Genomic DNA, 71,167 nt, shown 5'->3' on the forward strand with positions numbered 1-71,167 from the left:
GAATAGACCACATAAAAACAGTTTACTGTAAAATAAGTCTTTATTTATTATGCTGGTTAATATTTCTCATTGAATTATTCGTCACACATTCGCCTCACACACTCTTTTATAAATAAAAGACTGCTGTGGAAGTATTATACAGGATTCCCTTTGTACATAAAAATATATATATATATATAGAATAAGAAGGAAAACCGTATAAATTTGGATTAAAGACAAGGGCATGAAATGCATGAATTAAGAAATGCAGATTCACTTTAACAGGATTGGAAAGGACTGGTTTTGATGTTCGCACTATGAATGGTTCTGCTTCATTTCTGACAAGTCGGGTTCCCTCTTCATTATATAATCCACTACACATCTTCCAAAGTGCAGAAGCAAATTTCTGTGGGTCTTCTTAGTCATTGCAATTTCGCAAAACACTTTGCTCAAACAATGCCACGTCTTCAAAGAAAACTCTGCATTTCTTAAGTCTTTGTCTCTGTTGAGGATCTGGAATATATGTAAACTTAAGTCAACTTACAGAGTAAACTTCATAAAAGGGAATGTTTACACAGGAATTTCAGCCAAAGGGCTTTTCTAAGGAAAATCATGAAAATACTAGCAAAGTATGAGCACATTCAAACATTTCTTAGCTAACTTCTCATTGAAATAATGGAAATTTTCCCCAAAAAAACTACTATTATAAACAACTATAAGTTCATACTTAAAGTAGGTGGCACAAACTCAAGAGTGCTTTTCCTCTTTGAATCAACAGAACAGTACAGAATACTGCACACATTTACATCACTCTAGCACTTTCACAAAGATTTTCCCAGCCAAATTCACACCATCTATGTATTACTGAAGACTCACTGATAAATAAATCAATCATGTTTAGTCAAAACCCATAATCATTCCATTAACAATTTCAAGATGTACACAGAATTTGATTAGGTACTAAAATATAAATATATTTTTACTAATAATAATGTCACAACATCTGTATTTGCTTATTAGACTGAATAACTCCAAAACCATTCAGTTTTACAATAAATTCAAAAGTAGCATTTTGCTTGGAGTGGTCAAAGGACAGTAGTGGTTTGTATTAAAATAAAACTCATTTCCAGTTCAAACTAGTTTATTCATTCAAATAAACTGTATTTGAAATCCTTCATAAATGTGCCAAATGTCATACTATATAGTGCACAGTCACTTGTGTGTGCAAGTGCTGGAAGATCCTCTGATGATAAGTTTGAGCACTGCCTCCACTTATGTCTCTGCTGTAACTCCCAGCATTCTCTCAAATACTACCATACTAGAATAAATAAAAAATAAAAAAATGAATCTGAATAAAACACATTATATAAATATATCACTTTTAAAGCATTACTATAAAAGTGTAATTTCTGAAAGCCTACCAACACCAGTACATTTTAAGGGACAGTTAAACCAAAAAAGAAAACCTTTATTTGTTTCACAGAGGAAATAATGTCAGGTTTGGAATGACATGAGGGTGAGTAAATGATGACAGTTTTCTTTTTTGAGTGCACTATCCCTTTAAGTACAGCAAATACACACAAATAATTGAGAAACCGAGATGAAAAGCACAAACCACGAGCAACTGAATCAATAGTACCACTCTGGACAAATGTCTACATCAATTGCAAAATCAACACATTTAACCTTGCACAGAATGCTGAGTTGCCACCCTGGCGATGTGAACTGAAGCAAAACCTGACATTCAGTTCTAGATAAACAAAAACCTTTACAGTCACACTCCAGTCAATTAAATAAAACATTATGTGGTCTGAAAAATCCAATAATTCACAAGCCACTTTGCTTCACAGTATGTTACGCTATGCCACTCATCTACAAACCGCAAATCCCATTAGAATGAAAATAATAATAATAATAATAATAATAAAAATTCTTATCTACCTGGCTACCTTTACTTCTTTCCAAGGCACTCTATTGGGCCAGCCAACAGGATCTTATTAATCCGTATTCCTGCAGCTTTCTTAATGGGGTAGTTCAGGCAAAAAAAATTATTTTGTCATCCTCTACTCATGTTGTTTCAGTCCTGTATGAATTTCTTTCTTCTGTTGAACACAAAAGAAGATATTTTGAAGAATGTGTGCAACCAAACAATTAATAGCCATTGACTTCCATAGTATTTATTTTCCATACTATGCAAGTCAATGGCTACCACCAACTGTTTGGTTACCCGCATTCTCCAAAATGTCTTTTTTTGGTGTTCAACAGAAGAAAGAAAATCATACATGTTTGGAACAACTTGAGGATGAGTAAATAATGACAATTTTAATATCAGTTTAACTCTCAGAGAAGGGTAATATGCTGTTTTGGTGACATTTGAAGGACTACTGTACATCCTGGTTCATTTTTCTATGGATGTAATCTTAGTCAAAGTAAATTGTACACGTTCAACTTTGACAAAGGGACATATGGAAGTGGAGGATTTTTCTGGATCAGAGCAGAGGCACTAATTCAACGGAAAAAGCGAATTAATGGAAAATCAAGGCCCCTTTTACTTATGGCACTGCTGTTAAATCATACATGGTGGTGTGTTTATGATTTCGCAGTGCAGAACAAACACACAATTGCTATATATATATATAAACAGAACTGAATGTTAAGTATAATGTATGCAGATGCAGCCTTGCTTGTGGCCCAAAAATATTATCCAATGTTATTATACTGTTAAGGGAGGCTCCCACACTCATACCCCATGAACCACATACTCTGGCTCTACAAGTCTAAACCTTCATTTCATCCAATTCTGCACTGTCATAAATATTTAAACATTCACATACAAATGCATTACAAAGAAGAACAGACTCCCAAACGGTAGCAGTTCATTAAATCCACAAACATGTCATGCACACATTTCTGTGGCACAAATAAGACATTATCCAAAAAATGTAAAGGCATCCCAAAAACAGTTCTTTTGGATGAAGATTTTAAATTCCTATGCAAAAAGCTGCTATAACTTTTCATTAAGTTCGGGGGGATTTCTTTTCTCCTTCCTGTTCTTCTACCCCCAGCTTTTCCTCTATGTCTCCGATTTCCACTTTGCCTGGGGCTGGGGCATTGAAGTCTTGTATGACATTGGGTTCAGAGGGCTGATAGCGATATTTGTAGCCAAAGGCACGCAAGTGGTAAGTGTAGTATTCCAGCAGGTACATGAGTGATGGATTCACATAGTGGAAAGAGACGGCCAGGTCTGAGCAACACTGTGGGCCCTGAGAGAAAGAGTCACAAAATTATATGAATAAGAATGAAGAAAGATCCTGTAATTGCGTACTCGCCATGTTGTTCCAAACCCACATGTCTTACTTTTCGTTCTAATAATTTACTGATCACTCTTTTTTCAGGCAGTTCCTATGAAATTGGACTGCATTTTTCAAGATTAATTAAAAGCACCATAAAGTTATAATATATTGTATAGACTGATTATAATACATCGAATCACACTGATTTGGTTTTGGCGCAAGGATACAGTTGCAACAGTTAACAGCTAACTGGAAGATTTTTAGTGAAAAATGACTTAATATTTAAGGCAGTTCCTGACTTCAACTCAGAAGTCTTGGAGTATAAATCACCATCCAAATCAACTAATTTTATGGTGCTTTTAGATCCTTTTCGAAGCAAGAAAATATTGGTCCCCATTCAGTGTAACATAATGGAAAACAGCCCATATTATGCAAACATTTTTGTGTTCAATGGAAAATGACAATTAGAAACATCTAATGATTTTGGTGACATTCAGTATGAGTAAACAATGAAAAAAAAAAAATCTTTTTGTGTTCCAGATAAAAAAATAAAATAAATTACATCAAAATTGAATCAAAACAAGGTTTAGTATTACAAATAATGACAGAAGAATCTCTATTTAAAAAAAAAAACAAAAAAAAAAAAAAAAAAACTCTTAGCTATAAGCTAGTCTTGTTTTTAATATCCCCAGGCAACAGTGCTTAAAGTAACTGGTGCCTACACTGATGCATTGAGTAGACTTTGATCTGTGTCAAAACAAACTCATGCTCACTTGAGCCAGTGACACAGGGATTAGTGGCATTTGACTTGAAGAGCGCATAGTGAATGTTCTTGTGCGTCATTTATTTGAAAAGGATGTAAAGGGCAAGATTCCACGCAGAGAGAGTGAAGACTGATTTTCACCTTTGCAAATATTCAAATATCTTGACTGACACATGTAGCATCGATTTTCCAAATGGCTTTGACTTGGTTGAATAAACATGAGCGCTGCATTTCAAAATCAAAACGTGGCAAGGGTGTTTTTATATAAATGTATCTTTTTTGAAGGTAACCGATTGTCTTCAGTAAAATTTTGATTTCATTTTCCTTTAATCATTCCTATAATGCCTGATAAGGTGGCGTTTATGAGCACAGCCATGCTTTGAATACAGCCGTTACTGGGGAAACCTCTATTTCTGCCGCTCCAAAAGCGCCTCCTGCTGGCAGAGAATGAATTTGCTGAATTTGCCCTTAGCTGTTTTATATTTACATTATATACATATGTATTTCCCCCAGGGGAAGTGCTGCCACACACAGAGTGTAAGTCGATGGGAAACACTGTAGCATTCTTAACAGATTATTGAAAAAAGAAAAAAAATGTAGAGCGGGGACTTGGTTCAATACATCAGTTGTTAAATGGACGAAGACAGATCTGAATACAAAATTGCAGCTGATTGTAAAAAGGGGTGGGGTTTAAGCTGGCAAAATGCTTGGAGAAGTCCAGCATACGTCACCAGAGAGAAGTCTGTCATTTCACTGGAAGATCAAGTTCTGATAATTTAATTAAAGATATAAATGAGGCAAAAACCGTATGCATGGATAAACTGAGATATACTACACTCCAAGCAAAAACAAAAACAAAGATATTGATAATGGAGGTTTTGTAGCCTTTGATGCTATCTGTATTTAGACTCACCTGCACAATGGGGTAATAACAGTAGTTCCAATACCAGAAGGTCTTAGAAAATGTGCCAGTGAGATGGGACTCTGGTTCGAAAGGATGGAATGTCTCTCTTTGTAAGGTGTCTCTGGAGTCTCCTGCCACAACACCAACCTTCTCCATACACTGACCCAGAGCTAGGTCCTCCACTGAGCTAGTGTGAGTGCACACTTTGGTGCGAAAGCCTTCTACAAACCTCCTAAGAGCCTCTTTGCTCAGCACGTAACCTGCGCCGCCACTCATGTAGCCCTGTTTTGCGTACGGCTTAAACCGCCGGCCAAAATACACCGGGTCCTCTGGAGAGTGGCTGGCCAGAATCCAGCGCAGGTTGTCGACGATCACGTAAGTGTCGTCATCTGCTTTGAGAAACCAGTCTGCCTCATCCCCGTACTTGTCCATGACATAGTGGAAAGCACGAATGGTTTTCCAGTAGAGCTGATCCCGACCTTCCTTGGTGTTTAGGCCAACCGTGGGAAAATCAGGGTCATCCACAGAGCTTATAAAGACCACAATGTTGCAGTGGCGGCTCCATGTGGCTTTCACATGCCGAGCTTTCTTCTCAAGGTTATTAGGGCCAGTCATGACCCAACACAATATGCGTACATGCTTATAGAGAGTGTCAGCCAGTGTGCCATCCTCACCTACAAGAAACAAACCGTGATTATTCAGAAAAATAAATGATACAGACCAAAAATCACATGCTACCATTTAGACAAAAATATTTTGAATGTGCATAATCGTAGTGAACTTTTTTTTAATGAGAATAAACATTTATTTATCAAATTGCAGAACCTTTTAAAGTGATAGTTCACTCAAAAATGGAAATTCTCTCATCATTTTGTCAACCTAATATCACTCCAAAGCCATAAGACTTTAATTCTTCTTTAGGAAACACAAATTATTATAATTTTTTTTAATCTTATCTTTTTTTTTTCTTTTTTTTTTGCACATACTTTCAGTGAAGGGACAGAAATCCCTTAGGTTTCAATAAAAATATCTTAATTTGTGTTTCGAAGATGAGGAATGACATTAGGGTGTGTAAATGATTTTAAATTTAAATTTTTGGCAGAACTGATGCTTTAAAATTAACTAATCAAATCCAAAATGCTTTTAAAAATGTTGATAAATGTAAGAAATAATAATATTCTATGAAGCAAGGATTACTACTATCTGTTTAAATTTATGTCAAATACTTATTCAGAGAATTTAGTGCCAGCATATGGTAGTCCAGAGTTTATTACTTTTGGGGTAGTTTACTGATAACCAGCTTGCGATAAAATCTTTCCGTAAACTTTAACAAGCTCAACATAACAGATGCAAGCCCAAAATCAAAAGCAAAGTCCATCTCTCCAGGGAGTATACACAGACAGACACAAACATGACCATAAAGAGTTTCTCACAGAGTACAAAAAACGACTGAGTTCACATTCAAATGGAACAAGTTAACTGTTTCTTCAATTGTAAAAACAGTGTGTGATGTTATATCCACAATTAATACCAATAAAAGGGTGTAATAAGCTGAAGTACTGTATACATCATCTGGCACTACCTGTCTAACACGTCTCTTTTAGAAATGCCTTTATTTTTGGTATCACAGTAACTGACAGATTCACTTGTTCTTTGTGGGTCAAAAGGAATGACAAACAACTTCTTCATATAAAAAAATTGAGCATGACTGTCTGTAACAAGCATTCATTACAACATTATGATTTGCAACAAAACATTGCAAAACAAGTTTAACTTGTACAGGTGAAACAACAGAGCAGCACAAGTAATGTTTTTTATTTAAATGCCATTTAAGTTATCCCCAGCCAGATAGGCACAAATATGCTTAAAGACAAAAAAAAAAAAAAATAATTGTTACATTCTGCCATCATATACTCAATTCATGTTGTTCCAAACTTATTATACACCTTTACTGAATCTGTTTTGCCATTTTACTTCTCTTCTTTCAGGTTCCACATAAGACATATGAGACACATAAATCATGAAGGTTCATTAGTTTCTTAATTAATTGTATTTACCTGTATGGTGAGGATGATTGAGGTTGAAGAGAGCCAATCTCTCCTTCTTCCAGTTCTTGTTTTCTTCTTTAACCATCTCCAGCAGGCTTTTCTCGTGGGCCTCGGACTCACGAGACCCCAAGTCCCGTGTGAATCCAACCTGACGCAGGAGCACGTACAGGGTGCACGTGCCTACCACAAAGCCCACATAAAACGCGGAGCGCGCACCGAGAGCTTTCATCACGAGCTCTATGTGTAGAGACTCTCACCTCAGAGGGACTATTTAGAACACAGACAGAAACACAAAAAGACTAACTACATCAAGCAGAGGCTGGCGCAGTGTTAATCAGGCCTATCATTAGGCGCGTACAGTCTGCGTGACATCAGCTCTGTGATCTTTATGACTGATTATATGACAACGTTACGATAGAGCAGCATGCGTCATCATACCAGGATACAACTAACGTCTACCCTGAAAATTTATGCTGAATTAAAATATTTGCTTAGGAAAATTGATTCAAGTGTACACAACACTATCAGGTGTCATGTAACTAGCGTTTTTTAAATAATTAATTAGTCTTCAATATTCCTCACAAACTTAATACGGTAAAATATTAAAGATAGTAACGTAATTGAAAAAATGACAGTCGTCGTCAACTAAGCAAACATCTAATGAGGCCGCAAGATAACACATTAAGTAAAGAAAACACAACAGTTTAAAATAACACACTAAGTAAATTATATTAAACTAAAATATTAAGACGTCTTCACCATCGATACTGACTTCATCAACTGTTGCCTTTGTTAATATCGAAGAACAACTTTTGTATCACAGAACTGATGGAAGGTTATTATTTTTAATCAATAAATACTTTTTTTTCTATTTCTGAAAACAAGAAAGTTTCAAAACAAGCAACTTTGTCATGGTTACAGCAGAAGTACCAGAGGAAGTCTTTTAGCCTATGTTATGTTACAAGGTTTCACAATCTTACCAGACAGTTTATTTCCTCCATGACTGAATTTGGCCAGATATTGGGCAATTATGTGCATTCCAGAAAAACTGCAGAATTCTGCTCCGAGGCCATATCAGCCCAACTCAAAGAGCTAGCATAACAGCTGTGATTTCCAACTTAAATCCGAAATCTGACAGCCTAATCAGGTAATTCGGCTTCAAAATCGTGTCCTGGCTATTTTCTGCCTCACGCAAATTTGAGTTGGTGGATCATTTTAGGCTTCACTCAGAACTAAGTAGCAGCGTGCTTCCTATCTATTCCTATGTTAACTGAATGCTGTTCACCAAGTAAAACCTCTCGTATGGGGGCTGTTCAGTTCCGTACTATAATTAGCCGACCCTATTCAGAGCTCCTCCCTGTCAGTCTTAGTTTCTTGGACAGTGACACACACCCATTCCACTAAGCCGAGTCGCCTTTATTTCAGAAAAGAGAAGGAAATCTTTTCTACCACACCATTCTCGAAATTCCTGAGCAACTGTCAACTGTTCGCGTCACACGCGACGGAGGCGCATTTGATTGGATAGATCGACTGTCAATCTTAGGCTAAACGATTATGTCATTTGAACGTCGGGTTATGATTGGACCACATGTTTACAAGCGTGGAACACATTACAGCAAGCGAAGGCACTGCAAGGCAGCCAAAAGAATCAGGTCGAGAGATGTTGTAAGATTCTTGTATTCGCCGCGCCGCGTGTAATAGAGAGAATAGTTCAAGTCGTGTCGTGCCTGCTTCCTCAAATGCGTATGAGCACAACCCTATGAGAAAATGAGCAAAATTTACTTTAAGTAGTAACTTTTTAGTAACCTAATTTAAATATTTTTTATTAAATCAAGCATTGTATAAAAACATATTTTATTTCGACAGCTGTCCAAACGGGGGTATATTTTGTTATTTTAGTTATGTTAATAAGGTTAATATCACGGTATGCGGTATACATTATACCCCATTTATTCACATTGTATATTAACTTATATTTACATATGTGTACTATCAATTGTTAGATTTTACTTACAATAAAATAGTGACCAGAAGGAAAAGGCTTTTTGTCACAATGCTCAGAAGACACGAGGTGAACTTGTCATTTGAATGTGTGAGACCTTCAAGGATAAAGTTTAAATCTATGAATTAACTAATATATTTATTGTAGACCACAGCATATCGAACATTTTATTGTCCAGTCACACAAGAACTTGCAATGCATTTTCAACAGGTTTCTGAGCTTAAACTTTTCTTTAGCAGTACAATAATGTACAGTTGTGCATCTCGTGGCCCAGCTTACAATTGTTGGTTCCCAGAACGTTAGTATTTGGTTCCAAAAAAATAACCAAAAGGGAACCAAAAAAAAGGAATGTTAGGGGAACGTTCTGTGTTTGCTGGGGTGAGCTTTAAAACCCCAAAGATACTGTAAGCGATTAATCTGAAAACTTGACAATTCCCCAACTTTATTTTACCGTTTGCCAACCAAACAGGCTCTCACAAAGACAATGTGATGTCTAAAGACGCATTTCAGTGGTGTTTTTTTTTGTTGTTGTTTGTTTACTTAATTGCTTACAGAAGTTTTATCCACTCTATCCCTCTCAAAAAGGGCAAGTGTGCGGACACTAGAAATTATGAACTGAAAGTATGTCTTAAGTTATCAACAAACAAATCAATTGCAGTATCAACATTATTTACAATCAACTGAAGTATGACGATCATTCAAAACATTTACAACAAAGTGAGCCCTTGTCTGCTGGCAACATGGAAGCAGTGGCTAAATGCAGTAGTTTCCCTATGTTTGGCAACAGTTTTTGTCCCAAGTTCTAAACTAAGTTGCACATTGAATGAAAAACATGAATTAAGACAAAACTGAAGCAGTACACTGAATTATTTGCTTAGGGCAGGGCCAGGCTCAGGATTTGTTGAAGAAAGTAGCTGTAGATGTTTGCCACAGGTGTGAACCTGTGGCCAACAATATTAAAAACAAAACATATGAATTAAGTGCCAGAAGAAAACACTGGTAGGACACTGCTTCAATGTGCAATACAGTGACTCATTCATTCAATCAATCTGCATCAAGCTCCACCACCATACTGTACTGAATCCAGATTTTCTGACTTTTAAAAGCAACCAAGACAAACAAAAATCACTGTTTGTCCAAGGATGAGAACATGTTGGTTTAGACTGTCTTGCAAAAAAACTGTGACATGCATACTTGACTGATGTTTTGTCTGCAGGTGCCAGAGGGGAATGGTCTGTCACACACAGACTTAAAGCACAACACAAATGAAATGTGCATATTTGTATACTTGTAAAAAAAACAAAAAACAAACCCACGATTGAAATCAGGCAAGAATATAAACCATTCACAGATACTCATTCAGGAAAATAAGAATTCATGTCAGTGTACTGAACCCCTCACAGGGTTCACATGACTTAAACGGTCTAAGAGAGCAGTTTGGTTTTGATGCATGTGACGACCAGGCAGTTTATAGTTCAGAGAACGCTGGATGCCCTTCTTCAGGTTAACAGTGCTTGAGAGAAGAGAAAAAGGCTCAAAAGTCTGTTTCATCAGAATCACTGTTTCCTGTGGACTGGCCCTCTTCCTGTTTTTCTCCCCACACAAATTTGTAGTTATTCTCCAACTCTTGCTGTCTCTTCTGCTCTTTATATACTTCTTCTGTACCTCCCGTCTGCAAACAAAAAGAGTAAACACCAATTTATTTACCTGCTGAATGTAAGAAACAAAGCATGAAAAAGGCCTTTTCCTTAACCGACACTGAAATGTTTAAGGGGCATTTATATTAAAGGGGTCACATCATGCATATTTCTTTTTTTTTTTAATTAACTAAAACTCACAGTTATAACAATACTGCACCTATAATTCCCTCTCTTTCTCTTTCTATACAACTTTTGCTGCTTTGCCTTTAATATTTGCTTTTAAAGGCCTTCTGCTAATATTTACATGTGGACAAAGGGTTTTCTGTTTGGTCCCGTATAAAATTCTGAAAAAAGTATGCATTACATTGTTCACAAAACAATCCACAGTTTTGCGTGAAGGTGAAAACAATTCCCTGAATTTGCCACATCAACCAATAAAAAAAACTGCTGTTTGAAAGTGACTTCTGTGTGAGCTGAGCTTCATGCATTGCCACACTATTTACAATGAACCTGTTACCCTTGAAATTTTACCAAAATGTCACAAATGTGACCAAATGATAAATAGTATCTATGAAGCTTTCTCTTTGGTACCTCACTGTTACTAGGTGGGTTTCGGTTTACCGGAATACGAATAGGTCTCATTGATGGGATGTCATTGATCATTGATGAGCATGTCACACTTTTTATTGAGCAATGAACTCTTTTATCTCAATAGATGAAGACATTTTGATTCTATATTACCTCTTTAAAAACTTGCAGGTATGTGTTGCTTTTTATACATTGCAGGTGATCACTTGTATAGCTGTGTGTATAAAGTCATACCAGAAGGTTGATGAGAAGCTCTCTAAATGATTTTGTATCTTCCTCAGTGAGCCACTGGTCTCCTGCTTCCTCTGCTGTTTTACGGGTTAAAATCTTCACCTCAATCTTTCCTGAAAAACAGGCCCAAAAGTCCTTAGTCATCATCCACATGTTAACGTAAACAATTATAATGTTATAGTTTAACAATAGACAAAATTATTATTTTTCATTCCCATACACACAGCTGATAGAAGAAATAAGTAGAGACAGAAAAGATGCATGCAGAGATGGTAATGAAGGCTATGGAATGTAGGAAAGACACAGGAAGTGCTGTCATACGCCTACATTTTCACATTCTGTCAGCCTAAACATCATCTCTACTCCAAAACCAGAAAAACAGGAGCAACAGCCACCACCCTCTACTGACAAATGTGAGCGTACACGAAACCTATAATGTTTTCTTCTTTCAAAGCCATTCTTAAGACAGAAAAGGACATCCTCCTCCTTTCTCTGCAGCCATGCATAAGCCAGCATCAAGGGAAAAACAAAATTACTGGAATCTAAGAGGATTATGAAGTTTAGATGTGCCTTAGTGGAACAGAGTCAAAGAGAAGAAAAGTTGTGCTTATTTGAGGAAATAAGTTACTCCGAGCAAAGCCCAGCCCCAGTCAGGAGAATAATTTAAGATTTCAGGATGAAAGATAAAGTCTTTGCTCCACTCACAAAGACACACACACAGGGAAATAAGAATACTTTGGGTGTGTGTGTTAGTGTGTTCCGGCCTACCTTCGGCCTTGATGCCGGCTCTCTCTAGCTGCTCTTTGACCACTTCCTGAATCTGCTGCCACTGGGGGTCGCCCTCGCCCAGTTCCTTCACCTTCACACCCCCCTCACCATCATCATCATCGTTGCCCCCGGTAACAGCTCCTGTAGCCAAACCTCCGCCCACCTTATACCTAGTCACCCTGACTTTTACCTGCTCGCCACTGCTGCCCGCTTGGGCTTGGGTGATGAGAGACAGAGGAAGGGGGAGGTTACCACGGATAATTCCCCCTCCCTATTTTATGTAATATAGTCTCTCTCTAAAAACATCAATTGCGCAACAGAATGATACTGTGTAGTATTAGTGGTGACAATGATTTAGTACACAGATAAAGTATACAGTGGCCTACAAAGTATTTGGACCATAGTTTGCTGATTATAAGTTAATGCAAGCATTCAAAAGGTTGGGGTCAGTAATTTTTTTAACAAAAGGATGCATTAAATTTAAAAGTGACAGTAAAATATATATATATATTTTACAAATATTTCTATTTCAAATATATGCTGTTTTGAACTTTCTATTAATCAATAATCCTGAATTTTGTTTACAAAAATGTTAAGCAGCACAACTTTTTTTAACATTGAGAATAATAAGGAATGTTTCTTGAGAACCAAATCAGCATATTAGAATAATTTCTGAAGGATCAAGTGACTCTGAAGACTGGAGTAATGGCTTTTTCATCACAGGAATAAATTATATTTTAAAATATATAATAATAATAATAAAAAAAACAGAAAACATTTAAAATTATAATATCAAAATATTATTTAAAAAACATTTTTAAAATCTTACAAACCCTATATTTTTGAACAGTAATGTTATCACTAAAATTAAGATAAAAGCATTTGCATCCAGTAATTTGTCTTTGCGAGCAGTCAAAGGTTAAACACTTAAAATTAAGTAAAGTGAAAAGGACTAGCATCAATTTTTTTGCAGATTATTGCTTTGAGGCCACTGTATAATGCATATACATCCATATCCATTATAAACAAATTTACAGACATTATACTAATAAATATATATGTGTATGTGTGTGTGTGTGTGTGTGTGTGTATAGTTTAATATGCTCAAAAGCATTCTATGAATGCCTGGGGTGCCATCCATTCTACCATCAGTTCATTCATTCACCTGTTCACTCAGTATCCATTCTGTATATTTACCTGGTGTTTTGGGAACCAGGTTTGGGTTGCCAGCAGAAGGCCCTCCCTCTGTCTTATGCTGTGTGTGTGTGCTTTTATGCATTTCTGTATTTTTTTCTGTTTCTGGTTGACTCTCATGTCCAGTCTTGTCTTCAAGACGGTCCAGAAGTTTCCCCAGTGTGTTCTCTAAAGTTTGCGCAGCCTCAGAGTGATCAAACTCACCCTTAAGACCTTCATTCTCTAACTCCTGCTGAGCCTGGGAGATAAAAACATGATAGAGTGTATTCACTGCCAAAGCTTTTGGCTGATTGGTACAAAAACAGGCTATAACAGTAGAAACTCATACTTCCTCTATGATGTTGTCAAACTCTTTCTGCATCTCTTCTTTTATCTCTTCTATCTTGGAGGAGGGAACGGACAGATCTGCCATTTCATCCTCAAACTCCTGCAGCAATCTTTCATCATCATCCCCTTCCTCTACCTCCACCTCGCTCCCTGCTGCCATCTCCTCTCTTTTCTTCCCCTCCTCCTCCTGCTCCTCACTCTTCTGAGATGAGTGCTGGATCTCTTTTTCCAGCTCAGCTTTCCTGTTCTGAACATAGAGCACAGAAGTTAATGGTTGATCAATACATGTTTTAATGGGTGAGTTTAAAAATGGAAATGGAATGGAGTTTTAATGGAAAGTTAAAAAAATTTACACTTGACAAAGTGTCTTAGAAACACTTTATGGCAGTACATTTTGAAAAACTGCAAGACAATGGTCATGCAACGGTCATAGGTGATTTTGCAATTTTTGCCTAGTTATTTTCACAGTCACTGGCCAATATTCTCCAGAAGGCTAGATGTTGACTGATAAATCAGCCTCTGTATCCAGATTTAAAAATACTTACTTTTTGGTTGCTCTCTCTGAGATGTTGTACAAATTTCATGAGGTCTGCAGGGTCTGTGATGATTTTAAAATTAAATTTTTCCTCTGCAAATACTAAAGAGAAAAAGAAAGATGAAGGTGCACTGCTTTTATTTAAGGACAACTTGATTGATGCAATGCTTTTGTCACAAATGATTTAAACAAAGTTTAGTTATTCAAAACTTTGAATAATTGTCTTACTGTCATTTTCATGTAATTGGCCATCCTGAGGCTCCTGAGGGTTCTGTAAGAGAGTTGTAGATCACAGTAATGATCAGTGACTCCTCAACAGGTTCACTAAACAAGCGTTAAGGTAATAGAAAGAGTATATGGTTTATATTATAGACTGAAGATTTGCTTTAAACGATGCTGTACCTCTGAGTCAGGTGTGCTTGACTCTGTGCTTGCTGGTTTGGTAACTCCCTCCCAGAAGTCCTTGTCCTCTGGCTCTTCTCTCATTAAGCCCCCATCAGCTACTTCATCCTCTGTTAACACATAAAAATGCACACACAAACACTGTACTGTTTGAATGCTGTACAGAAGCTGCTAACAAAAAAAACAAACAAACAAAAAAAAATTGGTAATAGTCTAATTCAGTACAAAAAATTATGAAAGTGCATGGCATCAGTTTTCACCACATTTACACAGCACCACTCAATGTATTCATTTATAACTGCATGATTTAGGTGAGGGATTCAGAGAGATTAGTTGAAAGGGTGTTGTGAATAGTCCAAGTCAAATTAGCCTGACCAAACAAGTATAAACAAATCAAATCATTGCATGCTAACCTTTTGTTTCTGACTCTGAAAGCGGAGGCTCATCTGAATGGACAACAGGGTCCTCATCAGTTTTGACGTCCTGCAATCCCTTGTTCTTGTCATCCTTGGACAAAATTTCATCTAGGTTCTTGAGCTCCTCTGAGATCTGCTCCACTTTACGTTTAGTGTCAGCTGAATACAAAGAAAGAGAGAATGATTGCTACAAAGAGAGTTGTCAATGAGCTTAAAATAATGCATCAATTAGAGTTAGATTAAATGTAGGTTGATTGCATCTCTGGAGAGCTCATCTAACAGGACTTGACTTGCACAGTGGGGACATTTTCCATGAATAGAAGAAGGAGTCAAAAGAAAAAAAAATCATGCCTCAGAATCAGTCTCCTCCTGAAGTCTGATTAAGCTTCTGAAGGTCTGCTTGAACTTGAATGCGTATCATGTAAGCAAGCCTTAGCCAATTGGCACGATATTCCTCTACAGCACTATAAAATGGTGAAACCAGCAACTGTTATAATAAGGTTACAGTATTCTGAGCTTTACCTGCTCGTGTAATTAACAAATTATAGGATACAGGTCATCTCTTCTAGGTGACTAAGGTGTAAAGAAGCAAGAAGCACAATACAGTCAAAATGTTGTAAAAATTATCAATAAATATTTTTAATGAAATAATCTATATCTAATATATATATATATATCTAATATATATATATATATATATATATATATATATATATATATATATATATATATATATATATATATATATATATATATATATATATATATATATATATATATATATATATACACACACACACACTAGGGCTGCACGATATTGGGAAAAAATGACATTGCGATATTTTATTTTTCTGCGATATATATTGCAATATGAAATCTAATCTAATTTTTTCTTACAAACAAAAATGGGGTGAGCACACTTACATTCTCATTTTAAATGGTTTAAACATCAGAGTATTATTTATTTTAGTTTGAGTTATTTGTTTGTTTGTTTATTTTGGATGTGGTTTGAATTGTTAACATTAACTAACAACTTACCACGAGCAATACTTTTGTTACTATATTTATTAATCTTTGTTTATCTTAGTTTATAAAAACACAGCTGTTCATTGGTTGGTAATGTTACTTCACAGTGCATTAACTATGTTAACAAATACTGTACAACTTTTGATTTCAACAATGAAGGCTGTAGCCTAAATAATGAAATTAACAATGTTGTAGAAGTGCAGTTTAGTAATAGTAAATGTTAAATAATGTAGTTAAATAGTTTAATAAATAGAACATTATTGTAAAGTGTTACAGATTTTTTTAATACACAAATTCAGACGTCTCGTGAGTTCAGTGTTGGACAGGTCAGTTGTTTAAACCATTCATTAAACTGAATCGGTTCAAAGGAATCATTAGTTCGCGAATCAGACGTGCACGGCACGCGTTGTGTAATTATCTTGGCAGTTTAGGATATCGCACAAGATTTGACAACACAGAAAACATTTCATCACTGGATAGTTTTTTTATTTTATTTTTTTGTTCGACACCATCGTGTCAATTGATTTTGATTAATATGCGAGAGCAAGACAGCGTGCAGCCGGGGCTCTCTGTCTCTCTCTCTCTCTGCTCGTTCTTATATGCACCCTGTTAAACTGACAGGACTTAAAAACACATGCAAATGATATACTTTCACTCTATGATGGTTAAGCTGTGCAATTAATCCGAGAATCACATTCGTCAAGGGCCGGGGAGCAGCTGCCCCGTACGGTTAATGAATAACGGATCAACTACGACAGCCTACATCGCACATCCTGCGATGTGACTATCGTGGATTCGTACATTGCGATATCGATGCTTAAACGACACATCGTGCAGCCCTAATACACACACACACAAATATAAATATATATATATATGGAAAAAGTCAATTCAAATGAACTAGAGAGTTTCAATTGAATCACACAAATGAATCTTAACTAAGGATGTAACGATTCACTCAACTCATGATTCAATTCATTTCATGATATTGATTTCACGGTTCGATTTGATTCACAATTTTTTATTTATTTATTTTTTCACAAAATGATACTGAAAACAAATTATAAATTAAATGTGTCTTTTTATTATTGCTTGGACAAAATGCTGCACATTTATTTGTGAAATTGAAATATAACACTATAATAATATACTAATATAGCAATTGCATATTATTGCTCTTGTTGGTTTTGATTGCTTCCATTGTCCTCATTTGTAAGTCGCTTTGGATAAAAGTGTCTACTAAATGACAAAATTTAAATATAAAAGTAAATAACAAAACCAAATTGTAATTTTAAAACAATCCCCGAATCAAATAAATGTCTTCATATAAACAAAATAAGGCTTTGTCTGGCACTGCATTTTCATCATGATCCAAACAAAGATGCTGCATACATGCAACATGAGCAGTTTTTAATCTAAATTAGATTGTATAATTTCTAAATTTGAAGCAAAAACAGAATGGTTTGAATTCAGTTTTGTGAAACTATACATAAAAAAATATCTGCATGAAACAAACAGCAAATGAGCTGAATGAGACGCAGATTCACTCTCTGCCAGCAGGTGGCGTTTACAGCGTTTCCTTGGTTTCCGCTGTAAACAAATCAGCGCTGCACTTATGAACTTTAATATGCATTATACAGAGGCGAGATGAAAAGAAAAATACCATCTAAACTTTTCTAAAGACCATAAGTTCCCCTCAGACATACATTCATATAAACTCCTACCCTTAATTGAATCGCGATTCCGATTTTAATCGTTACATATTTGGCTCACGGTTAATCGTTACATCCTTTATCTTAACACAATTTTTCCAGTTATTTTTTTTAAGTCTTAATGTAGCATTATTGCATAACACAACAACGAAGGATTGTGAAACCAGTCAAAAGGCATGCTCTTGATAGCTACATAAAAGCAAATTAAACTTATTGTGACATTTACAATGTTGCTTAAGTTTGTATCACCAATAAAGTCACTGGAAACTTATTAGATGTATTTGCTATATCGCTCAATATGTCTATCGTTAAATTAAATGACAAGGCCCTGATGGAGGGAAAAAACAGAACCTCTTGTACTTACAGACTTGAGCCTTGACATAGTCCATATACTGCTGGGCACTGAGAGCAGGTTGGCACACAATGCCTTGTGGTTTGGCAGTGGAAAGTGGGCGCAGGAGGGGATGCTGGCATGTGCGAGAGGTGTGTACTGTTAAGACGTAGCGGCAGGACTGAGGTTCATCTACCCTTGCGATATAGTCACTAGAGCCCTCTTCGCACACAAACTGTTGAAAAAAACAAAAAAACAAAAAGAAAAACACATTAATTTAGATTCTCATTACCACTAACTCAAGAGCAATAACTCATTCCCAAAAATATATATTTTCAGAGTCATAAATTACATTTTCACAGTTATCAGTGATGGCTTTGACCTACACTATATGAGCACTCAATCTAGCACATTTATATGGGTTTTTAACATTCAATTTCAATGTGTATATTTTAATAAAAAAAAAAAAAAAATTATGTAAACTGATATCACTTTACTTTTTATATTATTACAATTGCATCAAATTACAAAAAAACTAGTTATCGCTGCTATGAGGTTGTTTCTAATACAGCATCTATGGGGGTGAAGGTAAATTTGACATTGTTTTCTCTTCTGAATGCTGTTCTCTCTATTTTTTTCCTCTTTTTGAAAGTTGTGAAAACACTATCATGAAGTTGTTCTTTTGTTATTTGATAGGGAATGGGAACACAAATAGATATATTTGATGTAGTCTCCCATTCACCACTATAAAAGTTTACCCAACTATGACGACTTCCTGCTGAGAAACCTGTAAATGTGAAAAAGGTCCATAAATGTTGGAAAATGATTGCAGTGGTTTGCTCTTATTCATGCACACAATGTAAAATACGTTATTGTAAACTGCTGTTCAAAAGTTTGGGGTTGGTAAGATTTTTAAAATGTTTTTGTAATTATTTTTTTTTTATTTTAGAGTTTTATTTATTTGTTTTAGTTATTAAGAATATTATTGTGAAATATTATTAGTTTTTAATACAACTCTTTTAATATCTTAAGATATTTTAAAATGTTATTTATTCCTGAGATGGCAAAGCTGAATATGATTAAGCACTCAAGAAACATTTCTAGGTATTATGTTGAAAACAGTTGTGTTGTTTAATATTTTCGTGGAAACTGTGATCCATTCTGATTCTTTGATTTTTTTTTTTCATAACAATGTAAAAGTACTTACTATTACTTTTGATAATTTAATGTATTTTTTATGAATAAACCTATTAATTTCTTTTTTTTTTTTAATCATACCGACCTTTTCAACAGCAGTGAATACTGTGGCATTACATTTTGTCTTAATTAGTCCCCACATATATTTGGTTATCTACTGTGCTTTCAGATCGACTTTAATTTTACATTTACTTTTTAACACTGGTGAACATTTGTGAGTGTGTGCAATCTTACTCTGACTTCTGTCTCTCTGGGATTCCCGTTCAAGTCACATTTAGATCCATTGACATATGACTGACTATGATACCTCTTCAGCTTATGCTGCTTAGATGCCTAAAAAATATAAAATGCATCTTTTATAGACACACACACACACATATACACATACATATACATATATATATATATATACTGCCATTCAAAAGTTTGGAATCAGTAAGACTTGTAATGTTTTTTAAAGAATTCTCTTACGCTCATCATGGCCGCATTTATTTGATCAAAAATAGAGAAAAAAAAAAACAGAAATCTTGGTAAATGTTATTACAATATAAAATAATGGTTTCTATTTTAATATCCTTTAAACTATTATTTATTTCTGTGATGCAAAGCTGAATTTCCATCAGCCATTTCACCAGTATAAAGTGTCACATGATCCTTAAGAAATTATTCTAATATGCTGATTTATTATTAGAATTATCAATGCTGGCAACAGTTATGCTGCCAAATATTTATTTGGAAACTGCAATACTTTTTCAGGATACTTTGATGAATAAAAAGTTTAAAAGAACAGCATTTATTCTAAAAATATAAATATTTTCTCACAATATAAATCTTTGCTATCACTTCTTAACAATTTAACATGTCCTTGCTGAATAAAAGTTTTAATTTCTTTCAAAAAAAGAAATAATAAAAATGTACTGACCCCAAACTTTTAAACGGTAGTGTATATTGTTAGAAAAGATTTCTATTTTAAATAAATGCTCTTCTTTTTAACTTTTTATTCATCAAAGAATACTGGAAAAAAAAAAAAGTATCACAGTTTCCAAAAGAAAATATTAAGCAGCACAACAGTTTCAAGAACTGATAATAAATCAGCATATAAGAATGATTTCTGAAGGATCATGTGACACTGAAGACTGGAGTAATGATGCTAAAAATTCAGCTTTGCATCACAGGAATAAATTAGATTTTAATGTATATTAAAATAGAAAGATGTTTTTCATGTATTTTTGCTTAAATAAATGCAGCCTTGATAAGCATAAGAAACTGACCAGTAGTGTATATGTAAATGTGTATATATATATATAATATATATATATATATATATATATATATAATATATATATATATATATATATATATATATATATATATATATATATATAAATGGAAAATAGCTGATAATATCAGAATGATTAAGTATAATATCAAATGATTAAGTAAATAAATACATACAATTTAAATACATACATACAAAAATACACACATAAAAATTAAGCACATTAACTATTGTTCTTACCTTGGCAGTTTCATTGGTCCAGTCAAACTCTGAATCATAATATCCCAAAAAGAGCACATCTCCCTTGATCTCAGAATCTTTAATTACAGACATAGAATATATTCAAGAAAAAAAAAAGAAGAACAAAAAAAAGAGAAAAAGTCTTGAATAGTGCAAATACACATTATAGACTATACATTATCTAGACTATACATTATCCTGCAAAACTTAAAATCTAAAATGCCATTTTTCTCTATTAAAATATCAAGGCTATACCAGGCTTTACACCAATATACTAGAACTCCATTAGACATAGCAAAACATAATTTAGACATCATTTTTAATAATGACACATGACATTAATGATTTAACACACCTTCTAAGTGGTATTGCCTGATGTGCTGGCCATAGCAGAACTCATAAGTCCACCAGTCTTTGGTCTAAAAACAGAACAAAATAAACACGTTGTATGTCAAATTGCAATAATTTTATAATCCGCACAATCATGGCAACTCTAAATGTAATTTTGCCAGTGCAAGTGGTTGTGTTTATTCAGTATTTGTGTATATTCCAGTGTGTGTAAGTCACTGTGACATAGAACTAGAAGTGATGTCAACCTTAACCAGGCATGGTGCAGTTTGCATGGGCTTGAGGAGATCAGGGACTCCCGGCCCACTGTAGCCTTGAACATCTGGTTCTGACACCGGGTCCTGATGGAAACGCACTGCCTGAGCTGGCAAACGACACTCATACAGCTGCTTGTATTTGTTAGAGACCAACATCACATCTTCCATCTAAAACAGGAGCAGAAAGAAGGTGACAGAAACAGAGAAAATGAATTGAAAATGAACCAGGGAAAGGTGGCGATACAGTTTACACCACTATGCTGATTTTTACCGAACTTCATATCTTTATAAACATGCAAAATCTATAGCGTACAGTAACGTTACCTGTGAATAATTTTTTTTGACACATAAGTTATCTACTTCCTCACTCGTTACTTCACGAGCTATTTCTGCATTCGACAAGTAGACACTTAGTATGAAACGATGTCACCAAGGCAAGCTGTTTTAATGTCTGATAGTTCGAGCTGTGCATAAAGCTAACAGCTGACTGTAGCAAATAAACATGCCTAGCTAACTGCAACCCTGGCCAAAACAACCTTACCTGTCCCATAATAACAGGATCGGGCAGAATCTGTATCCCATATTTCATTTCATTTAATTCTTCTAAATTCAAAAAAGCAAGGACGGACAGGAGACATGTTAAGAAAAAAACATATAATCCTCTTAACCACTTAATCAATGAGGAAGCCATAGTTCTCTCATATCGCAAACTAGCATTGTCAAATGATTTGCTATTTAGTGCAGTTAATGTGCGCCAAAGAACGAGGATTGGACAACGTTGTTCAAAGCCGACACGTGATTGGATATTGTCAACGTCAGTCAAGTTTAGAACGTGTATTGATTGGTTCACGTGCGGTAATAGCCGCCCATCATCCGCCGCCGAGTATTTGCATAGTAATGTAAAGCCTCGGACTCAGGGGGTCGCTGTTGATAATTTGAAAACGCCTACGCTGTGTTCGCAACATTTTCAGGTTAAATGAATCAAAAGAATCTATAAGAGAAATAAACTGCCAGTATATTAAAGATAAGCAGGGTCACATTTTATTTTAAGGTCCAATTCTATTGTTTGCTTTTAACAAACCATTAACTACGACTATTGCCTCTAAACTCCCAATTTGCTACATTGTCATTGTGATAAATGTTACATTGGAGAAAATAATGAATGTAAGCCTCAGCAAAAGTAAACAAATCAGATAGTAAGATGACATTCATGCAATGTTGAGATTTCACCAAAACCATCATTTTACTTGAGATTTAAATTCTTCAGTGTTTTCAAAAAATTCTGTTCGCAAAGTGCACTCTTAGAAAAAAAGGTAAAAGTCTATGTTGGATCAACATGAAGGCTCCACAGCTCTAGCCACAGATGCCAAATCATGCCCTTCGCTTGCGACTGGCCAACAGGCTGTCGATAGCAGCTGAATCAACTCGGGGAACCACATCTGATTCCTCCAGGGTGGGGCCACCAAGAGGACCGAGCATCTGACTTCCCTGACCCAACCTGAGGAAGGGCATCTCGGTATTTTGAACAATAAATTGGGCAGTGAAAGCTGTCTTCTGAGACGAATAGGTCCACCTCTGTCCTGCCGAAGTCAGACCAGATCATTTGAACTGTAATGTCTTTCTCCTGGAGCTACACTGTCCCTGGACAGCATGTCTGCCCCTTGGTTCAGTCTGTCTGGCACATGAACTGCTCTCAGTGAGAGGAGTTTGCCTTGTGCCCATAAAAGGAGGCACTGAGCCGACCTGCGAAGGGAGCGTGACCTGAGACCGCCTTGGATAAAGGCCGTCATGTTGTCCAAACAAACCAGGTCACGGTGCCCCCTTAAGGCTGGCAGGAAGGTTTCAGAGCTTGAGGCAGTGATGTGTAAGTGTTGCTCCAGGTTTGACCAGTGAAGAGGTTTTCCAAGGGGCCACAGCCCTGATGCAGCGGTGGGTTACCCTGAGCTGAAAACATTCCAGGCACCAAGTGTGGAACGGGACATGCACTTTGAGCTATACATGGGCATGAACTATTCAAATAAATGTGAATAGAATTGAACTGAATCGAATCTAGTTAATGCTTCCTCATTAGATGGAAGACAACTGCATCCTCTGCAGATATCTTGTTTGCTGAATCATTTGACATACACAAATTCTCTGGCACGATTTTAAACATGGTGCATCTATTTTTATTTTCTCTGTTCCTTTGTTTTACTGGCTTTTTTAAAATTATTATTATTTTATTAGTATTTTATTAAGGACAGGTTTGGAAAGCACTGCTCATCTCATTGAAGAGGCGTGACATGACAAGATTTATTTTATTATTATTTAATTTCCCTTGCCTCTTTGTAAGATGACGTCTGTCCATAAAAGGGTGCATTGTCTATTATTAATGTTCATAATCATATAAATGATGTTGCATTTTACTACGAGGCTGCTGAATGTTTGAATCTGATATCCAATGAATAAAATACATGTGCAAGAAATCTAATTAATTTTCCCACTCAGATCATTAAGCACTTATAAACACTGTGAGCGGCAGACGTGAGTGCGTGTTGTGAAGCTGCATCACTCTCTCCTCCTCTCTCCTCTCGTATGAGCGCCATTCAGCGCGCCGCAGCCCTACATCGCTATTCACAGATAGAGGGGGTAGCCCGACTCCTCTCCGCTCTCCTCCATTCTGTCTCAGAGGTGGATGCCATGCCATCGGATTTTCTCCATTAATCAGCTGTTTGCGTTCACATGACTAGCGCGCAGGGGGTAATTTAAGGGTAGGAGATCCCTCTTGGTGGCGACATTACAGGTAAGATTTATTTGAACGTGTTCGGTCGCCCATCCGCCCTGTTGTTATTGGCACTGATATCATTTTTTCCCCAGTCATTTACGGCATATTTGTTTGTTTCCGCTGCACGATTGAGTGAATATAATTAAATATGCAACGCTAAATTAATTGATCGCCACTCACTCTCTTGTAGGCTATTTGAATAGAATAGAAGGGATTTGGTTTCTTAGCCTACATTTCTAATGGTGTTATGGCTCTGCATTGCCCGATGGAATTTTATGTGCATGATGAGACATATGGCGACAACAGGCCAAGGGGGTTTCGGTACCTCTCTGTGTACAGGCGGCAGAATGGGCGTTAAACAATAGTGGCAATGATCGCCAGTTATCAAGTCCCTTAATGGCTATTGACTATTTTCCATGGCTTTGAACGGCTTCTGTCTCGAAGGCCAACGGTGCATGCTATCAGCTGTGCGGCCCGTGTGAGGTAGGGCTATATAGTTTACAGGGTGCTGGGAATCACCGCACATTGGCCTTCTGTATATTAGCTATACCACATCAGTATCAGGAGGGAAGTCGCATCCATTGGGCTTATACACTCTAGGGGGCTGCGCATGGTTTTTTATCTTCATAACCTTGGATAAAGTGCTATTAATTAATAATTATTAGTAGGTGCAATTAAGCGAATGGTTATTTACTGCGTTTATTTGCTGTCGTGGCATTTTAGCTTTTCCCAATAAAGGTATGAGACAAAAGTCTTTTGGATATTTATTTTTGAAAGTGATGTCACATACAGCCAAGTATGGTGACCCATACTCAGAATTTCTGATTTCCGCTCTGCATTTAACCCATCCAAAGTGCACACACACAGCAGTGAACACACACCCGGAGCAGTGGGCAGCCATTTATGCTGCAGCGCCTGGGGAGCAGTTGGGGGTTCGGTGCCTTGCTCAAGGGCACCTCAGTTGTGGTATTGCCGGCCCGAGACTTGAACCCACAGCCTTACGGTTAGGAATCAAACTCTCTAACCACTAGGCCACAACTTCCCCGAAGTTTTCTTGCAAGAAGAGTTTAACAGTCATACAAAGCTGACTGCAGATTGAGACCAAGAGGAAACACCCAAACTCAACATTTATACCTTGATCAAATGTGGATGCTTTGATCTCATCCAATCATAATGCATATTCAACATATCTCTCTATTTAAGATGTCCAACTATGTCCTCCAGATGCATTGCAAAGAAGCTAGGGTGTCTAAGAAGCTAAAATAACATTTCCTGTCTCACACTTATCTTGCACATACAGTAGTGGCCAAACATTTTGGCAGGAACATAAATTTTGTGTTTTGCAAAGTTTGCTGCTTCAGTACTTTATCCACGTTTCTATGGTATACCGAAAATAAGCATATCATAAGTTTTAAAGGCTTTTATTGGCAAAAAATAAAATATAATGAGTAAATATTTAGACTTGACCCTTGTTCTTCATAACCTCCGCAATTCGCTCTGACATGCTGGATATTAGCTTCTGGGCCAAATCCTGACTGATGGCAATCCATTCTTGCCATTCTTCTCGGAGTTGATCACAATTTGTGGGCTTCTGCTTGACTACTCGCCTTTCGAGGACTGACCACAGGTTCTTTATGGGATTGAGATCTGGGAGTTGCCTGGCCACAGATCCAAAATTTCAGTGTAATGATCTTCGAGCCACTTCTTTATCACTCCTGCTTTGTGACATGGTGCTCCATCATGCTGGAAAATGCATGGATCACCAAATTTGCTCATGGATCGTTGTAGGGCTGCACAATTAATCAAATTTCTAATCCCGATTATAATTATGGATGCCACAATTACATAATTGTTCAAAGCGGCAATTAATCGTTGAAAGTCCACTTATGTTATTTTGCGTGCTTAAGATGCATTTATTTTTATTTTTTGTGAAAAGTTTATTTTCTGGCCAGTGAAGCTTTTAATAATTATTTAAAATGCATCTGATCACTCTGCACACAATAATTTAGAACAGGGGTTGGCGAACTCCAGTCCTGGAGAGCCGCAGCCCTGCAAAGTTCAGCTCCAACCCTAATTAAAACTCACCTGCCTGTAGCTTCCTAGTAACCTTTCAGACCTTGATTAGCTTGTTCAGGTGTGTTTGATTAGGGCTGAAGCAAAACTCTACAGGGCTGCGGCTCTCCTGGATGGACGTCCACCACCCCTGATCTAGAAACAATGTGAATGAACACCACAATAGCTTAAGCAGCAAACTTTGCAAAATGCAAAATTTATGTCACTGCCAAAACTTTTGGCCATGACTGTGCATACACATACATTAAATAGATTTCCTGTTATCTCTCAGCTCATCGAAAATTCAAGCATACTGAAGCAAACTGAGACAGTCTGAAGAACACTCTTTAGTACAGTGAAGCAAATAATACAGAAAATAAAATTAATATTTCAGATAGAAATAAAATTTCCTCCAGTTGCGCAATGCAATTGTCAGACTCTGTTCCATGTTTTGTGTGTGTTTTGCTCCATGTGACCTAGTTTCTCCCTCAGGTTGATTGTTAATTTGATTCCAGGTGTGTCTCCTTAGTCCCGCGTTATCCTGTGTTTAAAAGCCCCAGTCCTTTCAGTTGGTGTTTGTCAGTTCTACTTGTTTACGTCTTCTGTTATGTGAGTTTTCCCAATTCCCTTGATTCCATTAAAGTCTTCCGTGATGTATTGTTGATCTCCTTGTTTCTTGCTCTGTGCTCCCTCACAGTAGCCTGTGACAGCAGTGTTTTTTTTCTTTTTGCTGTTTGTCTTTGAATGTTTACAAATGCCTGCAAAGCCAAATCTTTTAGTTCTGTTAAAAAGTTTTTCTTTTTTATTTCTTAAATATTTTTATGAGGGATAGTAACAAGCGGTTGCCTCATTTCCAGGGCAAAATTTAAATTAGTTACATATGTAGAAGCCCTAGACCTGGGCCCGTATTCATGAAAAGTCTTAAAGCTTAGAGTTGCTCCTAGAAACAAAAATCTTAGAAATGTGGGGGTTTCCTCTTAAAATTAAAGTAATTCAGAAAGCATCTTAACTCTTAAAAGAGCTCTTAAGGTCCAAAATTGTAAGGAGTACTGACAAGAACTTTTAAGGGGCACTTTAGTTTCTTAAGCAGTGGAGAAAATGGAAGAAACATGAAGGGGAAGAAATACATATTTGCACACAATGCATGACAGTGAGTTAATAAGACACTACACATTAGATCATGCTGATATGGTTTTCAAACTTATTAACACGTTCACTGAAAAGGATTTACTCTGTATGTGAATTTTAACCCACGCTACATGAACCTTAAACTGGAGTAAATGCTAAAACTTAAATGAGACATTTATAGTAAATAGTATAGTAAATAAATGAAATAACTAAAGGACATATGAAAGCACGTATTTCTCTACATTTCGAAATAAGGTGAATTAAAACTGAATAAATCTTTGATTAATATGAATATTTGAATTGAAAACATATCTCCACGTACTATTCAATAAAATTCTAGTGCATTTAATCTATTATATAACAGCAGAGTGAACAAGTTTTTGGATATGGTAAGATTAAACTTATTTTAGTGAATAAAGTACCACATTTCAGCTTTGTTAGGTTGGGTACACAAAATGTTATTTTATCCTTGCTTCTAGAAAATCCTCATATGCTTTCTAACAGCTTCATGTGGCCATAAACATTTAATTTTAATGTGGCTTTAAGCACTGTGCATCGTTAAAGTTTCACTTTCACTACAACTAAGCTGGTAAATGTGGTGTTTACATCATATGAGTTTTATGGTACGAACCCAGAGTCTCTGCATCAGCGGGAAAGCGAAAAAAAGAGCATCTTCTATCCGAAGACTTTTGTTGCATTTCGGGGCAAAACAAAAAAACATTGTCGAACAACAATCTAAAATGCGGGAAACTATTAATTGGTTATTCTACAATTAATTTTATTACAAATTCTACTACAACTGGAAAATAGTGTAAATTGATGAACTGTTCATCGTGATGACGTTATATGTCTCAGACAGCGCCTGTAGTCCCATTTAGCAACTTGTTAGCAACCGTCTTTTTTAAGAAACGTAACAGTGTAAAAAAAATCACGAGTGGGCTGTAACTGGTGTGTTTTATGTCGTAGAATAAAACGTGGAAGTATCTTGAGCTTGTGTAAACCACTGACATTATTTTAGGAATTTAACCAAAATCTGATTAAAAAAACCCATTCACTCTGGGACAATGGAACCGGAAGTGCTAAAATGCTAACTCGCGTCTGGGTTTTTGCCTACAAAGTGACATCATAGTTCCACCACTCTATTGCTCTTAAGCTAAGACTCCTACATAGAAATTTTTAAGCTAAATTAAGAGCTCTCTAAGAGGATTCTACGGGATACAGGCCCTGATGCGGGCATTTTATAGAAAACACTAGGAGTAAAGCAGTGCTTACCACTGTTACATTTTTTTTTCTTTTGTATTTATTTGTTTTATTTGGTATCATATACTTTATAGTAATATTTTTAATTAGGCCCTATAGCCTACCATTTTCTTTTTTTCAGTGACTTTGTTTTTTAAACGATAGTTTGATAAGTAAGCTATTATTAGTTGAAGCATCTTATGATCAGTAAAGTATGTCCACCCAATACTGCGCAAATCATCTCACTGATCATAATCTCAGCTCACGTGGAGGATTACCACTAATATAACTCCTGTAACAGTGAACCCCAGAGAGACAACCACTGCCTTTGTGACTCTTAATACAACCTTTGACCCACTCCTGCTTAAGGCATTTGTGTACTACTGGTGTTTAGAAAGTTTTGAGTCCCCCCTTCCTTGCCTCACAGTGGTTGGGTCCACTGCCTGCTTTATCTCACTGACTGTCTGGTGGGTGGTGGGAGAAAACAGAGTGCTTTAGTTAGTACAGTATGTGTAAGTAGGCTGTCAAGGCTATTTTATTCACTTTAAACATTGGATGAAGTGATTCTTCTCTTTAATACAGATTTTGCTGAATCATTTATAAATTAGTCATGACAAAAAAAATGATGATATCCAATGTATCTTTCCATAAGCGATTGTAAGGTTACCTAGCTTGATTGGTAGCTTATTTAATACTGTAACTTGTTGGATAGTAAGTGTTAAATAACACATAATTCTGTCTTTATCTTTTCGATGCCGTCCGACCATTCTCAGTCCTTGCATGAGCTCATGGAAAGAAGTAAATGAACATGAAGCCTTTTAGTCTGCTCACAAACTTCTTCACAGTTTATTATTACATTCACACATTATATAGTTGCATTGCAAAGGGTGGTGTAGTGGTTTATCCAATAAGCATTGTACACTACATCGTATAGGAATGTCTAGAAAACAAGGGGTTTTCCCTCCTGCTGCCTCTAGAGCCCGTACATCTGTATGTTATATAGAATGGAAGTATGGCCAGGAAGTTCTGGACATATTAGGCATACACTTGGCCAAGGATACTTCAACTCTGAGCAGAAGGACAGACCGAGCTCAATAACCTTCAGGCCTATAGCCCCCGTCCTGGTCTGAACATCTGAACTCATGAGGAAATATGCATGTGTGCGCATACATTGAGGTATAGAAAGAGAACACAGAAGGGAGGAGGGAGCAAGACAGAAGAAAAGGAGTAAGAAGGGAGGAGGGATTGCAGAGAGGCACAAAACATCTGGCAGAGAGCATAAAATAATCTAACAGTAAGTCACCCACTACAACTAACACAGCGATTGTGTGAACTGATATTAGGCTAATATTGTAGATCTACCGATGTGTTGGGTTTTGCTAAATATGATGTTAAGTGGCAGATGTAGGCTTGCTGCGGTTGAATATTATAAGATACATCCTCAATCGAAGAAGAAACCGAAAATATTATGTGGAGGACGCAAAATAAATTAAAAATTATAATATGACCACATGGTGTACCTTTAACTCATATTTAAACACAGTCTCCATACTATGTACACATGCTGTGTACACTTATCTATCCTTTCCATTACAATTTTGGCTGTATTATTTGTCTCGTTCAAAAATTGCTCTTGAGAAATATTCCCCTTTCACATAGAGATTCCATAAAATACACTTATATGTGTTCTGGGATCACTGGATTCTGGTTCATTTACCCTCCAGTGATTTTCTGCAATCTGTGCGTGTGTTCACACACATCCCGTAAAGATCTCATAAAGACCTTTCAGAGAATAATTCTTAAACAAACCCTTTTTCCTTTGTGTAAAGGACATTTTAATAGTATAAAAAACCTTTTTCCACTATAAAGAAACTTCTGTGCTGTAGAAATATTTCATTGATATTAAAAGTTAATCCTGGAACCAAAATTCCCATGAAGAACCTTTTTTTAAAGAGTGTATATTGGACTCTTTTATGTAATTCAATTTATGTACATTGGATTCTTTTATGTAATAAATACAATAAAGGAATACACTACAGATGACATGACTAAGGGTTTTTTTTCTACTTCAGCAGATGGAGTGAGCCCTCCATCAGCCTCATCAGTTACTGTAAGGCACATTAAGATTGAGCCAATCAGTACCATGGACCTTTAGGAGCAGTAATGGCAGCTTGCTGTACGTCTTGCTCTGATTGGATAGAGTGAGTATGTTAATAACTGTTTTTGGAATTACTAAAATGCTTTCCCCCTCATTGTTATAAAGTGAAGGGAAATTACATGAAGCCTAATTAGAAAATTGAATTGAAGTTAATGCTTCATTATTTGATTTTAGAGAATGCTAATTTGTGAAGTTTCACATGAAGAACCATAACCATTTTTGTACAACTTAATTTAATTACACTGAATGAAGTTTCAACACTGTTGTGTTTCTGTTTCAGCTTGTAGCATGCGTTCCCTACGTAAGACTGTGCTGTTAGCTCTGGTAGCATCAGTGGTGCTGGTTTTGGCAGTGCTACACTCCTGGCCCACGCGGATCTACAGCACTGTGGATGTCCGGTACAGACCGGGACCTGGAGCTGAGCGGCTGCTGGAGGAGAGACTTCCTGAACTAGATCCCAGCACTAGCACCATCCCTTACAGAGTGAGGGAGAGTGTGGCCAGGTCAGTTAGTCTTCACAAGCTGATTAATGTTTTTCTATGAAACATCAGCTCAAGTAGAGGGAGACTGGGGATTATGTTTTAACGCCTGCAACTCTTAACAACTACTTATTTCAACCATTCAGAAGTTTGGGGTTGGGAAGATTTTATAATGTTTTTAAAAAACAAAGTTTCTTCTACTCATCAAGGCTGTCTTTATTTGATGAAAAATATAGGAAAACAGTAATATTGTGAAATATAATTACAATTTAAAATAACTATTTTCTATTTTATGCTTTTAAAAATGTACTTAAATGTACTTATTGCGATAGCAAAGTAGATCCGAATAGATAGTAAGAATAGAAATCGTCTATAATATTGTAAATGTCTTTACTGTGATTTATAATTGATTTAAATTGTCCTTGATATATACAATAATTAATTAACCTTAGTCATCTTAATGACCACAAACCTTTGGACTGTAGTATATGTGCTCCAAATTAAAGTTGTTCTGAAATCTACAACTTATCTCTAAACATCTTTTTAAATTCTCTACATGAATTTATTTTGTTAACTGTTAAATGTTGTGAAATGTTGATGTCCTGTAAATCTTTTATGTATTTATATATACATAGAACACAGAGACCTACATTGTATACTGTCACCTTAAGAGGAATCAAAAGTTTTCCTTCTGTTCAAAGACTGACAGGTTGATCATCTGATAACTTTCCTTCTTTTCTGCAAGCTTTTGGCTCGCAACGGCTGTGTTTGTGAAGGAGACAGCAGAGGGGTCAACCTGCCCTTTGCTCAGCTGTTGTTCCCTAGAGTGTCTGCCCATCCACTGCACACTGCCTTCCAGGCCTCTCAGCTCCAAGAGATGAAGAAACGGCGCGCCAAAGAGTATCAGAGCTTTCAAATGAGGTGCATTTAATAATTTTATGCCAGTGCAAATGTTCAGTTGTTTGGTTTATAAATCCATATATATGTTATCAATGTATGTTTTTTATGGTTTGAATATTTTGTTAATGATTGTAACCCTGGTGTGTATAGATCGCAGACCCCTGCTGATCTGCTGATTGTAGCTGAAGCTAACAACCCTCTGCAGTACCCAACCCAGGGTGTGGAAGTTCGGCCTCTTAAAACTATCCTTATACCAGGTATTATACTTTATAATACTTGACTTTTTTGCAGCCCATGCTCATTGGAAATATGTTACTGTGGCTACATTTCTGCAAAACCTAAAATACATTGCTTCAGGTCCATTTTGCTGCACTTTTTTTAGATGATCCACAAGAGGCACTAAAAGCTATATCGGTTTTCTCAATGGCAGATGCAGATTTATTCAGCAGCACAGATTGTGATGCAACTGTTAAAATGTATTTGTTTATAGTCAAGCCACCTTCATTTATATTGTGCTTTATACAATACAGATTGTGTCAAAGCAGCTTCAAGGCAACAGTGTGCAGTCAAGGCAACAGTGTTGCCAGAAATTGTGTCCCCAATTAAGCAAGCCAAAGGCGGCAATGGCAAGGAACCAAAACTCCATCGGTGACAGAAATGGATAAAAAACCTTGGGAGAAACCAGGCTCAGTCAGTGGGCCAGTTCTTCTATGGCCAGACAAAGCCTGTTTATAAATCATGCACTACAGTAAAAATGTTCACATAATAGTAATGTAGTATTGGGCAAGGAACTGCACAAAAATATGTCTTTATTCATTGATAATCTGCCCCCATAATCATTATATAATCATAAAAGTTTTTACTGCCACTAGTGTTCATTTCTCCTGGAAAATACAGTGAAATGTGTGTACATATCTGCAGAAATGTAGCCACAGTATTGTACTTCCAATGAGCCTGGGTTGCTTTTTTCAGATTGCAGTGATATATGTGACAATGTGATTTATTTTTTGTGCATAATAATAATATGAAGCTTACGACTGAGATCTAAAAAAGAGCAACACCAACACCAAAAAACAAACCCCCAAAAGACATTGACCAAGAAATATTAAAAAACAAAAGAATAAAAATGACTAACTTTTTCCAATGAATTTATGCGCAGACACTTGTTGTTAGCACTTCCCCCGTGACTTTATCAAAATATTTTTGCAGCTGAAAAGCTACATGCCATTTCTCAGTGTGGAAGTGGTAATGCTGCGGTTTTTTATCAGTTAAACGCACAGTTTTGCTAATAGTAGAGACGCAGCTGCCAAACACTGTTTAGAGACGCATAGACTCACAGAGGTTTCACACAGACTTACAGTTTTTTACAGACGCTAGGACACATTTCTCAATACTTAGGTCACTTTTGCAGAACTCTTCACACAGTGAGCACAACAGAAGTCTATGTGGGCTAAACTGAGGATCAATTATCATTGCTTTGGCACAAAATGCATTCAGTGACTACATCTCTCAAATTTCATGAATTCTTTTCTCACTCAGACACAACAACTGCCAAAACTCTTTGTACGTACAGGCCAGTTTGCACATGCTTACATACTGTTTTCAAAACTGTTAAACTTATGTTCAAAACAATAACATAATACAAAACTGAATGAGACAGCAATTTGCTGCATTTCTACAGTAATATTTTAATGAAATATATTTTAAATCTTAAAATTAAATGCTATAAAAACAATTGGACAATTGGACCAGCCACAGCTGATTCTCATTGTAGATGAACATCTACGCAGGTGTTACTCTTTCAATTTCATTACAAAAGGAGACAACTGCTGAATAGTTTTTTTATTGTGATGTAAATATGTCTGATTCATTCCAGTAACATATATTGCAGTGAATTATATACAGAGATGTGTCCTTGTTTTACACAAGAAAACACTGTATAATGCTACATGTTGTTAGTGTTTTTTAGGTCATTGTTTTGTGGGTGACAAAGTGTGTTTGTCGGCTGTCAACCTTTGCTAGTGTTCTGGAAGAATGAGTTGATTTGAGACCTTAATAAAGTGTTTTGGTAGTTGTAGTGCATTTTGAATGTGAAATGAACTGCTTTGCCAAGCTGAAAGTTGGTTAGGAGAACTGTGTGAAGAGTTTTGCAAAAGTGACCTAAGTATTGAGAAATGTGTCCTAGCTTCTGTAAAAAACTGTAATCTATCTCTCCCTAACAACTGCATTAGCTTACTTTGCATATCAATTGCCCAAACCTCTGTTATTAGCTCTAAAATGACGTTTCACACACACTTAATCTATCACACACTATAGTATCTTATTATATTAAGTAATAAGATACTATAGTGTGTACTAAGTGTGTGTTAATCACACACACTTAGGTTTCACACACACTTAATCTATCTCTCTCTAACAACTGCATTTGCTTACTCTGCATATCAATTGCCCAAACCTCTGTTATTAGCTCTAAAATGATGTTTTATAATGAGCAACAGGAAGCTTAAGATTTGATAAATTAGTCTTACACACAATAGCATTTTAAGGACAAAAACCTGACAAATGTCTTCAAATAAAACATGAACAGTGTCTTGAAGTGTGTTAACCAAAGTATACACGGAATAATTGACTTTTGCCTATGCCACGATAAGAGATAAATCCGGCCCTGAATCCATGGCTGTAATGTGTTTCAGGTTTGGCCTTAAAAGAGCTGCCCCAAGATGTATATACTGTAAGTGTTATTATGAATAATTTATGTCTATTTCCTGTGCTTTTGTGTTATGGATGCTTTCTGGACACTATGTTTTTCATCTTTCTTTGTAGCTGAACTTTTCAGCATCTCTGGGCACATTTAATGTGGCAGCAGAGGTGGAGGGGGTAAAAGTCAGGGGTGATGGTGAGATGCACATGACCTTGATCAGCAGCCTTTTGTCCAGTCTGAATCGACAGCTTCAGTTTATCACATATACTAACACGTTGTTCCACCCCAGCACAGCTGACACAGGTAAGCTTCTGGGTAATTCCTGTAAAAAAATAAATAGTTATCCCAAATGTACATGTAAACTCAGGACTGGATAATCTTTATTTTGATATGTAGTTTTTATGTGCTTGTGATTCAGTGCAGTTAGACACAGAAGGACATCAAGCTCTGTTTACCATCAAGATCCGTCATGGAGTTACACCCAAACTCTACAACACGGGCTCTGATGCAGATAAAGGTAAGTACGTCACTGTTGTTATTGTTAATTACAACTAAACCTATCAAAAATAGTTATTTGTTAATTGAAATTAAGATTAAATAAAATATAAATATTAAATGAAAACCTTAAAAAAAATGAATGAAAATGATAAATTTGTCCTGGCAGCTAACTAAAATAAATAAGTTTAATTTGAAGTACTGAAATTTTTACAAATAGTTTAAAGCTAAATAGAAATAAAAAATGAATACAAATATAAAATATAAAATATAAAATATATATAAAAAAAAAAAAAAAAAAACATAAAACAAAAGTCCCAACAAAAATAAAAGTGAATTCATAATTCATAATAAATCCTATAGCCCAGTGGTTCCCAAACGGTTTGCAGAGTGCACCCCTTTATACTGTTTGACACGTGTACAAGCACCCCCGTTAAACACCACATTTTAACTGCAATGATACAAATATATCACTTGTATACAGGGCTTGACATCAACTTTTTGCTCACTAGCTACTGTGGCTAGTGGTTTTCCAAAATTACTAACCACTCAGCATTTTCACTGGCCACAATTTTGTTGTTGGAAAATTACTTTTTATAGGACTAAAGTTACTGCATATTAAAATGTATTTAAATAAATACATTTCCAGGTAATTTTTTGCCTATTTAAAGGGCTTTTTTTTACTTAATATAATAAGATACTATAGGGTTATTACCAATAAAATATAATCAGTATTACCAAAACTGATCTTTCCCCTGCAGAAAAAAAACAGAATTAGCTGAAGTGGCATTTATATGCATTTACACAGACAGTTTAATGAAATGTAGCATGAATGCATTTACACTGCAGAAATGAAGAACAGCATGAGGTTATGAGTTTGGTGTTTTAAATCAGTTTATATATATATATATATATATATATATATATATATATATATATATATATATATGACATTTTGGAAAAATGCAAAGATAAGCTACTTTTAAACATGAAAGTAGTCTTAATGTGTGAGTCATTGAGGTGTTCATTCAAACGATTCATTCAGACGGTTGATTCATTCAAGAGTGAATGAATGAAGCAAGTGCCTCTCTTTATAAATGGACCACAGAATCTTTGACTCAAATGATCAATTCAAAAACGCCGAATCATTCAGTAACAAAACACTGCTGTGTGTTGCTCAAAGATGCACGACTGTTTTGCTGTGATCTTTGTTTGGAACTATTTTCGTTAACCAAATCAAGCAAAAACAGTCAACATTGACAATATTATATTAAAATGTAAGTCACTTAATGTGAAGCCCTGACTGTATATTAGAAAACATCAACATTTCAGTTATAAATTAAAATAAGAATATCACTTAATACCCTTTTTAGTGAGATGGATAGGCCTGCATCATGTTTACACACAGATCATCAAAATCATTCTCTTGTGCACCCTAGTTTGGGAATCGCTACTATGAACACTGGAAATAAGAAATGTTTATTGAACACCAAATCAGTATATTAAAATGATTTGGCTGCTAAAAAACAAAATCATTTTTGCTGTCACAGGAATAAATTATATCTTAAAATAAATTAAATTTTTGATTGAATAGATGCAGTCTTGGTGAGCATAAGAAAATTCTTTGAAAAACATAAAAAATGTGAATTTTCCAGATGTAGCACTGCATGTTTTTGTTTTGAACACTGTCAGGAGAGTGTGCTTTCATTACCTTTAATTTCTGACTATCCAGCCGCCTATCAGCATTGGAATGTTTTTGGATATAACAGAATTTACAAAGTAGTGGATATATGCAGGGATAAGTATTATTTGCATGTGTAAGTTGTATGTGCAAAATGATACTAAAGGATATTCTACAATAGAAATGTACTTATAATGCAAGCCAAGAGAATTTCATATTTCAGTATCAGCCAACAGTTATGTTCAGAGTGCAGAAAAATGGTTCCGGTGCTTCAGTCAACAATAATGTAGTAAGCTATTGTATCTTGCTACAATTCTATTTATTCTTTGTATATTAGATGTGTTAGCACATTTACACTTGCTCATGGCAAAATAATGATTCACTCTGTGATTTTAGTGTTATTTGTTATTTAAATTGTAAGGAAATTAAAGCCACATGTTTCCATTTACATTTGACTTTTTTTGCTCGATTTCAGAGTATAACATCAGTGCTCTTGTGACCATAGCAACTAAAACCTTCCTGCGCTATGACAAGCTCCAAGATTTAATTGACAGCATACGGCAGTACTATCCAACAGTTACAATAGTGATAGCAGATGACAGTGAGCACCCGAAAACAGTATCGGGCCCATATATTGAACATTACATCATGCCCTTCGGAAAGGTGAGTAACTTCGTGAGTTGATGGCACAGTTTTGTTTTAAACACAAACATGTGTTTACATGCACTATGATGGGTTCTGAATATGTATGTCTATGTTTCAGGGCTGGTTTGCTGGTCGTAATCTGGCTGTGTCACAGGTCACCACCAAATATGTGCTATGGGTGGATGATGACTTTATTTTTACTGCCAACACAAAGCTGGAGAAACTGGTGGATGTGCTGGAGAAAACCACACTTGACCTGGTGAGAAAGTCAATGTAGCAGGATATACACAGTATATGAGAATTCTCATTCATGCAAGGGTTTTCTTTAGTACTGTGAATATTAGCCATCAAATAAAGACAAAGCAACCAAAACATTATAATTCAGTCTTATCTAGTGAAGAGCCATTGCAGAGACATTATATATGTTGAGTGGATCAGGTGCACATCAAAGGCTTAAAAACCCCTTGAGGACTTTTTCCGTTGCACAGGAAACAAGGTGTTTTTTTAGGTCCCTCTTGTGGTGAGGAACTTACACCTTTGGAACCACCACAGTCCCCAGTTAAACCTTTAATCAAGAAGGCACCATCCTACATCACAATATCCACAGCAGCAGGCTCAGTTTATTTTAATTAGAAATCTCAAGTGGTAGAGGTGTTAGGCATCATGTTATAGAAACTCTTTTGATCTCTTTTACTGTATATACAGATCTGGATGCCCAAATCGGAATTTTTGACTATATCTGATTTTTTTAATGTCCCGCTTACACCTTCTTTTAACAGTGACCCGTATCAGATATCTGCATTTACACTAAATGGGCTTAATTTGATGTGCCTCAATGCATTAAACAGTGATATTAAAAGACCAAACTCTGCACACACTATTAATAAAGCATACAATAAGATGAGTCCAGAATATGAATGCAAAGAGTTTAACTGATTGACAGAACTCATAGATACAGTTTTAATGTGATAGGCTAGTTTCATCCTTACATCAAAATCCTTAATTAGTACCGAATCTTCATGACAGTGATTATATACACTGGTTCTAATCTTCCCTTGTATAGTTTTTTCCTCACTAAAAACAAATGTTTTCATCAGTGATTGTATATCAAGAGCAGGAATAGAGAGCCTCCACAACAGTTAGCAAAAGATTGAAGCACTCCTCTGTACACGAGCCACCATCACTGAAAACAGCGGCAACGAGCACTCAGTATGATTTTAAAAGCAACATTTTTCAGTGCCAGATCTCCTCTTATTTAACACAAACAAACAAAATTAATACTCTGCTAGCCAATTAAAGATGTTTCATTTGTAATAGATATATCTGTACCACGAGATGTTTCAAAACCATTTGACATCCAACTCGCATTAACAGGGGAATATCCGGTCTGTCCGCTTACACGGCAGGCACAAGTGCATGTATCCGATTCATATCAGATTTATTTCAACATATGAATGAGGCCTGAAACTGATCTGAGAATATCGGAGTCCATGTGCTTTTTGTCCCTGCTTACATGTTTGTGGGCCATATCCGATCTGTACCACATGGGAGTAAAAAATCTGAATTGGGTCACTTGAGTCACTTGCAGTGTAAATGCGGCCTCTGTCTCTGGCACTGATTGGTAGGGAATTCAGACAGAGGAAACAACTGTACAAGTCTGTAAAGGTCAAAATAGTCCAAAAATGGAAGATATTTTTAGAACAACACGTGTTTGTTTGAATTTTGTTCAGTTTTTAGTACCCTGCTTACATAGGAAGAGTTTTGAATAGCCAGTCTTGTTCCCGAGGCTGGAGTATTTTTTTCAGTTGTTTTCAATTGGAGCTCCGCGTTTTTTAAAACGCCAGGAGCGTGCCGAGCGCTGAGCATCTTTTACATGCTGAGCACTCTGGCATTTTTTTCTCAGCACAGAGAGTTGAAGAATGTTCAACTTTGGGTAAACCGCAGTGCTCATCACTGTCACATTTTAGTCAGATGTCCAATCACAGTGGAGGTGGGGCGGGGCAAATACCACTCCGACCGACTGTCACACATTATGCTTGTACTATGGCTAAACAACAACGGAGGAGATGTTAAAGGGATAGATCACCCAAAAATGAAAATTACCCCATGATTTACTCACCCTCAAGCCATCCTAGGTGTATATGACATTCTTCTTTCAGACGAATATAATCGGAGTTATATTAAATAATGTCCAGGCTAAGCCATGCTTTATAATGGGAGTGGATGGTAGCCCAAAATTTGAAGTCCAAAAAATTGCACCCACCCATTATAAAAGAAGTCCACATGGCTCTAGGGTTTAATAAAGGCCTTCTGAAGTTGCGCAGAATATGCTAGTCTCGCAAGAAACAAGTTTTGTTTACAGCAAAGGAAAACCACTTGGCTTATATTGAAATCCTCTGACATTTTTCTTTACAAATCCTCGTTTTGTACTACTTATTCTTGACTGGTGTTTTGTTTTGCTCTCTCTTCTGCACTTCCACGTTCATCACTTCCGCATTCATCACCGCGTTTGCCTACGTCCTACTTCATCCGCTGGATGCCACCCTCTTGTGAACGAGCGTACGACAGTTAGCAGAAGCTTGAGATTAAGATTTATTAAGTTGTAAATATGGATATCTTTCTTACACATATGCATCGCATCGTTTCAGAAGGACTTTATTAACCCCACGGGGCCGTGTGGACTTCATTTATAATATATGGGTGCAATTTTTTGGAATTCAAATTTTTCAAAATCCGTTCCCATTATAAAGCATTGATTAATTAATATAACTCTGATTGTATTCGTCTGAAAGAAGAATGTCATATACACCTAGGATGGCTTCAGGGTGAGTAAATCATGGGGCCATTTTCATTTTTGGGTGAACTATCCCTTTAATATTGCTTGTCTCTGAGTATTCATGTCTTAAGCAGAAAGGATTCCCAGACTATTACAAATATTGATATGAAAAATAATGCTTGCAGTATTTCATTCACGATGTGTCTGCCACATTACTTCTGCAGATATCCAGGATATCCAGTATCATTGCAACCAAAGCGTCTCAACTGAAGAAAAAAAAAAAAAAAAAAAAAAAAAAACACTGCGCTGCTGAAGCGCTCTCAAGGGCTCACAGCTGTGTGTTTTCAGCAGAGCGCCATTCTAAAAAGGTTTAGGTGGACACACAGCCTAAAGGTTAATATAGTTGGAATCAGTATGAATCACAAAATATATCTAAGGAAAGAGTACAATAAATGCAATACAGTTTGCATTACATTTTGCTTTAGGCAGCAGCGGCTATAGGGCAGATTATTGCCCTGGAATGGATCAGCTGTGTGACCTTTACAGTGAACGGGTCTTCTGTGTGCACAGTGTGCTGGAGTCATGCGTTAGATAAGGAGACAAAGCACATCTGCTTTTATAAAGAGAAAGAAACAAAAATCGCTTCAAGGAGTTTTTTTTTAATAAGAAGAGATACTCTGTACTAAAGAGTTTCCTCCAGTTCAGTTTATCATCCCTGCATTGTTCTTAGTGTTCGGCTGCTTTGTGTGTTTAGGTTGGAGGAGCAGTGCGTGAAGCTACAGGCTACACTGCCACCTACAGGCAGACTATCTCAATTGAAGCTGGAGAAGAAGACGGGGACTGTCTGCACATGCGGCGAGGCTTCCATCACATCATCCAGGGCTTTCCTCACTGCGTTGTCACTGATGGAGTCATCAATTTCTTTCTTGCCAGGACAGATAAAGTGCAGCAGGTGGGCTTTGACCCCCGGCTAGCCCGTGTTGCGCATTTGGGTGAGTTTTCAGTGAAGTCCAAACACAAAATTAGGTGTTTCTAGGATTGTGGTGTATTAGGTGTGCACCAATATTAAATTGTGAGGCAAGATACTGATAAGATGATAATTATTTTGTGTTGTACTGATAATTATGTTATGACCTATGTATTAAAACTATACTATTTTATATAAATTAATTCAAAATAAAATATTGTTGTACATTAAACTAATCTGTGTACATGTAAATTTAAATAATGCACATTTTTTGTGCATTAGAAATTTTGATTATAAGAAATTACAAAAAGGGACAAAAATGTCCTCATTTCCATATTTTGTTTTACAGAGTTTTTTATCGATGGACTCGGCTCCCTGCATGTTGGGTCGTGTGATGATGTCATTGTGAACCACGCCACCAAAATCAAGCTGCCGTGGGGCCAGTCGGAAAGCGACAAAACTTACGCAAAGTTCCGCTACCCTCCTGCTTCATCTGATGCGACACACACCAAAAATGGCCTCTTGTACTTCAAAAACCGCTTTCAGTGTCTAACACACAACTGAATAAACCCTGACTATGCCGCCTTCTCTTTCTCTCATCCCCCCTTAAACGAACACTCTCTCCCTGAGCAGCTAAAGTGACCTGTGAAGACACTGGAAGTGTGGTGTGTATGTACTGTACTTGGTCCCATGTGTGTATAGGGGAATTCAAATTAGCCTCTTCTTTTGGAAAGGGTCAAAATGTGATCACACATGACTGACGGATGAGATGCACAGTGATGGCTGGTTAAGATTTTTTTGATACCTGAAGATGTCGTATTTTTGTGTCTCCTTTCTTTAGCTTTATTTTTGTTCACAAGAATTCTTTAGATAATGATCAAACCATTCCGTAAATTATGCACAGCCATCTTTTTCTCCTCAGCCAGTCGTGTTTCAGTATCACATTTAAAGGGATAATGAGACCAAAAATTAATTCTGTCATCATCTACTCACGTGGATGTTGTTTTAAATGCATAAAGGAGACTTTCAAGCTCCTTAATGACATGGAAGTAAGTCAATTTGGACAGACATTTTTGAGTGAACTACTCCTATAATTGATGAGAAAACAGAAGAGGTTTCTTTTGAAACTGAGAGAAGACAGTGGAGGTCAACATTTTGAACCATGACTTTTAGAAGTTTTAAAATTCCAGTTAAAGGGAGACCATTTCTTTGGGACATTGACATGTAATGTCACATCAGCTCCCTGTCTGGCGTTAATCATGTGTTCTTATGTGTGTCTTTATGAGGGTCATCTCTCTGTACGTTTGCACTAAAACAAATGGACTTCAATTGGAGAGATTCGACCCTCAGTGTCACTAAAAAGAAGGAATGGACTAAACATCATTAGCAAGCTAAAACCACAGACAATCCAACCTATCACTTTCATTCTTTTGCTCTCGCTCTCACATACACACTCTGACAGATTTCTCAGCAAAAGGGATATATTGTACAGTAAAATTTGAATTTGATATTTTTTTTGTTTGTTTGTTTTAAAGAGGGACTGTGCCGTCATTGTATGACTTGTTTATTGTTTGTACTCTGTATTTCCTTTATTCTGGGGTCTTTTTAAGATTGTATCTTATTGCACTGAAGCATGAAGATAGCAGCCAGATGTGAAGTCCAATGGCACCTTTTATAAATTTAGTTAGCAACCACATCATAAGCATATATTCCAAAGGCGCTTACTGTAAGGGTTTTATTAATTTAATTATTTATTTGTTTATTTGAGCTGGATTTAATCCAAAGCCAGATTTGTGGGGGAAAAGGTCAAGTCAGTGGCTTTTGCTATGCAGAATGGCTGAGACAACTAACTTTACTAAAATAAAAAAGCAGCATTAATACACTTTTCAGAGTAAATGCCACAGATGTGCAAATAACAAAAAAATATGAAATAAAATGGTTATTCAAATGTTTGGCTATATCTACAGCAGCAGTCAAAAACATGGACACACCTACTGATTCTTTATTCATTGTTCTTCTTATTTTCCATATAAATTTTGTGATGAAAATGTCGAACCTAAACAAAAAATCTAAATTACATGTTATACTTTAGCTTTCTTAAAGTAGCCAAACTCTGCTCAATAATCCATTTTTAAAAAACTAGGTTTTTAAAAGACATGCATAAACAGACACTATGTTTCTCAACAAAAATTTAATAATGATAAATGTGTCCAAACCTTGATTTTTAACTCTACATTTGATAGAAATAAATAATAGTTAAACAAATTACCTGTATGCAGCCACTTTCTGTAGAGTAAAAACATGTAAGGAGGTGATGTAATTGCTGTCTAATTCAATGTATAACATCCTTGTGCATAATTTTAATTACGTTTGTTTGCATATTGTTTGTTTTATGTGTGTGTGGGAGAGAAATAAGTGTTTTTTAAAATACATCAAGTGGGCTTTACATTGTCGCTCATGAACAGTATGAAGCCCTAATGACTGTTTGCTGCATTACATTGAACCACAGATTCTTCAAATAATGTTCAACATTATGGCCTTGTCAAAGATTATGCCTATGTGTGTGAATGTGTGATAGGTTTCCCCTTCCTTTCTGTTACATCCTGTCTTAAAACGGTGCCATACAGGAGTAAATAAGTGCATGACTGTCCAGAAAGCCTTAACAGAGATTAAGGAAGTGAAAAAACATAGTGTAAAAAAGAGAGGTACATAATGGATTTTACATAATACATAATTCAGTACATAATGGATTTTAATGAGTGCACTGGTTGAATATAACAAGCAATGGTGTAAAATGGAATTGAAAACTAACTCTTGTTCACTTACTTTGTATCTTGAATACCATGTGATGCTACTCAAAACAGAAAAACGGTATAAAATCCTTTTAAATTGTTTTTTTATCGCTCTCTACCAGTCATTGAGCTTGTTTCAGTCCTGAAAAAGACAAGTGAAGGCTGTAGTCCTGTAATACTAAGTATAGAGCTGCTATGATTCTGTTTGAAGAATGCTTCCATTTATCTGCCCTGCATATTCAGGTGTAAGCATGCAGTGCAAGGTCATAAAGGAGCATGTAAAAGTATTGGTGTAAGGCTACTTGATTCTTAAGGTTAGTTTCAGATGAGCTTAAGATGATAGGAGCTTGAACAGATATGGGAAGCTGAATATCTAATTTTCTGGCTGTGTATTAAATAGCCAGTTTGAATTTTTGATGACATTTAAAGAGTGTTTCTCAAAAACCTCCCTGCTTCCTCCTCACTTCACTGCAACGATCATGATTCTGTCTCCTCATCTCTGGGTTTCTCACTGTGTCTGCATGACTTCTAATTTCTGTTGGTGTTTTGTATCTCTACCAGTGGGTAGCTAATTTTCTGTCCCCCCAAAAGTATGGCTGCCTATTGATCATTTTTTAAAAGAACAAAACGTAGTTTGCAAATGTCCCTTAAATATAAAGGGGGAAAAGGGGAAAACTTTTTTTTCCTTTTTTGTAAATGTAAGAAAAAAAAAAGCATTTGTTGTCGAATGGAATGAGATAAAGGCTTTGGTGATAACATTTTGTGGCATGTCTTCTGTCTTCCTGAAGAGCAGTACGTGTAAATCTATAGACAGAGAAGTCTGGGATAACTTGAGAATCTTTTAATTGACAGCTTTTAATATGACAGTCTTTAGGGTCATTCAGTGAACATAAACTGCTAATGAATAAATCTACATTGAAATAAAAAAAAAAATAGTAACACATTGGATAGCATGATATTCTGTCTTTTTACAAAAAGGATCAAGTACACATACCTGATATTTACAGTACCTGACAAGTCAAATGCCTAAATTCAGCCTCTGCATTCAGTAATATAGAATTAGCAGTAGCTACAAATATAATCTTTCTGATCCTATTGATCCTTCATGAATTATATCCTGTCGGTGACACAGATAGTATAAACAGTCCAATACATTCAATTTTTATTATGGTAGCAAAAAATCTAATCTAGTAGGTATAAAGTACTCAAATTGTTAACATTGTCAAAGATTGAAGCTTGTGATAGGTTTACAGTTTGTTTGGTTGAATTATTATATTGAAATGGCAGTCATAATGGATAATTAAATCAATTCAGTCTTTTATAGCAGTGGTTTCCAACCACATTCCTGGAGGCCCCCCAACACTACAGGTTTTCCATGTATCCTTAATGAAACACACCTGATTCAGATCATCAGCTCATTAGTAGAGACTCCAAGACCTGAAATGGGTGTGTCAGACAAAGGAGAGATGCAAAATGTGCAGTGTTGGGGTGCCTCCAGGAACGAGGTTGGGAACCACTGTTTTTTTGGACATAATTAACTCTTAAATGGCCTAAGTCTTCCTTTATCTCCTTATAATGATCTCATGAGGGTAACAGATGGGCCTTTGTATGAGCTGAGGGAAGAGGAAGACAAGAAACTGCCTTCACAGGACTGACAGAAAGCTGAAAATTATAGGAACAGAGTGAAATCATAAGTCTTTAAATGAAATATCAGTTCTCTACAAAAGGTGGACTCTGTGTTTAATGAACAAATTCTGATAAGTCAACTTAACAATTCAGCAAACTCTAACCATTCAATGAGGCATAGAAGGTTGTGAAGAACTCCAGGAGCGCAGACAGGGCAGACCTTGGCGGTCTACGGAGGCAGAGCTAAAAGGTTGCAGGCCAGAGTTCAGTGAGGGTGAAGTTGTCAAGTTCTCTCCTAGGCTGAGAGATTTAATTTCTTTCCTCTGGAATTCAATAGGAGACTGCAGGGCTATGACAGGTGAGAGAGGAGATGAAACAGAACAGAGTCCATTAACTCTAAGGCAAGGTCACAGAAATGTCATGGAAGGTATGACAATGATAATACCGTTTAAGAAGTTGTGCTGTGTCTCCAGCATCTGTATGATGTCATTTGCCCAGGTCATTATGATTTCTGGAGATGATGCATGAAGAATGAATCGTTGCATGCTTCCATCAATATTACGAGATGTCAACACCATCCGACATGGGTCATCTGGGCATTGATTCTCAATGCCCAAACAACTGATCTATGAAAGATACAAATGTAGAAATAAACATTTATATTTGTTTGGTCTACAATCTCCTACATTCTCTTCTGCTTCTCACCTTGATGCTGTTTTTATAGATGTATCCTGGCTGGGAAAATCCTTTCTTGCGGTCGATTGGCTCACTGAGGATGACAAGTTGCTCGAAGAGGAACACCCGTCTCTCTTTGGGACGGGAGAGGATGCTGCTCTCATTCTCAATGAATGTGAAGGTGTCCTGTTGCAAGAGTTTTCCTTGTGCTCTAAGCTGACCCTATGAACCCAATCAATCACGAGTCATTCGAATGCATTTTTACCCTCAAATATAGGTAAAAGAGGGCTAATAAATCTAATCATAACTGGCATAAATAGATAATTATTTAATAAATAATGGACTCGTGCTGTGCTCATTTTGGATACTGGAGTATTTCAAGGTGAAGTAAACCATTTACATTTCTGCTGTTTATTTGTGTCTCGTCTTACCTCAAAACCCTGTAGTCTTCCAACATTCATCATGTCATTACATCGCTTTGGAACAAAACACATCACCTCTACTGCCCTCTGAGATAAGGACACAAAGAGGACAGAATAATAATTCAGTATGTAACCTGAGAATGAGTTTACTCTCTTTTGCTCAGTCTTATAAGCCAGTACAGACTGCACCTACCTCAAGATCTTCTGTTTGTCTGCCTGCTTTAGTGTAGTACTTCAAGAAGTCCTGTAAATAAATGCACATAAACACAGAATATAGGGAGAATATTAGATGAACAGGCATATCATTTTAAGATCAGCTTCTTAATTTATAAAGAATGACAGGAATATATATTGAAAATGAGGCGATGACATATCTTTTTACTTAAGATCCAGTTTTATCTATATAACATAGCTCAACAAGGCATGATCAATTTATTTTCTTAAAAAGCACTATATAGCAACAAAAGCCATCATAATATTTTCATAAATACCTGTTTGTTGCTACATACTTGGTATCAGCACATACAATGATAAGATTTATAACAATGACTAAAGTTTGAGGATAATCCCTGAAATGTATACCATTCAAAAATATGGGGTCAGTGTTTTGTTTTTTTTAAGTTATTATTATTTATTTTATTTTTTTTAGCAAAGATGAATTAAATTGATCAAAAGTAACAGTAAGGACATAACAAAATAATGCTAATTTAATGTAACAAAATATTTATTTTAAATAAATGCTCATCAGGGGCTCACCAAAAATTCTGAAGTTTTTTAACACTGATAATAATAAGACATGTTACTTGAGCACCAAATCAGCCTTTTAGAATAATGTCTGAAGGTCATGTGACACTAAAGACTGAAGTAATGACTGCTGAATTTCAGCCTTGCCATCATACATTAAAATAGATAACAGTTATTTTAAATTATTACAATATTTAAACTTTCTGCCTTGGTTTGCATAAGATACTTTTTTCAAAAACTTAAAAAATATTATGGGCCCCAAAGTTTCAAACAGTAGTCTATTTGAAGAATTTTAAGCTGATAAACTATTTTTCTGTAACATCTGAATAAGTAACACCCAGGTAGTTGAAGCTCCCCCTTTTGGAGTTCACATAAACATACCTTTAGCAGCAGCTGATATTTCATGATTCTCTGAACAGGTTTGATGAGCAGGTCATTTAGCTGCAGTCTGTGACCCAGCTGTTGTCTCAGTTCCTACATGCAAAAAGAGCACAGGACAGGCATAGACCTGGACCTCATACACCAAAGAGTAAACACTGCCTTATAATTATATTCTGATTTGACCACATTTCAATATAAATTACCTCAAAATAGGTTTCAATGTACTCTGAGACAATGTGCTCTGACTTTGGCTTGTTCTGACAGTAAACCACATACATGTTGAGCCGCCTCTCCTGGAAAGATATTAATTTCTTAACATACATTTCAATTTATGTCAGATGGATTACTGCATTTAATGTTGACTATCTCACCAGCAGTTTAACTTGAAAGAAGGAAATAAAACATAGACTTACATGTTTGATAAACAGTTGTGCCAGCAGTTCAGGTTCACACACACATTTCTCCAACTCCCCAAGAAAATAGCTGAGACAAAATAAAAATAAAGGCAGCAGTTGTAAGTAGATCAGGTTTACACATCTCAATGGGTACAGATCCTATCAATAGGTGACCTACACTTTGTGCCAGTCATAGATCTGATGAATGTTCCCAAACACAATTTTATCCTTTCCCACCAAATACTCGGGCACCCCAGCACTTTTCATTGTAGCCATATAACCCTGGAGAAGGGAGAACATGAGAGTTTAAAAGAATGAATGAGTAAGATCTACTGACTGAATGCATTTATATGTTACCTCCACTACAAGCCCCAGATCTTCCACATACAGCTTCTCTGTTTCTACCAGCTCCGACAGCACATATCTATGAGTGAGACATAAGATATGCCAGATTTGGAGAAGGATTATAAACAATATTGTTTTCCAGAAATCATGGGTTTGGGTCACTATCAATCAAATACCAACATGCTTTTCTCTAAAGCAGTTCTTCTCTCCTGCTCATCATCCTCTAGGCTCTGCGATTGTACATGTGTCTCGTCAGTCAAGCCGGGATCTCTCTCCCCAGAATGCACATCGCAAGAGTGATGCCTCTGAAATTGGACTCATTAGATGTCACAAGCACAAATCTGCAATTATGTATAAAATTTTCAGTACAGTTCAGTGTTGTGTATTACCTGCAGGTATCTTGGGTAACAGGGACTTTCAGGAGATGCTGGCCCTGAAAGTTCAGCACAGTCCTGAATGCCACAGAAAGAGAAAGTGTGTACAGTTTTAGAATAATACTGTATATAAAAATAACACAGAGAATTCCCTTCCTTTGTTACAAACATTACCATTCAAAAGTTTGGGGATTGGTAAGATTTTTTATGCTTTTGAAAGAAAAAACACCAAGGCTGCATTTGTTTGTTAAAAACAGTTATATTGTGATACATTTGAAAACTGCTTAATATTTTTGTGGATCTTTTGAGGATTTTCTAACAATTCAAAAGCCTGTGCTGTCATTTTTGATCAATTAAGGGCATACTTGCTGAATAAAAGTATTAATTTCTTCTTAAAAGCCTTACTGATTTCTAACTTTTGAGTGGTTTAGTGTAATGATGTCCATACCAGAGATCTGTAGGAGCAGGGCAGTTTTTTGGACTCCGTTGGGCTCAGTGGGCCTTGAGTAGATGAGACAGGGAGAAACATATAGGCTGACCCTTCTGGGCTCTGAATGACCTTTGAGCTCTGACCCTTGCCAGCTCTGCCCAGACTAAGCTTTCGAACTGGGCTGCTCAACCATCTCTTGAGGGCCTTGATGGAGCGATGTGGTGTGGTAGATGGTTGTCTAGTGGAGAGAGGCTGATGGTTGCTGGGTGAGATTGGAGAGAGGTCATCAGTGGAGATGGAGGTTGAAGGTGTATCAGGAGGCAAGGAGACATCGCTGAGCCCTGTCAATGTGTATGACTCTAGAGTGAGAGAGTGAGAGGGAGAGAGAAATACAGAAAAGGAATGTAGTAGAAGACCTTTAAAACAACATAAAAAAAAAATTCAAAAAAAAAACATTCATATTAAAAAAAAAAAGCATTCATATTTATGGTGAAGAAAAAAGGGCAGCTGGCAACATTTGACAAATTATTGGATGGCATGTACTGACAACTATAATGATAAAACAGGAAGTGACCTTTATTTTGAAATTACCTTTGGACAGCCATAAAAATTTTTTTTTTTCATGCTTCTTCATTTACTATTATTATTGTATTATTCATTTATAATTTTAATGTTATTTTTCCATTAAAGTTTATCTTTGTTCTATTAAATATTATACATGTTCATCATAAATTATAAAGTAAAAAACAGAGTTTGAAGCTCTTTACAGTAAAATTCATAGTATTGATATTTTTCACAAATAACATTTTTTTACAGTTGCATTTTTATTTATTATAATTAAAACATTTTTTACTTTGGTAAAGAAAACATTTCTCACTGTTGCATTTTATTTATTTATTTATTTTATTCAAATATTTTTATTGTGCTAAAGCAAACATATCTCAGTTATTTAGTTGACACATCTATGACGAACATTTGTACAATATGCTTATTTGGTGCTGAAGAAATGTTTTATTATTATTATTATTTCTTAATTAGATTTGAAAATGGCTTCGCTGCTTAATATTTTTGTGTAAATATATTTTTTTTCAGGATTCTTTGATGAATAAAAGGTTTAAACAACAGCATTTTTCTGAAATGTAATATTTTTGTCTTTACTGTCACTTTTGATCAATTTAATACATATCCTTACTGAATAAAAGTTTTTTTTCAATCAATCAATCAATAAAAATCTTACACCAGATTTTGAATAGCAGTACATATGTGCAATGAGAAACATAGAGAAATAAGGTTGATATATCACAAGGGAATTTCCAGCTCCATCACTAATATTCATCTTGCAGTTATTTTTGCTGAATTTTCCACATAGTCACGCAAGTTGGAACATAAATATAACTGGTAGCACATGGAAGAGATTCTGCCTTATAAGCAGATGATACAGCTTAAAATGGTTTGTTTTGTTTTTTCCATATTTTAAACGCTTTAATGTGCAAAATGGGGAAAGCATGCCCAATTTGAAGGGCATGAAGGGGAAAAAAAAGATTTTGAGAGAGAGAATGGGATTCTACTTTTTCTGTGTGGAATTAAAGGCCTCATAACCCTAATCCTGCAACAACCATTCACACACACACACACACACACACACACACACACACACACACACACACACACACACACACACATGGACACACACACATAATGCATCAGCACTAATACATTTCTATAGTCAATCCTGGTTCAGCATTTTTGCAAACTACAGGTCGAATGATGAAGCAACAGAACAATGGTAATAATTAGTACACTCAGTTTACATGCAACAAGCTCTAAAATGTGAAATATGAATTAAGATCTTATTGTTAATGAATCATTTTGTTCTAATCAGGTATGTTGGGAACATATTCAGAATAGCCATCCTGTAAAAACAGCAATACCTACCAATCCAAATGCAAATGCAAAATGCAAATACACTGTCACAAAGTGACAAAGCAACTAATGGATCTCTTACCTTGCTGTCTCAAGCAGCACTCACACCTGGCCAAAACTTTCTGACAGAAGCATGCACAGCCACACACCCTTGGCCCATGACGCCCCTTCATACCAGCCGAGTAAACACTGCTGTAGGACCCTGTAGCATGGCACTGTAACGATGTTTACTCCGACCCTTCTACTCTCAGTTCAGAGGTAATCCAGAGCTCTGAATTTACATGCAGCATCTGTATAATCCCTCTGATGTTATCCACATAGACCCACATCACATCATGCCTGGGTTCAAAAAGATTCTTTCTGTAGACTGCCTCTTCACCTTCAGCAGGCAATGAGGAAGGTCAGAGTGAAAGGATGAGATAGAAAGGGGGATGCAAAAACAGTGATCCTACTTTACTGTTAGCTGGTACTGTACTGACAGTCAGTGTAAGCGATGGAGGCAGAGACAGAAAAGGGATGTGCTTAAGCTCCTCATGTGCTTTCCACTGCCAGTGTACACTTCACATTTGCTGAAGTCTGTCTCTCAAAGAAAGAAATGTGACATATATCCAGGTGTAACGAATTATCAAAAGAGAAAAAATGAAGGGCGGGGATTTGGTTCTATATGCATCAGTTGTTAATTGGATTTTAAGATGTGGTGTTGCATTCAAAAATGGAAGCAAAAGTGAATGTTTTATTTAATGAAACATTTACAGGAATCAGCCACAAAAAATGTATCTACAAAAAATGCAATTTAGGGTAAATTTTCATTTCAGGAAATTCTGATAATCTTTTCTTCTGTATTGTGACATTTATACGAGTGAAATGGCTCCTTGAACAAGAAAAAATGATTCTATACATCCTTATCATTTACTAATTGCTCAAATGTGACCGTTTGCTGAAGGGGGAGGGAAAGTTAATGTTTTTGAGTAAAGATTATGAGGGAACATCAAAACAAAACAAAACAAAACAAAACAAAACAAAACAAAACAAAACAAAACAAAACATATAGAAACATGAAATGGTTTAAAAAAACAAAAAACAAAAAAAACAAAGCAAAACAAAACAAAAAGCAAAACAAAGCAACATTAAATCAGGGGTCTCCAAACTCGGTCCAGGAGGGCCAGTGTCCTTCAGAGTTTAGCTCCAACTTGCCTCAACACACCTACCTGAAAGTTAGCAATGCTGGGTCCCAATGTGCCTACTTATACTATGCCCTTAAAGTATTTACTCTTTTGGTAAAGAAAAAGTACATACTTTAGAGTGTGTAGTAGAAGAGTACTCAAGCTTTGGGACATACTATCACGTCATACAATTGTGTGTTTAACAAACCGCTCTATTGCATAGTTACACACACACCCTGTCATTGATCTGATAATCATCTTGTCACAGTTAAAGGGATACTCCACCCCAAAATCAGTCACAAGCCTCCTGGTTTTCATCCAAAATATCTTAAATTGTGTTCTGAAGATGACTGAAGCTTTTACAGGTTTGGAATGACATGGGGGTAAGTGAACGACAAAATTTTGCATTTTGGGGTGGAGTAACCCTTTAGCATCCTCCACATTTAATTTCATTTAACATCATACCATATTGGAGAGAAAAGAAGTAGCACGTTGATCTGTCTGCCGTGGATCTTTATGTAGAGAACTCTGCTCATTGCATGACGCATATAAAAGTTAGTGGCAAAACGGATGTTGATAAAAGTTAACATTGTTGATGCAGATGAAATAAAACACAGATAAGGTTTATATATATATATATACCAGGTTCAATGTTGTTAAATTATCAGTAAGTCAAACCCCTTTATCTAACCCTCTTTACTTAACCGTTGGTCACGCACATCCATCTTGTTTGTATTTTTGTAATGCTTTTTATCTGTGTTTGCAGATCTGAATCTGAATCCTTCACCAAAGGGCAATGAATTGTGGGCAACATTAGCCATTAGAGTGTGCACGGATACTCTTTTCAACATACTATGTTTTGTGACACACTTATTCTAATCTCATATACTATTTAGGATGGATATGAACATTGGGATGCAGGGCATGCCTTGATTATCTGGTTCAGGTTTGTTTAATTAGGGTTGGAGCTTAACTCTGCAGGATACCGGCCCTCCAGGATTGAGTTTGGAGACCCATGCAATAAATGATGTGCACAGATAAATCATTTATAACAAACAGAGTTGTCACTTTTGATTTTATGGTGACTTTCAACACTCTTTCCGCCCCTAAAAACATTTTAAAAAGTGACAAAAAAGTGTTTATATTATTCGGGTATGTTTGCCAATGAAATTCACTAGTCTCGTGTGCATGCCAGCACCTGAGCAAGTTGTCCATACACTTCTAACTAAAGGCCTATCCACACTGTGTGCGAAAAAGTGAAATGAATATCGGACGCGATGACGCGCTGGAATAAAACAGCAGATTCCTATGGATGCTTCCACATAGACCGCGAATATTCGCGCACCGAAAATGCGAATGTTTTTTTCCAAACCAGACAAATCTTTTCAGTTTCACAAAGCGAAAACACAGGCCTTCCGATAAAATTTGAGCATTACATCACATGGCCAGAGCAACTGCTGTTACCCATAAGGTCAACACAGTGGTGCTAAAAGCTGAAAGTGAGAGTCGTGACATTTGTCAAGTATGGTAACCCATACTCGAAATTGGTGCTCTGCATTTAACCCATCCAAGTGCACACACACAGGAGTGAGAAGTGAACACACCGTGAACACACACCCGGAGCAGTGGGCAGCTATATCCAGCACCCGGGGAGCAACTGGGGGTTCAGTGCCTTGCTCAAGGGCACTTCAGCCGTGGGTATTGAGGGTGGAAGGGGTTGATGTTCATTCACTCCCTCCCACCTACAACTCCTGCCAGCACCGAGACTCGAACCTGCGACCTTCTGGTTACAAGTCCAATTCTCTAACCATTAGGCCACAGCTGCCCCTGAAGACTTGAGACTTGACCAAGAACATAAAAAAAACAGAAGTAGAGGACTTTCAACCAACATACAAGCTGTCAAGATGTTGTTGTTGCTGGTGTCTGAACCATAGACTGTAAAAAACATGGATGTAGTGTCCGTGACGTCACCCGTAGATTTCTGAAGTGCATTTCTGAAGCCTAAAGTAGGCGGAGCCGACCGTCGACATCTTGGCAGCGCATCGCCACGAGTCACTCCCAGATAATCGAAAATGGGCAAAAGGCGGGAGCTTGTTGCTGAAACCACGCCTGCCTATCTCGATGGTGGTGACAGCAGCGGCAATCTACCTGTCACTCAAGTGACCACTCCCTTAATAATGCAGAACTTTAATATGGAAGCAGATTAGTCTCAAATATAATTCACGCAAAAAACATGATTCACACATGCGTAGACAATTTCACATGCATGAAACCTAATTCATGTACACACAAAAAAAAATTCACGTGCGTGAAAAAAAAATATATATATATTCACAAAAAGCAATTCACATGTGCAAAATAAAATGATATATTCATAAAATACATTTCACAAATGCAAAAACACAATTCGTAGATATACAACTGTGCACAAAAACCTTTGAATGTTTAAAATGTACGAGTGTCTGAATGTACAAATCGTCATTTTTTTAGGAATCCACTCGGATTTGTGTGTGTGTGTGTGTGTGTTTTTGAGACTTTCCTGGCAGAGCTCTCTTCCCACGTGGGTCTGTCGTACTCTTTAGCCAATCAGATGCGAGCTTACCATTCAACCAATCATATCATAAGCCACTTAGAGTGCATTCAAGGATAGTAGTTTTGCACATGTTCAGATGAAGTCACAATAATGGCAGAAGCTTCCTTTGTTTGAGTCTGCGCGTCAGAAACGGAAGTGCTAAAAATCACTAAAAATGGGCTTCATTTGTCTCAATTGAGTTCCAATTGGGTCGCTGTGTCCATTTCTTTTACTGTCTATGGGATTACTGATGTAAAGGCTTAATTCCCGTTCTAATTAATCCATATTGCGCAAAAGGTGCGCAGAATCGTGCTCCTTGAATGAACTCTCAGTGGCTTATGATATGATTGGTTGAATGGTAAGCTCGCATCTGATTGGCTAAAGAGTACGACAGACCCACGTGGGAAGAGAGCTCTGCCAGGAAAGTCTCAAAAACATACACACACACACAAATCCGAGTGGATTCGTAGTAAATGACGATTTGTACATTCAGACACTCGTACATTTTAAACATTCAAAGGTTTTTGTGCACAGTTGTATATCTACGAATTGTGTTTTGTATTTGTGAAATGTATTTTATGAATATATAATTTTATTTTGCGCATGTGAATTGCTTTTTGTGAATATATATTTTTTTTTTTCAGGTGAATTTTTTTTGTGTGTACGTGAATTAGGTTTCATGCATGTGAAATTGTCTACGCATGTGTGAATCGTGTTTTTTGCGTGAATTATATTTGAGACTAATCTGCTTCCATACTTTAAGGCTTAATATAATTTAAACAGATGAGTTATAAAAAAAATTCACCTCCCTATATAGACCAAAATCATTTTTTGAACCAGGCTGTAAACGTTTTTTTCTGCTGTAAAGTTGAGCATTTTAACATGGGGAGTCTATGGGATTGACTCCCTATTGCAGTCATCCTCTGGCGGCCAGTTGACGAATTACAGTCTGTGAATGAGAGAGAGCGGGAGGTTGCTGCTTGGTCTGAACATAGATAACTTTTTGACCGTTTTAAAAAATCGAGTTAAACATTTTGTCTACACATGACATACGAAAGCAAATAGACAAATGATTATAACGATACATTTTCTGTATTTTGTATGCAGCTCATGGTATTTTTATAACAAAAAAAGGATGTTTAAGACTAAGAGTTAAAGAGTCTGCCTATTATAATCAAAATCAACTATACTTAATCTGAAGTTATTACAAGCACTCAGTGATGGCTTAAAGTGACATTTAAACAAATACATTAATATTTGCATAACTTTCAAGTGTAGCTTGATGTTAATTGTACCTCTAATTATATTATGGGATATTTTTGTAAGCATAAATGTATTTATCTTAATTTAATGCTGTAATGAGCAGCGGACCATATACGAGATCTGAGGAAAAATGCATTGTTGGTCGGCAAACAATCGTTTCGCTCTCGATTATTACATACCCTTGGATATGGCAAGATTTTTTTCTTGTCTTTAAGGTACTTTCTCTCTCTCTCTCTCTCTCTCTCTCTCTCTCTCTCTCTCTCTCTCTCTCTCCCTTACATTAATCATCATTTATTTTCTTGTCCTGCGCCAGGTGTGGACTCAAATAAAGAGTGCGTTTGCATGTTTTGAGTGTATGTGTAACAAAGAATTCCTGTTCAGTAAAAAAAAAAAAAGACCTCTCCTACGTCTCACAACCATTATGAAAAGGTATCTTTAACCCCTCACCTTTGCCCTCAGGTATGTGTTTGGGTCTTGAGTTCCAGCTTTGTTCTGCTTTTTCCCATTCTGTACCCTTCTTTGAACAACCCTGTTTGTCTTCCAGCAAAAGACTCCTTTCAGTGTGTTCTTGCATCTGAAACGGGTCATAAAAATTATTGTTATCCTCCAGCTCTGAAAGGGTAGAGTTGTGACTAGTTTTACTATCACAGCTGCTATGAAATACATGTCAATACCTGAGCAATTCATATGACCCTTGAATAAACACATACCTCCTCAATCTAGACCAACAACACACTGTGAGTCTCAAGAAAACATTTAAACCCAAAATTAAAAGAAATAAATATATATATTGCATGAACAACAACAACAAAAAGAAAACAAAATTTTTTTTAGGACCAATTTCCCCTAGATATTGACCTAATGTATTTGAATGTTTGCATTCCCAATGGTAATTCTCTTTACTGGTTTTGTGTTTATTTACAGTAAATCAGCATAAATTAAAGACAACACAAAATGTACCATAGTATATAAAAACAATGACAATTTAATTAATATGTCATTATTTTTAACATTGCAGTTATTCAATTATATATTTTTTCTACCACAGTAAAAATTGGCTTATTTTATTTATTTATTTTAAATAAAAATATGTTTATTTATAATTATAATTTCTTATTTTGTTCTCTTGATTTTGGGGTGGAATATGACCCTGGTGTCTTGAGATTTGCCTTTCTATAAGGACCTAAATATTTGGATAAATTGAGAAAATTTATTCAATTCATACAATTGTCTAAGGAATTTTTTGGGGGGATGTACAGTATTTACGTGTCTTTCCATTTACGGACCATTATCCAGAGAACACAAGTTAAGCTAGAATAATAATAAAAAAATGTATTATGCATGCCTACTGTATAGATCCAAATTACACTGTGCTGGAAACCTTATATTTTGTGCTTTTCTTTTTCTTTTGAACTAAACACTTGACAGGTTGGTCTAGTTGGAGCAATCTCAGCAGTAAACCAATGACTTGTTGTGACAAGTTGGGCAAATTTCTGTTGAAAGCTTTAAGTCTTAACTATGAATTAATCATTTTCTGTTTAGAGAAGTTCAAATAAGCCCAAACAGTCTTTCAAAAAGACTGCAACTAAAAAGACTCATTAAAAATAATTTAGAAAGCTGTGGTCCATGTAATTTTTGCTGATGTGTTGCTGGTAAACAGAGAGCATGCATCCCTAAGGCATAAGAAAAGAGACACAGACCTGCTTTCAGTCATTCCTGTTTTGACTGGTTTAAGTGTGTGTGTGAGTTAACAAAGTGTTGTTGGCATGATTGTACATTATTACATTATTGCTAATGCATTCAAGCTATTTACACAAACACAACAGAATTTCATGAATACAATTTCACAAGGACACACATCAAAAACACATCATTTACTATACTATATATACACATTCATATGAAGAGTCAACTTTTCACTTTTTACTGATATGGATAGTAGTCCATTATACATGTCTATGCACATATTTTACACTATAGTTTGGGGGACAATGGTCCCCAAAAGTGGCCTAAAAATGAATCATTTTAAATATGCAAAGGTGTATGGTTATGGATCTGGTTGGAGTTAGTGTTGTAATTAAAATGAGAGTTTTATTAAAAATCAATAGAATGTCTATGTATTCTATGTGTGTGTGTGTGTGTGTGTGTGTGTGTGTGTGTGTGTGTGTGTGTGTGTGTGTGTGTGTGTGTGTGCTCACCAAGTGCTGATTACTCAGGGCCAAGGATGGGAGAGTGTTTGACAAAGACATCAGCAGTTGCTCTGTGTTTCCCTGAAGTTTGGCCAAACTCTTCATCTTCCTCTTCCTCTTTCTCTGTCTCTGGATAAATGAATGAAATGTTTGGCTCCTTGTTTTGTTGTATCTTCTCTACTGGTACTGTTCAGCTTAATCCCCATTCAGCTCTTCCTGACTCACTGACACACATTCTTCTCTTCTCTCCCTCTGCTGTCCACCACCCATTAACTCCCTCTTCTCCAACACACTTTTGCCTCATCTTGTCCTCCCTGGGGCAGAGAGAGAGAGTGCAACAAGAGAAAAAAGAGGAAGAGCTCGACATGTTATCCTAAAAATATGTACAGGTACAGGATTTTATAATTAGGGTTTTTCCTTAGGGTTAGTCTTATTCACTAATAATTCGAACAAGAAGTCAATGGAAGATCTCCAATATGACATTTATCTATATATCCTTGTCCCCATAAGGAAAACAATAAACATAATAAATAGTGTCTTTATAAAAAAAATCTGTGGGTGTTAGGTTTAAGGATAAGGGATAGAAAACATTAATCATAAACTCCAGAAAGTAGTTTTAGTTCAGTTATATGAAAATACTGTAGTAATAAAAACAATGCTCTCTCTGTGCTTCTTTCTTTTCTTTTTTTATATAATTCTAAATTGCTCAGTCCTTGCAGTTGCAATTGTGTAAGTTATGTTCTAATTTTGTTTATTCTTTTAATTTGTGGTTTGCGTTGTTTTAGAACATTCAGCCGCAACATATTCAGTATATATGCATGTAATCTTCATGCTTGTACAGTATAACAATGATCACTCACTTCCTTAAGTGCTACTGGGATATAGGAGGATTAACTTAATTTGAACTTAATTTAGGTACATAGGATGTTTGTGAAGACCTGATGATAAAAGTGTTTTTATCTGTTTTATCAGAGATTTTTATCAGTCCCTTCAGAATTGCAAGAATGAATGCAAATTAGCTTGTGATTTAATGTTTTTGTTTGTTTGTTTGTTTGTTTTTTGTTTGTTTGTTTGTTTTTTGCATAAAATGCTTATCTTTTATTGAGCCTGTATGTTCATTTATTATGCACAAAATATATATAGCAATTACATAATGATTATTGGTATTTATTTGTGCCATAGTAATCAGATAAATTTCTGTGGGACTTCTTTATGGAGATGGTTTGTCCTGTTGTGAACGCCTGGAGAGGCAGAAAAAGTGTTAATTACCTATTAAACATTTAAACTGGTCACGTAAGGACATTTTTGTCAACAAAGCATAATCCTTTTAATACTTATACTCTGGTGAGCAAGTGAGAGTATGAATGCGTTTGTTTGTCAGTACGAGACAGAGAGAAAGAAAAGGAAACCATTTTGATAGTGTGTGTGTTTGTGTGTGTGTGTGTGTGTGTGTGTGTGTGTGTGTGTGTGTGTGTGTGTGTGTGTGTGTGTGTGTGTGTGTGTGTGTGTGTGTGTGTGTGTGTGTGTGTGTGTGTGTGTGTGTGTGTGTGTGTGTGTGTGTGAAAGGTGATTATGCTGTGAAAGCCTATATTGGGTCTTTTCTGATCCTGAAAGGCATTAATCAGTCTAATGACCTGAGGTGTTACAAAGCATGTATACGCCCATCTGTGATCACATCAAATGCTACAACACACGCTATGAAGACGTGAAACTGATGGTTGTATATTCTGCAAGATGAGGTTTCTGATAATGACTTGTGAAAGTTTAAAGGCATAGTAGCATTTACTGAAGACCTCTTTTCTTCTGAAGTGTGAACACAGGTGAGTTATACTCCATATTTTACTCCATATCTCTATTTTAAATCAAATTTAAAAGGTATGTGCCAGACTGTCAGAAAGCATTTAAGAGCATCTGTCCGTTTTCTCATTTATTCACTAGAGATTTGTTCACTACAAATCTTTGGTTTGTATTTTACTAGATTTTTTATGAAATGCACATCTAAAGAAATGTTTAACTTCTTGCTGTTTTGAGAAATCGAAATACCAGTTTTTGTAACTAAACGAAATGTTGTTAAAACACATACATGTATTATGGTAGGGTTAATTTAGGTAATGTGTTTTTAGAGTGTATGTAAGCCTTTTTACAGATATCTGTGTATTTTAAGCCTGAGCTGGCCAGATTTAGCACTGACAATTAAAGCACAGCTCCCAGGCTAAATCTGGAGCTATGAAAACTCCCAGTTTTCTTGCATCAGAAGTTTTTTAAGTAATCAAACAGTAATGGTTGTCATCACAGACAGTGCATTATTTTTATTTCATGTATTTATGGATGGATGGAAGTTTCTTTCACTTGGTTAGAGAGCATTGTGGTTTATATCCTTTGTATTTTTACATCAAGACAGGGGCCATAAACACTTGGAGTGCATTCCTTCATCTCAGGGTGCTGACCCACTACAACTATGTTGGAACACTTTCCTCAAAAACCAGTAAAGATGGCGTAGGCAAGATTGAATTTTGGAGACATGGCAGCAGTTCAAAGCTCTGCCTTTGAGGACCAAAACCTGGGGTCAGGCCCGGATGAGGATGAAATCTCATTGTTGGAAGAAGACTCAGACTCTGGAAGCTTGCTCTCCGATGATTCTGTTCTCCCTTATTATGAACAAGAGGAAAGGACAAAAGGAACTGCCAACACACTATATGAGGCTTGTGTCCAAAATGACCCAGAGGCACTGAAGAGAGTGTTGGAACGAAGTGTGACCTATGATGAGGTCATGGAAGTTGATATTAATGGCAGGGTAAGACAGATTAGTATTAGAGAGCATGAGACAGAATGACTAATCACAGAGCAGAAAAATCAGTAATGCGATAAAAAATAAGTAGTATAGGGACCAATTTACACTGTTAACTAGTTGCTTATTAGCATGCCTATTATTAACATGTTGGCTGTTTATTATTACTTATAAATCACATATTAATGTCTTATTCTGCATTACCATATTCTAAATCCCTAATTCTACCCAATACCTAATCTTAACAACTACCTTACTAACTATTATTAAGCAGCAAATTAGGAATTTATTGAGGCAAAAGTCGTAGTTAATGGTTTGTTAATACCGAGAATTGGACCTCAAAATAAAGTGTGACAAAATTCTTGTTTAAGGCAATTTTAACATAAGTACATGAAAAAGTCAATTTAAATAATGTTAACAGACCTTATTGTACTCATTCCTGAGGAAACCAATGCCTCGAAAATGCTAATTCCACAACTAAATGTATTTATTTATTATTTAACCACTCAGAACAGTTATAGATTATTTATTAGTGCTGCAGGGCTGTTATGGTTTGGTTGATTATGAAATTGTTACCTGTTGATGTGAAGTGTCCATGTTCTACAGTGCATATATTTATGTCTCTTTACCTTTTTACCTGTTAAAGGAATATATTGATAGAGTTCTTTGTAACACACCATGATTCTCTCATATAGAATGGACTGATGGTGGCTGCATATAAAGGCTTTCTTCCCATTGTTTATGAGCTGCATGGCTGTCCGCATCTGGATATTAACCACCAAGACAATGACGGCAACACTGCTTTAATGATCGCAGCTCAAGCTGGTCAGTTGCTGCATGTGTGATGTCAATTCACTGTTTTGATGGAAATTAGATTGGATTCTGCTGGCAATAATAGTGCTCCAGCCAAATAGTGACTTTTGTTAATATGATGCAATTTAAATAGAATTGAGGTGTATTTGAATTAAAAAGAATGATAATGACTTCATGTTAAATACAGTTTGAGTTACTATTTACTGTTTAAAGAATTTACCCCATTTCTTTATTTAGTATATATTCCAAAATACAAAGTAAATAAAAAAAAAAATGTTTTAAATCTTTCTGTACACAGGTCATGTCTCTATATGTAACTACATCATGAATTACTTCCCTGGAGCAGAGACAGAGATCAGAGACAACAGAGGATTCACTGCCCTCATTAAAGCTGCCATACAGGGCAGGAATGATGTGGCGGCAGCTCTAATAATGCACGGTTAGTAGTTGAACACACACATGATGATGTGCTGAAAATGATCCTTCAGAATGTTGCCATTGTTTGTATTCATCACATCACTAGAGAGAGACAAGAAGTTACCAAAAGACCCATATAACCAATCACAAATGGGGTAGCTGGCACTGACCCAGTTCGCTAATTTAGCATCCAAACTTTAATTAATTAAGTAATTAAAGCAAAAGAGTAATTAAAGCCAAGCAAAGATCTGCGGAAGTCACAACATGACTAAGCAGAGTGATTTCTGACACAGCATTCTTTTTTAAACTATAACTCCTCCAGCATCCCTCTGATTCACAATATATACATATTTTTATATTTTCTATATTGTTCTGTCTTAGGTGCTGATGTAAATGCTGTAGACTCCAACCGTGGTAAATGTGCACGTGACTGGGCACTGAAAACAGGTCGCTTTGACACACTGAATCGTCTGCGCCACCTTGCGCTTCATCCCACAGCTGAACAGTTCTGTGACACCTACGTCCCAGAGTGGCCCGACCTTAAGGTGCTGGTCAGCAAAGCAACAGCCAGTAAGAGTGCTGGCCAGAAGCTGACTCATCATCTCAAGAGTACTTTTGGTTTCAGTTTCCCACGTGACCCGCAGGACAATGGTGTCATGGATCACATGGTGCGAATGACCACCAGCCTACGCAGCCCGCTCATAGCCACGGCCACACGGCCACTGTGCCCAAGCAGCCCTCCGCAGATGGGTAAACGTCGACTTGCTGTGGCTGAGCTGATGCAGAAGCACTCACAGAAGCAGCTGGAAGAGGGTTCACTGTGCCATCGAAACAGCTCCATCACCTCCATTTCTCCATCTGTCCACTCAGCTGAGTCTGTCTCTTTGTCCTGCTGTGCCACTACAGGGAGGCGTGGCAGTGTGCTGTCTATTGCTCAGTCTGGAATGCGCACATTCATTCCTTGTAGCGTAGCGTCAAGGCGTAACAGTGTCTTCCCCTCTGGTTGTATCCCACAGATCAAAGTTACCAAATCCTCTGAGCCCACCCCAAAAAAGGAGAAGAAGAAAAAAAAGCAGAAAGGCTACCTGGAGCCTCCAAAGTGGAAGTATAAGGAGGCTAAGGATGAGAAGAAGAAAGAGAAGAAAGCGTTGAAGGAAAAGGAAGAGAAGGAAAAAGAGTTGAAAAGCAAAGACAAGGATAAAGGAAAAAGGAAAAAGCGTGATAATTAAGATGGGCTCTTTAAAACTCTCAATAAGGTTGTAGATGCCCTCTGTGTAATTGTGTGTGAGGAAATGCTTGATAACAGAAGCAATGCAGTGAAGAGAAAAGAGAAAGAGTATTTTGAAACCTCAGTGGTGGATTCCTTCCTCACGAAAGGGGCAATTTATCTATGATCAATTCAGTCAGTCTTATAAGCTTAAGCAAACATTTTAAGATCTCTGATTGGATGACTTACATGTAGAATAATTCCTGAATGAATGCTGTATCTAAATAATCACCGACATCATGAGAACTGAATTCTGCTTAACCAAAACTATTACAGATAATATTTAAAGGGATACTCCACCCCAAAATGAAAATTTTGTCATTAATCATTTACCCCCATGTCATTCCAAACCCGTAAAAGCTTTGTTCGTATTTGGAACACAAATTAGATATTTTGGATGAAAACTTATAGTCCATCACTGACATAAAAATAAATAAATAAATAAATAAATAAATAAATAAATAAATAAATAAATAATAATAATAATAATAATAATAATAATAATAATAATAATAATAATAATAATAATAATAATAATAATAATAATTTAACCACAGTTTATTTGCAAGACTATTGTATCCCACAGCAGACAGTTGTCGAAATTAGGATTATGTGCAACAAACTTCTGTATTGTCAGTAATCTGCTCTCTCACGGTTATGCAACACAGCCATGTGGAGAGCAGCAGTAAAGCCATGCAGGATTAGAGATCTAGCCGGGTCACTCAGGTCAAGCAGAGGCCTCTGGCTAAGTCTGGGATCATGAGTTATGGCTTCTAAAGGAGATGCTCTGGAATCACTTTTGTAGTGATATGATCTGCATCAGCAAGAGGGGAGAAATTCTGTGCATCCAATATTATAGAACAAAAGGACTAGATTTGAAATAAGAGACAACAGATCAATTTAGAATTAATGAATTCATGCATTAAAATTTTTAAAGAAAAATGGTTAGATATTTCTTTGAAAATTCTAATGTATGAACAGAGGTATCAATATAAATTATGGCCGATTTAACTAGAAAACTAGAAAACAACTAGAAATATATATGCAAATAAAATTGTTTTTAGTGCTTTGCATTATCAGCCTAATATAAAATAAAAATAAATAATTTTACATACTAAAATTTAAGATTTAAAAAAACTTCATTTCAAAATACATGTAAATTGTTTACACACAATATAATTGACTAAAAGAAAAAAAAAATCCCATCCTTTTTTGGGGTCAATAAACTTCCTGTTGGTTAGAGTTTCATTTGGTGTTACCTGTCAGGATGATTCTCCCCAATATAGGAGGTAAGTGTTTATTTCATTGTTTTTAAACTCATTGGAGTATATTGTCCAATGGAGAAACATTTAATGTAGCTGTTAAATGTGGCCAAATGCAAAAAAAAATGTATAACTCTAAATTCCAATTAACTTTTTTTCAGTTAATTAAATTTACAATAAATTGCTACTAAAATTATAAATTAGAAGGTGAATCAGTGTTACCCAAATAACTTACTTTATTCTCAACCAATCTTCACAATGGGAGAATTTTTTATTTGATTTTTTTCTTATATATTTGCATTTGAGTGAGCAGGACTAGTCAGATTCAGACAGGTCAGTTTGGCCAGTGTTGAAATGTAGAAAACATTACTTTTCTAAATCTTGAGTTGAATATTTGTAAAGTTCAAATGTATTTGCATACAGTAGGCCTAAAAACTAACTCTGTAAAATGTAAATATAGTTATATTGTTTTAGCACATATCTGAGTTTAGCGTCTTACATGTTGTTTGTTTCTCCATCTATAAAATATTGCAACATGCACATTTCATATACTGCAATCACTCTTTCTTCATAGCGCTAGCTGTGGTGTGCTGGAGAATGTGTGTGAGAAATGCAGCATCTCAGGGTAAGAATCATTCACCTACTAGTAAGAGGTAGTAGTACAAGTGAGGAAGTGCAGTTTTTTTTTCAGTCAGGTCCTGTAAAGTTACATTTATCTATCATGTTGTTTAAAGAAGTATTTTCTCTAACTTGTCCAGTTCCTTAAAATTATATGAACTAAAGATTTCTAGGTTGCTGTGATTCTTCTAAGTACATATTGCCTATTGTGTAGTGTAAAAACATGAATGATCATTAAATTACAGTAGATGTGTAATAATATGCAATAAGCTCATCATGCCTGCAGTAACATGTTGACTTAGCTTCGTTTTACGTTTTATTGCCCTGCAATGTTATCATTGGGATTTGGTATGTTTGGTATGATTTTTAAATGTTTTGAAAGATTATTATTTATAATGACTTTGTATTTGTATATATTTTCAAATGTAATTTATTCCTGTTTTTGCAAAGCTGAATTTTTAACTCAGCAGCCATTACTCCCATCTTCAGTGTCACATAATCCTTTAGAAATCATTCTAATATGCTGATTTAGTGCTGAAGACACTTTTCTTATTATTATCAAAGTTGCACACCTTTGTATGTGGAAACCATGATGCATTGTTTTCAGTATTCTTTGCTAAATAGAAAGTTCAAAAGAACAGCATTTATTTGAAATTTAAATATTTTGTATTATACATGTCCTTACTGTCACTTTCAACCAATTGAATGCATCTTTGCCTAATAGTTCACCCAAAAATGAAAATTCTGTATTTCACTCACCCTCAGGTTGTTTCAAACCTGCATGAGTTTCTTTTTTCTGTTGATCACAAAAGAAGATATTTTGAAGAATATGGGTAACCAAAGAGTTGATGGACCCCACTGACTTCTATAGTATGGAAAAACAATTTTTATTTTATTTATTCTGTGGGAAAGTTGGAAAGCCCCTCACAGAGGCCAGAAACCGCAGAAGTGACCTCTGAGGTCGTCATATGATCAGATACAAAATATTTCCCAATCCCTGCAATGGCCACGATTGAAGGAAAAATTGTGTGCTGGTACCATAGACTGTAAAAAAATATGGACGTAGCGTCCGTGACGTCACCCATAGACTCCTCAATAGCGGTTTTGAAGCTCAAAGTGTGCAGAGCGGGCCGTCGCGGGCCGTCGCCATCTTGACTCTCCCGGAAAATCGAAAATGGGCAAAAAGGCGGGAGCTGGTTGCTGAAGCCACGCCCACCTAGCGCGACGGCATTGTCAGCAGGCGGGAATCCACCTGTCACTCAAGTGGCCACGCCCTTAATTATGCATAACTTTAAGGCTTAATATAATTTAAACGGATGAGTTATAAAAAAATTCACCCCCCTCACAGTTGTCATGAAGGGCAAAATTAGCTATATAGACCAAAATAATTTTTTGCACCAGGCTGTAAACATGTTTTTTTTCTGCTGTAAAGTTGGGCATTTTAACATGGGGAGTCTATGGGACTGACTCCCTTTTGCAGCCAGCCTCAAGTGGCCAGTCGATGAATTGCAGTTTTAGTCACTTCCTTATTGGCTTCACGAGAGAGAGCGGGAGGTTGCCGCTCGGCTGGTACAAATCCACTCTGACTGAACTGAAGAATCCATATTCTGAATTAAGTAACCCTGTTACCTTAGTCGTATGTAAGTTTGATTATGCATGTGATTATGTCTTAATGTATTATGCATAAGAATTTTCTACTGAAATGTCTTTTTTTTTCTTTCTCTCTTTCCCAGCTGCCCTCTCTCCTCCCTAAGTGACTGTGCACCCCAATCCTTTTTTTTTAGGGTGAAAATTACACTGTGCAATGTGAATCAGCCTACAGCACAGTCACAAATTCCACACTACTGCATTCTCCCTGTCCCACTGGAACCAACTGGGCCTTTGCTTGTTCACTGTTTCTCACAAATCACACTAATATAATTTTAAGACTTCAGTTGTCCCAATAGAGTTTGCCTGCACTATAGAGATGTTTTACAACGGAAAAATCTTACATTCATCTCTGTCTAATAGTGAGCAAGCCTTCCTGGGTACTGTTATAATTAATGTGAATTTAATTCAAATTAAACTGTAAAATGAATGTGGATATCATAGCTCAGATAATTTTGTCTTGAAGGAAATGGGTGAGAAATGGTTAACACTTTATTTTGATAGTCCACTTAAGACAGTCTTCGGTAACACTTTCTATTAAGACCATATTCATAACACATTAAAAGGGTATTTTCAAGGCATTATATTGAATGCATAATGCATTATAAAAAATATATAATGCTGTTTCATCTCAAAAATAATCATAACAACAATTATAATACATTATAAAACTTACTTATTTGTGGTTTTTATGAGTTGTATGATTAGACACAGCAGGTGTCCTCTCAATAGTCTTTCCTTCTTGTTTAGAAGGGATGGCACTTATCTGAATCAAACATACACCAAACCAGGCTACCCTGAGTCTATCACACAGTACACCCCAGTGCTTGAAGGAGAGCAGGAATGTGTATTCCATCCTATGTCCTCGAAAATTAAACTGACGTCTCAGCCCAGCAATTCAGTCTTCATTTACAGTGAGTCCCTATAAACTGTTAACTTTTTGATGCATTACAACTAAGATAAATTACTCTGTTTCAGACTTTTGCTTATGTAGTTATTTGTTTAACTATTTCTTTATATGTTTTGCATGTAGTCATGCTCTTTACCTCTCATCTATGATGTTTTATGCAGAGTTTTATAGAATGAACGCCAGGGGGCAGTGCTGAGCTACTATTTTGCATTTGAACAACACATTAGTGCACTTTGCACTTTCAAAGACATCATTTTTACAACATTAAAAATTTAGCCCTAAAAAATGACCAGACTCCTGTCTTGTGGACCCTTTTCATAGACTGTGATGACGCGTTTCAATGGTCATCAACATCCAAATCCTGCAAAGTAGGCCCATTTTCATAAAAAAAAAAAAAACTGTATGTACATTTATAACACCTTACTTTGTATTGTATTACCTTTGCATCAAATAAAAAAAATAATAATAAAATAAAAAACTATCGCTGCTGTGAGGTTGTTTCTAATACAGCGTCTATGGGAGTGAAGGTAAATTTGACATTGTTTTCTCTTCTGACTGAATGTTTTCTAATGAAAACATTATCATGACATTTTTCTTTTTCAATCTAAGCAAATGGAAATGCAAATATATATATATATATATATATATATATATATATATATATATATATATATATATTTGTAGTCTCCCATTCACCGCTAGATACAGTATTTACAACTATCAAGAGCCTTAAAACTTGTTAAAAACTGAAGACTGTGCCCCTAAACAGGGTTGCCAACTTTTAAGTTCAGCTTGGAGTGAACTGAATGCCTTTCAACGATTTTAATACCTTTTAGCACCATTTTAAACTTTAAGTATTTGCTTGCTTTCATTGATGTAATTATGCAAATATCATAATAAAAGGATGTAAGTTATTAACTTTTTAAATTTCTCATTTAAAAATCTAGTGTTTAATCATGTCTAAATATTTATTCAAATAAAGAATTTAAAAATAAGTAAACTGCAATATTCTTGATATATTTAGTAAAGAGCCATACAGATACCTACTGACATTACAAATGAAAATGATTTGACTCTTGTTTGTCTCTTTGCTAAGGAATTTAAAACCCTTTTCTATATTTTAACATTAAATACTACACTAATTATAGTATAAGTAGTAGAAATATTTGAAAAAATATATTTTATGTCATTAATGGACCATAATTATTGCTCAGATAGTATTTAGTACCAAAAGATCTCCTCAAAATATTAAATAAATATTACTGAACTAAAATATACAACAATTATTTAACTGAAAATAGTTAAGCTGTATGGTCACTTTCTAAGTAAGCAATAGGCCTACCTCAGAGTTAAGAAAAATAATAAAATGATACTGTAAATGTCATCGACATTAATAATCAATGCATAATATGCTGTAATGTTTACCATAATAATAATAATAATAATAATAATAATAATAATAATAATAATAATATATAAATAAATAAAAAATTGCTGCAAATACCTGTATAATGAAACTGTCGTCTATCCTACATAAACCCATTCAAATGTATTGTTAACGCTGGTTTCTATGGAGAGCTCCGTGAACCACATGACCGTGCGGCGACGCCGGTGAGATCAAAGCCTGTCGCAACTCTGTTTTTCAATAACTCTGGCTACATTTTACGATTTACGCCACATTAATTGCGCCAAAACGGTATTTTTTGTTTGAATCTAGTATTGAAACGTACAAAATTTGAAAGCTGATACTTTGTTTCACATGGCAAGCCGTTTTGCAAATTTGGTGTGAGATTTACATGGGCAGAGTGAAAGCATGAAACAGAGCCTGGATGCGTACGTGTGTTTCGCCAAATGCGTTATAGTTGGCAACCCTGCCCTAAATGTTTTCATAAAGTTTTTTTTTTTTTTTAACTTAACTGATGTGCATTTCTATTTGTCTTTTGTAGTATACACTCCTTCAGATCCAGTGCCAATTGTTGCAGGTGTTCTCACAACTACTCTTGTGATAGCAATTCTGGTGTATATTTGTATATATTAACTAACCTATTGTGTTATAAGAGAATTAAGACTAGGGAGTCTGTAATGATTTCAAGATGTTCAACATAAAGTGGATAAACTTTATTGTAATTATATTATATTGAATGCATTTGTTTTAATCCTTTTTTTCTGTCTATAGTTTTGTGGTTCCATTGTCTAATTTTTATCGATATGGAGCTCTTTGATGTAAAAACTGCCCATTATTTGGTGAAAACATTTTAAACACCAAAAGCAATGAAAGACAAATCCAGGCAAAACTTGTAGTCTCAGATTTATTGTATTTAGATTTTAAATTGATGTCAAGTCAATCAATACAAAATAAATCTGGTTGAACATGGTTTCAGTTTTGTTGCATTTTTCCATTTATAACAGGGACTGTAAAATATGCTCTGGAAGCAGTTTGAATACAGGGGAAAGTATCAGGTAGTACAGTCACCACAGTAAATAAAGCTCTCAACTTGGCAAGTACACAAAGTTCAGGAGGGATGGTCTACAAAAATTCCATTGTGCCTTTCTGTTGTTGTAAGATCTCCCTTGAATGTGAGGTAACTGGACATTGGAAGCCCACAAGTCACTGTCATCAGTTACAGGCTGACAGTATTGTACTATTAATAACAAATAGGTTAACTAACACTAACAAAATTGCATA

The 71,167-nt window shown here is 36.0% G+C and overlaps 6 protein-coding genes across 8 annotated transcripts in view; 2 read left to right on the forward strand and 4 right to left on the reverse strand.

The window, feature by feature from the left end:
• Positions 1-2,749: 2,749 nt before the first annotated feature.
• On the reverse strand, positions 2,750-8,487 carry LOC109062766 (glycoprotein-N-acetylgalactosamine 3-beta-galactosyltransferase 1-B-like). Its single transcript, XM_019079829.2, has 4 exons — positions 7,968-8,487; positions 6,997-7,254; positions 4,949-5,613; positions 2,750-3,242 (listed from the first exon to the last, which is right to left on the reverse strand). The coding sequence occupies exons 2-4, from the start codon at positions 7,214-7,216 to the stop codon at positions 2,997-2,999; spliced, it is 1,131 nt and encodes a 376-aa protein (XP_018935374.1). The 5' UTR covers positions 7,217-7,254; positions 7,968-8,487; the 3' UTR covers positions 2,750-2,996.
• A 621-nt stretch (positions 8,488-9,108) lies between these two features.
• LOC109062770 (protein OS-9-like) lies at positions 9,109-22,208 on the reverse strand. Of its 2 annotated transcripts, XM_042758554.1 has the most exons (15): positions 22,022-22,208; positions 21,472-21,648; positions 21,231-21,294; positions 20,876-20,952; positions 19,591-19,689; positions 18,193-18,394; positions 15,088-15,249; positions 14,675-14,784; positions 14,501-14,543; positions 14,283-14,374; positions 13,739-13,984; positions 13,414-13,648; positions 12,217-12,432; positions 11,452-11,561; positions 9,109-10,661 (listed from the first exon to the last, which is right to left on the reverse strand). In XM_042758554.1, exons 1-15 carry the CDS (start codon positions 22,169-22,171, stop codon positions 10,524-10,526), a joined length of 2,121 nt encoding a protein of 706 aa, XP_042614488.1. In that variant the 5' UTR covers positions 22,172-22,208; the 3' UTR covers positions 9,109-10,523. The 2 variants fall into 2 exon arrangements, with proteins under 2 accessions (XP_042614488.1, XP_042614489.1); XM_042758555.1 differs by lacking the exon at positions 12,217-12,432.
• A 1,804-nt stretch (positions 22,209-24,012) lies between these two features.
• On the forward strand, positions 24,013-45,015 carry LOC109062741 (beta-1,4 N-acetylgalactosaminyltransferase 1-like). 2 transcript variants are annotated; one of them, XM_042758557.1, is made up of 12 exons: positions 24,013-24,262; positions 30,736-30,864; positions 31,102-31,324; positions 32,045-32,221; positions 32,351-32,457; positions 34,894-34,931; positions 35,024-35,204; positions 35,320-35,418; positions 37,553-37,740; positions 37,841-37,981; positions 41,253-41,490; positions 41,815-45,015. In XM_042758557.1, exons 3-12 carry the CDS (start codon positions 31,110-31,112, stop codon positions 42,027-42,029), a joined length of 1,599 nt encoding a protein of 532 aa, XP_042614491.1. In that variant the 5' UTR covers positions 24,013-24,262; positions 30,736-30,864; positions 31,102-31,109; the 3' UTR covers positions 42,030-45,015. The 2 variants fall into 2 exon arrangements, with proteins under 2 accessions (XP_042614491.1, XP_042614492.1); XM_042758558.1 differs by having other exon boundaries at positions 30,739-30,864.
• Positions 45,016-45,054: 39 nt separating this feature from the next.
• Positions 45,055-59,031, reverse strand: LOC109062742 (rho guanine nucleotide exchange factor 25-like). Its single transcript, XM_042758556.1, has 15 exons — positions 58,769-59,031; positions 57,018-57,144; positions 49,668-50,008; positions 49,235-49,297; positions 49,026-49,150; positions 48,858-48,924; positions 48,679-48,782; positions 48,519-48,588; positions 48,309-48,398; positions 48,106-48,198; positions 47,174-47,224; positions 46,990-47,067; positions 46,589-46,780; positions 46,329-46,509; positions 45,055-46,232 (listed from the first exon to the last, which is right to left on the reverse strand). The coding sequence occupies exons 1-15, from the start codon at positions 58,862-58,864 to the stop codon at positions 46,051-46,053; spliced, it is 1,860 nt and encodes a 619-aa protein (XP_042614490.1). The 5' UTR covers positions 58,865-59,031; the 3' UTR covers positions 45,055-46,050.
• A 2,147-nt stretch (positions 59,032-61,178) lies between these two features.
• LOC109069160 (photoreceptor ankyrin repeat protein-like) lies at positions 61,179-64,079 on the forward strand. Its single transcript, XM_042758578.1, has 4 exons — positions 61,179-61,553; positions 62,243-62,372; positions 62,659-62,799; positions 63,159-64,079. The coding sequence occupies exons 1-4, from the start codon at positions 61,281-61,283 to the stop codon at positions 64,004-64,006; spliced, it is 1,392 nt and encodes a 463-aa protein (XP_042614512.1). The 5' UTR covers positions 61,179-61,280; the 3' UTR covers positions 64,007-64,079.
• A 6,697-nt stretch (positions 64,080-70,776) lies between these two features.
• LOC109069177 (intermediate filament protein ON3-like) overlaps positions 70,777-71,167 on the reverse strand; it is a 4,761-nt gene continuing 4,370 nt past the window's right edge. The window contains exon 9 of the mRNA XM_042758560.1: positions 70,777-71,167. This exon is cut by the window's right edge and continues 603 nt beyond it. The gene's annotated coding sequence lies outside the window, so the exon portion shown is untranslated.

Source organism: Cyprinus carpio, chromosome A6, assembly GCF_018340385.1.
Source record: "Cyprinus carpio isolate SPL01 chromosome A6, ASM1834038v1, whole genome shotgun sequence".
Taxonomy (NCBI): Eukaryota; Metazoa; Chordata; class Actinopteri; order Cypriniformes; family Cyprinidae; genus Cyprinus; species Cyprinus carpio.

Coding starts and splice junctions, on each gene's coding strand:
- LOC109062766 (XM_019079829.2), bottom strand. CDS start 7,216: ATGAAAGCTCTCGGTGCGCGCTCCGCGTTTTATGTGGGCTTTGTGGTA. Junction 5,614..6,996: donor CAATCATCCTCACCATACAG/GTAAATACAATT, acceptor TGTTTCTTGTAG/GTGAGGATGGCACACTGGCT. Junction 3,243..4,948: donor GTTATTACCCCATTGTGCAG/GTGAGTCTAAAT, acceptor TCTTTCTCTCAG/GGCCCACAGTGTTGCTCAGA.
- LOC109062770 (XM_042758554.1), bottom strand. CDS start 22,171: ATGGCTTCCTCATTGATTAAGTGGTTAAGAGGATTATATGTTTTTTTC. Junction 19,690..20,875: donor GGACCAATGAAACTGCCAAG/GTAAGAACAATA, acceptor TATATTTTTTAG/GCATCTAAGCAGCATAAGCT. Junction 14,375..14,500: donor CCAATTACATGAAAATGACA/GTAAGACAATTA, acceptor TTTTCTCTTTAG/TATTTGCAGAGGAAAAATTT.
- LOC109062741 (XM_042758557.1), top strand. CDS start 31,110: ATGCGTTCCCTACGTAAGACTGTGCTGTTAGCTCTGGTAGCATCAGTG. Junction 31,325..32,044: donor GTGAGGGAGAGTGTGGCCAG/GTCAGTTAGTCT, acceptor TCTTTTCTGCAA/GCTTTTGGCTCGCAACGGCT. Junction 41,491..41,814: donor AGCCCGTGTTGCGCATTTGG/GTGAGTTTTCAG, acceptor TTTGTTTTACAG/AGTTTTTTATCGATGGACTC.
- LOC109062742 (XM_042758556.1), bottom strand. CDS start 58,864: ATGAAGAGTTTGGCCAAACTTCAGGGAAACACAGAGCAACTGCTGATG. Junction 48,199..48,308: donor ACATTGAAACCTATTTTGAG/GTAATTTATATT, acceptor TTTTGCATGTAG/GAACTGAGACAACAGCTGGG. Junction 46,781..46,989: donor GAAGACTACAGGGTTTTGAG/GTAAGACGAGAC, acceptor TTGGGTTCATAG/GGTCAGCTTAGAGCACAAGG.
- LOC109069160 (XM_042758578.1), top strand. CDS start 61,281: ATGGCAGCAGTTCAAAGCTCTGCCTTTGAGGACCAAAACCTGGGGTCA. Junction 61,554..62,242: donor AAGTTGATATTAATGGCAGG/GTAAGACAGATT, acceptor TCTCTCATATAG/AATGGACTGATGGTGGCTGC. Junction 62,800..63,158: donor GGCAGCTCTAATAATGCACG/GTTAGTAGTTGA, acceptor GTTCTGTCTTAG/GTGCTGATGTAAATGCTGTA.